This window comes from Triturus cristatus, chromosome 2_1, assembly GCF_964204655.1.
Source record: "Triturus cristatus chromosome 2_1, aTriCri1.1, whole genome shotgun sequence".
In the NCBI taxonomy this organism is placed as follows: Eukaryota; Metazoa; Chordata; class Amphibia; order Caudata; family Salamandridae; genus Triturus; species Triturus cristatus.
In genome coordinates, this window is record NC_140581.1 from 73,901,250 (window position 1) to 73,973,338 (window position 72,089).

The window sequence follows — 72,089 nt, forward strand, 5'->3', positions numbered from 1 at the left end:
ATCCATGCCATAAATGATGTCTAAATTCAACAGACCACACAGAAAACACTTGGTTAATAAAGCTGTGGCTACCTGCTCTGATCCTAGCGGATGAAAGCAGGCCTGTTGGCAGACAAGGCCAGGCAAGTTTGCAGGCCTAGGCTTCAAAATGGCCACCAGCCACATGGCCAGGCCCAACAACATCAGAAAGCCCACCCCAAAAAAGCACACTTCCCCAACTCAATCCAATGCCACCCATGCCCTAAATGATGTCTAAATTCAACAGACCACACAGAAAACACTTGATTAATAAAGCTGTGGCTTCCTGCTCTGATCCTAGTGGATTAAAGCAGGCCTGTTGGCAGACAAGGCCAGGCAAGCTTGCAGGCCTAGGCTTCAAAATGGCCACCGGCCACATGGCCAGGCACAACAACATCAGAAAGTCCACCCCAAAAAAACACACTTCCCCAACTCAATCCATTGCCATCCCTGCCCTAAATGATGCTTGAAAATGAAATACATTCAAAAAACACCAAAGGAACAGTTGCTTCATCATGCACACACCCATGAGGCCATGCCCATGACTAGCTCGGGCCTACTACTACTACCCACAACATTTAAAAAAAAAAGGAATGATGATAGTTATCAAAAATAAATTGTAGTTACAACAACTGCAATGCCCACAATCAAACAGTCACAACAACCACTTACTTGTAAATTATCCTATTCAAAAAATCCTCAAATCCAATTGCAATGATGCAGCAGACAAAAAGAGTGATCTTTCCAGCTCCAAATCCAAAGGCAGAATGAGCAGGAGATGGACAAAGCACTGGGAGGAGCCTGCTGGACAGGAACAGGAAGTTGGAGATTCTGTGTCACTTCCTCCCTCTCCCCACCTTTTTAAATCAATCAATCAATCATAGCATTTGTATAGCGCGCTACTCACCCGGAAGGGTCTCAAGGCGCTTGGGGGAAGGGGTCCGCTACTGCTCGAACAGCCAGGTCTTGAGTTGTCTCCTGAAGGCGAGGTTGTCCTGGGTCAGCCGGAGGTGGATGGGGAGGGAGTTCCATGTCTTGGCCGCCAGGTAGGAGAAGGATCTGCCTCCGGTGGTGGCTCTTTGGATGCGTGGTACGGTTGCGAGGGCGAGGCTGGTAGACCGTAGCTGGCGGGTGGGCGTGTCGAAGGTCAGGCGGTCATTGAGGTACTTGGGGCCCAGGTCGTGGAGAGACTTGTGTGCGTGGGTGAGGAGCCTGAACGTGATCCTCTTGTCAACGGGGAGCCAGTGCAGGTCCCTCAGGTGGCCGGAGATGTGGCTGCGTCGGGGGATGTCCAGAATGAGTCGGGCGGAGGCGTTCTGGATGCGTTGGAGTCTTTTCTGTAGCTTGGCTGTGGTTCCGGCGTAGAGGGTGTTTCCGTAGTCCAGTCGGCTGGTGACGAGGGCCTGGGTGACCGTCTTCCTGGTTTCGGTCGGGATCCATCGGAAGATCTTGCGAAGCATGTGAAGGGTGTGAAAGCATGATGAGGATACAGCGGTGACTTGTCTGGTCATCGAGAGGGAGGAGTCCAGGATGAAGCCCAGGTTGCGTGCATGGTCTGTTGGCTTGGGGGCGGTGCCCAGGGCTGGGGGCCACCAGGAGTCGTTCCAGGCGGAGGGTGATGGTCCCAGGATGAGGACTTCCGTCTTGTCTGAGTTCAGTTTCAGGCGGCTGTTCTTCATCCACTCGGCGAAGTCTTTCATCCCTTCGTGTAGGCTGGTTCTGGCGGTGTCGGGGTCTCTGGTGAGGGAGAGGATCAGCTGGGTGTCGTCGGCGTAGGAGATGATGTTGAGGTTGTGTTGGCGTGCGATGGTGGCTAGAGGTCTCATGTAGACGTTGAAGAGGGTGGGGCTGAGTGATGATCCTTGCGGGACTCCACAGATGACTTTGGTGGCCTCGGATCGAAACGGGGGGAGGCGGACTCTCTGTGTTCTTCCGGCGAGGAATGAGATGATCCACTTAAGTGCCTTCTCTTGGATACCGGTGTTGTCGAGGCGTTGGACTAGGGTGCGGTGGCCGCTGTTTCCCCGTTGTCGAGCAGGGCTCCGATGTCGTCAGTGGCTGCGATGAGGGCGGTCTCGGTGCTGTGGTTGGCTCTGAAACCGGACTGCGAGGGGTGGAGGGATCCGTTCGTCTCGAGGAAGGCGGCAAGCTGTTTGTTGACGATCTTCTTGATGACTTTGGCGGGAAAAGGGAGGAGCGAGATGGGTCGGAAGTTTTTGAGGTCGGTGGGGTCCGCTGTTGGTTTCTTCAGTAGGGCGCTGAGCTCGGCATGCTTCCAGCTCTCCGGGAAGGTGGCGGTGTTGAAGGAGGTGTTGATGATGTCCCGGAGATGGGGTGCGATGGTGGAGTCAGCCTTGTTGAAGACGTGGTGGGGGCAGGGGTCGGTTGGAGAGCCGGAGTGGATGGTGTTCATCGTGCGGGCTGTGTCTTCGGTGGTCACCGTGGTCCAGGTGCGGAGGGTGGCGGTGGGGTTCGTTGGTTCGGTGGTTGGGTGTGTGGATGGTGCGCCGAAACTGTTGTGGATGTCGGCAATCTTGCGGTGGAAGAACGAGGCGAGGGAGTCGCAGAGATCTTGTGAAGGGGTGATGTCGTTGTTGCCGGTGCTGGGGTTGGAGAACTCCTTGACGATGCTGAAGAGTTCCTTGCTGTCATGGGCGTTGTTGTCCAGTCGCTCATTCAGTGATTTCTTCTTGGTGGTGCGGATGAGCTGGTGGTGCTTGCGGGTGGCGTGTTTGAGGGCGGTCATGTTGTCAGTGGTCCGGTCGTGGAGCCAGGCTTTCTTGAGGGTGCGGCAGGTCTTCTTGGAGTCCTTGAGTTCGTCGGTGAACCAGGGGGCTTTCTTGCTTCTGGGTCTGCTGGGAGGGTTCTTCAATGGTGCGAGGTCATAGGCGCAGGCGGTCAGCCACTGCGTGAAGTTGCGGGCTGCTTCGTTGGCGTCTGATGTGCTGGCAGGTGGGTTCTGGCTGAGGGAGGTGGTGAGCTGGTCGGTGGTGATCTTGCTCCAGCTCCTGTGAGGAACCTGTTGCGGGTGGTGGTGGGTTGTGGTTTTTCTGAATCTGAAGTGGACGCAGCTGTGGTCGGTCCAGTGGAGTTCGGTGGAGTGTCTGAAGCTGATGTGCTTACTGGATGAGAAGACGGGATCAAGCGTGTGGCCGGCGTAGTGGGTGGGGTGTTGACCAGTTGCTTGAGGCCGAGGTTGGCGAGGTTGTCCAGCAGGGTGGCGGTGTTGCGGTCCTTGTTGTTCTCCAGGTGGAAGTTGAGGTCCCCTAGGAGGATATAGTCGGCGGAGGGGAGGGCGTGTGGGCTGATGAAGTCTGTGATGTCTTCGCCGAATTGCGTGCGTGGTCCCGGGGGTCGGTAGATGAGGGTGCCTCTGAGGGTCGTCTTTGGGTCGGTGTGAATCTGGAAGTGGAGGTGTTCGGCGGTGGCGAGGTTGTCGTCGGCATCGGTCGTGATGCGGATGGTGTTCTTGTGGACGATGGTGATGCCTCCTCCGGTCTGGTTAACGCGGTCCCTCCTGATGATCTTGTATCCATCCAGGATGGCGATGGCGATGTCGGGGGCTGAGGAGGCGTTCATCCATGTTTCAGTGAGGAAGGCGATGTCTGTTGATGTTGTGTCGAGGAGGTTCCAGAGTTCTACGGCGTGTCTGTGGACGGAGCGGGTGTTGAGCAGGATGCACTTGAGGTCGCTGCTGGAGTTTGGCTTGGCAGGCGTGGTGCAGGTTCGGAGGCAGGAGAACTTGCAGGTTGTGCAGGTGAAGGGTCCGTGAATGCGTCTTGGGGCGGCTCGGCAGCAGGTGGGGTTTCGGCCGGCACTGAGTGCGTTGAGGGCTACGGCGTCGTAGGTCTGTCGGGTCGACTTTCATCACTGGGGACCAGGGGTCTTGGCACTAGGCGCGGTCCAGGCGTGGACGGGCGCAGACGGGCTTGCCTTTGGCGCGTCTTCGGCACACAATCGGCACGCCCGCTGCGCGTGACCACTGCGCGTACGCGCGGTCGCCATTCATGGCGAAGTGGGAGGGACGGAGGAGCAGCTGGGAGGCAGGAGCGGGGAGGGCACAAAACGAAAAGGGGGCGTGGCCGATTGGACGGCGGCGGGAAGCAGGGAGCGGGCGGGCAGGCACAGGGGGACTGAATAACAAGCAACAAAGCCAATACAACAACGTTCAGGGGACAGCAGTGACAACAGTCAAAAGGCAAAAAACAGTTAGGAAACGAAACGGTTAAACACATACACGCAAAATACGGCGGAGGGGCAGGGAACAGTGAGGCAGGCACAACGAGGCTGCGGGCAGCAGCGAGGCGAGGGGCACACACACAGCTGGTGGCCGTGTGGCGCGGGGGTGTCCTGAGAACAGGACTCCTTGCACAAAAAAGGACAGCCAAATGTCAATCTGAGGAGTTGTTTTCATCCAAAATCAGCATTTGCAGAAGGTTTCATGCTGCTAGAGCTGATATTCCTCTCCAAATTGAAAATGTTACATGTTCGAGTTCTCGAGCTTCGCATTACTTCCGCCGGATGTCGATGGCGTGTCGAAAATGACTTGATCGTGTTCTCTTGCTCCCTGTTGCGTTGGATATGACGTGTTCGGGGTCTCTTTCTCCTTTTCGCGTTCGATTAGACGTGCCCGCGTCCTCACCCTCTCGCTCGCGGTGTAGAATGACGTGTTCGAGATCTCAATCTTCTCATACTCGCGCGGTGCATGATCGCAAGAAGAATGTCGTGATCGCGCGACAAATGACGTGATCGCAGCGACAATGTGAGCGCAAACTGTTGCGAGACAGCGCAAAATGGCTACCAACAATCCAATATCTCGTGGAGAACACGACCGGGTCGGGAAAACTTGTCAGCGAACGCAGGGATTCAGGTAAGGCGATCGCGCGCATGCAAGAATGTATTTTTTTACAGCGCGAGCAAGAAACAAATTATCGCTAAGCTGCGGAATGCGGAAATTTTGACATTTTCGCACTTTCCGCGGAACGCGAAAATGCCAAATTATCGCAATTTCCGCGAACGGAAAGGAATTTTGGCCCAGGCCTACCTATTTATTAACCCTCCAGTGTTCCATAATCATTCTGATTCCAAATACTAACAAAGCCTAAGTACCACCTGACCTAGACCACCTATTCCAGACGGGCCAATTGTTCACTAAGTCTGCATTTCCATTTTTCTTAGCCATCAAAGGCATAGATGAGATGGAGGACACATGCATAAATTTGTGCTTACACCAAATTGTGGGTTGGTTGCATCTGATCTTGTTCTGCTACTGACTGACCCTGCTAAGCCTACCACTCACTAAACAAACTACAAAAGGTTCTACGGGGGACTGGGGTAAGCAGCACTCAGTGACAGAGGAGGCATCACGCAGACCGTAAAACAATTATTAACTAATGCTAACTAAACCTAGTATCCATCCACCACTATTTCACAGGAGGACAATGGAAGGACTAGAGTCTCTCTAGCAATAGCATTACCTAACTTCAGTTCTCTAAAATTAACTCTTACATTAATCAGCCCAAGCTAGCGCAAAGTTGCAAACAAGTAAGAGTAGCACCGAGCACCTGGGTTCTAAAATCACAGAAGATATTGAAACGTAATTTACCAGCAACGTTAGCAGCAGTAATCTTGTTATACGTCAAACATTTATACACAACAATACTTATACTAAGTTACTCACTAAGCCCAACGACCTCCACACCTAGCAGGTCCAACAGGCCCTGCTCCCAGTCCAGGATGTCGGACCACTGGTGGGCCAGCTGGTTATGGGTGCGCCGGACCCCTGAGCACCGAAACACTGCCTGGCGCACCTTCGCCCACTGACAGTGACGCTCCTGGGTAGCGTACCCAGAGCCGGGCCTGCCACCTGCTGCCAAGGTCAAGGGCGGCCACCTCCACCTCACCAAAAAGCTGCTGGGCCTGCACCCCTGCAGGTGGCTCTTGGCCGCAGGCGCCTTGCCCTTTGAGCTGTTGTTAGTGGCAGTGCCCTTGGCCATAGTTCTGGGGTGGGTGAGAGGCAGAAAAGACCAGTTAGAAGGGAAAAAAGAAAGTTAGGGGGAAGAAGTAGTAGCTTAAAGAAAGAATTAAAAAAAGTAAAAAAAAACACAGTAAAAGTAGAAATAAAATGCAAAATATCAACTTAGGGACAGAGAGATAGATGATAAATAAAAAAAGTCAGAAAAACTGTTTACAAAACTAAGGATTCCAAAGATTAAGGGAGGATAGAAAAGTAGTCCCAGAACCATTGCATAGAGTGAAAAACAAGATGACCACTCCCATTCTCGGGTAAGTTTCTCGCGATATTTCTCACGAACAGGCAATAATCGTCGCGAACAAGTAAAATGTGCTCCCGAACATGACATGCGCATCGCGAACACGCTATACGCGACCCGGAACAGGAAATAAGGCATCGCGAGCGGCCGGGACAATTGAAAAACAAGATGGCTGCACCCATTGGCGACCGCATGGGTAAAGTTGCAAGATATTATCCCCCGAGCATGCAAACAGCTCCCCGAACACGCACAACACGCTCCCGAACAAGAAAAACGCATCACGATTCACGAACGGGCGCCCCAAGCAACTACGCACGCTCGCGAAGCTACGTGTAGCTCGCATAGTGCAAGAACATCTTGGCATAGCTTTGCGTAGCGTGACTACGTGAACTACGCCCATGGTTAGTTCTCAGTTCTGCTCTGTCGTTCGGTTACACAGGCTGACATGTCTTATGTATATGGATGGTATCGAGCCCCTAAATATACGATTGAATACCTATGTGCCCAGTATTATGAGCAGAAACAAATACCTACACCTTTTGTAATACAAATTTACAGAGTCTGCTGTTTGAAACACAGATATTCAAGTATTTGTATGTTCATTTTTATGTAACATGTCACTAGGTAAAAGCAGACACATGCATGCATACCTTCACGAACTTGATTAGACTTACAACAGTGATATGTTTAGGATTGCTGTTTTACATTTAATAGTCCTAACATTCTGAGCAGTTGTTGAATAGTGAACCTTCAAGAGAAAAGTGAGGTTTAAGACATCTTGAGAGAAGGATTAGTGATTAGTCTACTTTGTATGAGTCTGTGGAAAGGTAAAGTCGAAGAAGGCCTCTTTCTGCATCTCTGTTGCTTCTTTCTGCACTTCTCTTGGCTTCTTTTGTACCTTTCTTCCTCTTTATGGACTTCTGTTACCTCTTTCTGCATTATTCTTGCTTCTTTCACCACCTCTCTTGCATCTTTCTGCACTTCTCTTGATTCTTTTGGCACCTTTCTCCAGCTTTCAGTAAATGTCCTACCTCTGAATGCATAGTTAGTAATTAGCATTTAACAAACCTTAAAATTCACTGGAAAAAAACCCAGGTTTCAGGGACGTTATAGTTAGGAATTAGCATTTGATAAACATTGAAATTCACTGAAAAGGCTGACATTTCACTCGTACAAAACCAGAAAGATTTAGCCATTAAACTAACTATAACTTGCACCCCCTCAATGTACTGCTGATGATGTCACATATTACATCACTCATGACATGGTCAGTGACATAGTTGAACTAACTATAACGGCGGAATTTCTCTGGTTATGTACGAGTGAAATGTCCAACAAACTTTAACATCCCTGAAACCTATGGTTTTTTCAGTAAATTTCAATGGTTTTTAAATGCAAATTTCTAACTATAATGTCCCTGAAACCTATGTTTTTTTCAGTGAGTTTCAAAGGTTTTTTAAATGCTAATTTCTAACTATAACATACCAGTCGCATTTCAAGAGTGGTGGACAAAGGTGAGAGTGGCCTCCAAAACATCTCTTAGCAATCCCACTGTGTGGGATTTACTGGAGGTAACAGGAGGAGTAGTTAGCCACCAACGTCAACCTTGGGGGCCAACTATCCCTTTTATTGCCATCAGTAAGTCCCACACGGCAGGATTGCTAACTTCTTATATCAGGCCCCGCCCCCTCCCTGCAGCACTGTGCAAACGTGCCCCCTAGCACGTTGTAAGTTGGGGGATTAAGTCCCCTTGAATCCTGAGGGTCCCTGGGGGCCAACAAGCCCACTAGGTACCTCCAGGAAGCGGCACAGAGCTGCTTTGCAGAGAGGTGGTCCAATGATATGCCCTTTTTTACACCTCTATGCAATGCAGCTCTGTGGTACTTACTGGAGGTACCTGGTAGGCTAGTTGGCCCCCAGAGACCCTTAGTATTTAAGCAAACTTAATTCCCCAACTTAGAATCCACCAGGGGGCTCATTTGCAGAGCGGTGCAGGGAGGGGCGAGGCCTCCAGTGAGATACCAGCTTTTAAAAAAAAAAAATTGTTAGTAAGGGGCTGTTTGGCCCCCCTTCTTTCAACCTGGTTTGGGCCCTGGGGATGCACAGGGCCTGCACATTTGAAAAAAAAAAGGGAAGCAGGCCACGCGGCCCCTCTCCCGAGGCCAATTTTGGCCAAGGGGACCCCATCCCCCGGGGCATGGCCAGCCTTCTTTTTTTATTAATACATTTTGGAGGGGGGCCGCGTGGCCCCCCTCCTCAGGCCAATTATGGCCCCAGAGACTCCATCCCTGAGGCAGGCCTTCAGTTTAAAAAAAATATTATTAAAGGGGAGGGGGGCCAAGTGGCCCCCCTCCTGGGCCACTTCTGGTCCCGGGGACCCCATCCCCAGGGGCTGGCCCTCAGCATTGGGGATCGTGGGGGGAGCCCCAATGCCCCCACGGTCCTTGCCGGCTTCCTGCCTCCTGCGGGAGCCAGCATTGCTTTCGGGCAAGGGGAGCTGCTGACATGCAGCTCCCCTTTCCCAAAACAATTCTGCTTTGCTTCGTTGAAGCAAGAGCAGGTTTTCTACTCTCGCTTCAACAAAGCAAATCAGTGTTTGCTATGGTAGGGCAGGGGCTGTGCTTCCACCTTGCCATAACAAACAGCAATGCGCCGGGGGTAGGCCCCCCGGGACATTGCAGGAGCTGGCCCTGGGGGGTGGAAATCCCCAGGGCCATCGAGGGCTTCAGGAGGTGGGCTGTGCGGCCCCCTCGCAGTATTTTCAAAGCCCCGTGGAGGTGATGGACCCCAGGGCTGGGGGTACACAATGGCCCCCCGCCCTTTATTTAAAATTGCCCTAGGGAGTTGGTGGTCCCCGGGGCAGTGTGGAGAGAGGCAGGAGCCCCCCTACACCTATTTAGATAAATTTAAGCCCTGGGGAGGTGGCGGTCCCCAGGGCTTGGGGGGCCCCTGAGGTCCGACGCACATTATTAGGAATAACCGGGGAGGTGGCAGTCCCTGGGGCAGTGTGGGTGCACGAGCCCCCCCCACGCATTTTCAAGATAGGGCCCTGGGGAGGTTATGGTCCCCGGGGCCGTGGGACCCCCCATGCCATAATTAGGAATTGCCCCCGGGACTTGGCCCACCTGGGGACTTGAAACAAACAAAGCGCAGGAGACCGTGCTTCATTTTTTAAAATAATTTTAGCCAGATTCAGGCACCCGGCACAAATTCAGCCGAACTTTTTTTTTTCAAAAATGCTCTTTTTAGATCGGAGCAGGTCTAGGGGGTCTGGGTGCTTCTATTCTGCCCCCTTTTCTTGCTTTTTAACATTTTTTTAACTGTTTCCTTGTGACTCGTTTAGCGGTCACAAACTGGTTGCCAACACATTCTGGCTTGGAGTGTTGGCAGCCAATTAGACTGAAGCTCGTACTCTGGTGGAGTCTAACTTTTCCTTCCCCTGCCACCCCCCTGCCTCCCCCCGCACCCCCTCCACGTCATCAATGACATCAGCGCGCAAGGCACGCTGACGTCATTGGAGAATTTCCCTTTGCCCCCCGGGGGCAATGTTGGTGGCTGTGTCTGGTGGACAGATCTCGCCATGTTGTTTTTTAAATTGGGCCCACTAGACCACCAGGGATTTGTTTGTGGGGTGTGGCCCCATAGGCAAGGGTTGTTCCCCGTTAGGGAGTAATTTGCCCGTTTCTGCCACCCTGAGGGGCAGATCGGCTGATTTGTTTTTTGTAGGGCCACTAGGCCACAAGGGTTTTTTTTTATGTTGGGGAGCGGCCCCTTCGACATGGGTCGCTCCCCTTTATGGGAGGATGATTGTGGCCATTTCTGCCCTCTTTAGGTGACAGATTAGCAGTATGTTTTTAGGCCCATCTGCCCCAGAAGCCACTAGACACCAGGGATTTTAAAAATGTTTGATTTGGGGAGTGGCCTTAAGGGCAAGGGTTGCTCCCCTTTTACGGGGTGAATATTTAATTTATACGCTTAGGCCCACCTACCCCTTAGCTTGGCTAGTCAATTGTGTGTGGACTGGTGCATTATTTGCATATATGATTGTAATGTTTTTTTTCTCCTTTTTAATCCAGTGTAAAGCTTTTGATTCCGGTTTGCGGTTTCGACAGTGGTTGTTCTGCAGTTTTGCGTACTTGCATTTTTTTGGTAAGAAAAACATTTTTGTTGTATTTACTCCAAATGAGTAATATTGTAATGTATGAATGAATTTTTTTGTAAGTCGTGTCATAATGGCAGCATATTTAGTTAGTGTTTTGAGCATGAAATTCTTTGCGATGTGTTTTGCATTGTCTTATGTGTAATTTTCTTTTCTCTTTCTTTTTTAGAGGGATATTGTTGATCCATACTCTGTGCAGAGTAGGTGGTGGTGAGTTTAGCTGCTTCTGGCAAGTGAGTGGTATTGTTTTGGAGTATATAGGTATTTCTGATAAAGGTTCATTTTGTTTATTACTTATTTTACAAAGTGTTTGTTGTTGTTGACTTGTTTGACAAGTTACCTTTATTAGTAAGCATTATGGCTAGCCGTAGAATGACTGCTCAGCAGGTGGTTGGTATGCTTCTTGAATCTTCCTCTGAGCAGGATTATGAGACTGACAGTGTGTCTGAGGGAGAGGAGGGAGGGGAAGATTCAGGCAGTGAGTTTTCTCTCAACATGGAATCATCGGATGATGAAGCTTCTCTCAGTGCAGATGAAACTACTCTTGGTGTGGGTGAAGGTACTCTCAGTGCAGATGAAGTGCCTGTCTTAGATGAGGATACTGCTGTGCCGATGGTGCAAGAGGCATCTGGATTGCCGCCTGATGCTGCTAGGCTGCCTACTGGGAGTGCTGGACTCTGGGTTGATCCAAACATGGTTCAGCCGGTGTTGCCTGCCTTTAGTAATGATGCAGGGTGTAGTGTGGATTGTGAAAATATTTTACCTATACAGTTATTTCAGTTGTTTATGGATGGTGTATTTTTGGGTGAGATTGTTGAGCAGACTAATCTGTATGCTGAACAGTTTTTGAGAGACAATAGTGACAAACTTAGGCCCCACTCTAGAGCTACCCGGTGGACTACCACAAATCTGGAAGAGATTAAGAAGTTTTTGGGTTTGACTTTATTGATGGTTTTGATAAGGAAGCCATCCCTGGCTTCAGATTGGTCTACCAGTCCCTTGATGACAACAGCCATATTTCCTGCAGTTATGACTCATGATCGGTATTTACTTTTGCTACGTATGCTGCATTTTGTTGATAATTCTTTGGCGTTGCCACGTATTCACCCTGACTGTGATCGCCTTTTTAAGATTCGGCCTGTTCTTGATCACTTTGTAGATCGATTTTCAGAGATCTATACTCCAAGGAAAGAAATATCTATTGATGAGTCTTTGGTCTTGTTCAAGGGCCGTTTGGTTTTTAGACAGTACATCCCTAGCAAGAGGGCACGCTATGGATATAAGCTGTATATGTTGTCTGAGAGCAGGACAGGATATGTTTTTCATTTCCGTGTGTACACTGGTAGAGATTCCACTATTGACCCCCCTGGTTGTCCATCCACTTTTGGAGTTTCAGAGAAAATTGTGTGGGATCTTCCTAGAAGACTGTTTAACAGAGGCCACCATTTGTACCTTGATAACTTCTACACTGCTGTGCAATTGTTTAAGGAATTGTTTAAAGTGGACACTTTTGCAAGTGGCACAATCCGCTCTAACCGTAAAGGTTATCCAAAAGAGCTTGTTTGCAAAAAACTTCAGAGGGGACAGTGCAGTTTCTTGTGTCGTGATGAACTACTAGCTGTGAAATTTGTGGACAGGAGGGATGTGTACATGCTGACTACCATCCATGATGAGAGTACTTCACCTGTGCCTGTTTGGGGTCAGGTTGCTGAAGTGCGCAAACCTGTGTGCAATGTAGACTACAATAAGCACAGGGTGGTGTTGACAGAGTAGATCAGAGGTTGGAACCTTACACTGCTATTCGTAAGGCTTATGTTTGGTATAAGAAGTTGGCCATCCATCTCTTCAGCTTAGCAACTTTAAATGCTTTTGTTGTGTTCAAGGAGTGTTCTCCTGTGTCAAAGTTGACATTTGTTCAGTTTTAGCACTCTGTGATAGGCAGCCTTGTTTTTGTGGAAAAGGCAAGTGTTCCTAGAGTTGGAGCGGTGGAGGATGTGGCTCAATTGAAAGATCGCCACTTTCCTGATTACATTCCTCCCACATCTTCAAAAGACTTTCCCACTAGGAGATGTAGAGTCTGTTGGCGAAGAGGTATGCGGAAGGAGACTCGTTTTTTCTGCCCCGAGTGTCCTTCTAACCCTGGGCTGTGTGTGCCTGCTTGTTTTAGAGCATATCACATATAAAATAATGTTTGGGAGCATCCATGAGTGGTAAAGTGAACTGCCTGGTCTGTATTGTTTAAAAAAAAATATTCTGTTTCAAGGTTGGCATTAGTGCAATGTATTTAGTTTCAGATTTTGTGTTAGTAGATTTGTAGCTATTTGCAATTTGTTTGTGTTTTTATTGTATAAAAAAAATCCTAAATGTGATGGTGGTGTCAGTAGGCTGGCGCTTGGCTGGCAGTGTGCGTGGACTGGCACTTGGCTAGTGGTGTGCGTGGACTGGTGCTTGGCTGGCGGTGTGCGTTGACTGGTGCTTAGCTGGTGGTGTGCTTGGATTGGCGCTTGGCTGGTGGTGTGCGTGGAGTGGCACTTGCCTGGTGGTATGCGTGGACTTGCGCTTGGCTGGCAGTGTGTATGGACTGGCGCTCGGCTGGCAGAGTGTGAGTAGTGACTTGCTGCTGGTCACTACACACACTGCTAGCTGAGCGTCACGCCATGCAATCCATCAGCTTGTGTGGTTGCTGTGTCAGGAATGTGGGCGTGTGAAAGTGATGGGCCCTTGAATGGCGCTATCTGCTGGTGTGAGTGTTGTAATGTGAAGGGCCCGCGGCTGGCAGTGTGAATGGTTTTGTATGTGTCACACGTATGAAAGGTGTATGAATGGCCTGTAAAGAGGTTGGTGCCTTGTCGTGGCTTTACAGCTCATGAGCTGTGAGTCAATGGTTCAGTTTCTCGTTCTTTCAATTAACAGTGAATTTCATCTTTGTGAAATCACTTTCTAATACAATTGTACATGCTGAACCATCACTCACCCTCGCGCCAAATCCAACCAGTGTGTGTGTGTTTGAGGATTAGATGGCTGTGCAGTAATATTCTTTTTTTTGTCTTTCTGAAGCAGGGTGTACCTTGTCCCTTTTTGTGAATGTTAGAATGTGTTGGTTTCATGCCTGGTGGTGTGAATGGTCTTGTGTGTATCACGCATGAAAGGTGTGTGAATGGCCTGTAAAGCGGTTGGTGCCTTGCCGTGGCTTTACAGCTCACGAACTGTGAGTCACTGGTTCGTTTTTTTTTCCATTAAATTATTGACAGTGCATTTCATTTTTGTAAGATCTCTTGTTAATAACATTTTATATACTGAACCATAACTCGCCTTCATGCCAAACCCAACCAGTAAGTGTGTGTGTTTGAGGAATAGATGGCTGTGCAGGAATCTTTCTTTTTAGTCTCTCTGCCAAGGTGTACCTTCCATCTAAGAATAACATACCAACTGTAGATATTGTCGTAAACCCATGGGAGTAAATGGTGATGTCTCTCTTGTGAATTCCAACAAGTTATTTTATCCACAATGTCCTGCAAACCTCAAAATGTCTGTCACATTTTCCTTGCAATATTGTGCCACAATTCTCACGCTGCAGAAATAAACAACTAATTATGTCAAAACTAACTGGTTTTGCAAGGGGTTCAACTGCGTTTTTGGCCCCGTGCTCAGTGGCCATGTATGGAAACCTACCAAACCCACACATTTCTGAAAAGTAAACGCCCAGGGTCTTCCAGGGAGGTTTGGCGTGCGTGGATCCCCCAACGTTTCCTTACCCAGAATCCCCTGCAAACCTCAATTTTAGCTGAAAAAAAATCACTTTTTTCACACATCCTTGTGTGGGAAAGTGTGGCATCAAAGGGCTCAAACAAATTTCCTACCACCCAGCATTCCTCCAGGTCTCCCGATAAAAATGGTGCCTCACTTGTGTGGGAAGCCCAAGTACCCGCGACAGACAAAGGCCCAAAACGTAGTGAGGTGACATCAAAGTTGCCTATCTCAAAACCACTTGGTTTTGCAAGGGGGGTCACCTGGGTTTTTGGCCCCGTGCTCGGCAGCCATCTAGGGAAACCTACTGAACCCACACATTTCTGAAAACTAGACACCTGGGGGCTTCCAGGGAGGTATGGCTTGCGTGGATCCCCTAAATTTTCCTTACCCAGAATCCCCTGCAAACCTCAATTTTAGCTGAAAAAAATCACTTTTTTCACACATTTTTGTGTGGGAAAGTGTAGCATCACTGGGTTCACGCAAATTTCCCACCACCCAGCATTCCCCCAGGTCTTCTGATAAAAATGGTGCCTCACTTGTGTGGGAGGCCCACGTACCCGCGACAGGCGAGGGCCCAAAACGTAGTGAGGCGACATCAAAATTGCCTATCTCAAAACCAACTGGTTTTGCAAGGGGGGTCACCTGGGTTATTGTCCCTGTGCACGGAGGCCATCTAGGGAAACCTACCAAACCCACACATTTCTGAAAAGTAGACACCCCGGGACTTCCAGAGAGGTATGGCTTGCTTGGATCCCCCAACGTTTCCTTACCCAGAATCCCCTGCAAACCTCGATTTTAGCTGAAAAAATCACTTTTTTCACACATTTTGTGTGGGAAAGTTTGGCATCACCGGGCTCACAATAATTTCCTACCACCCAGCATTCCCCTAGGTCTCCCAATAAAAATGGTGCCTTACTTGTGTGGGAGGCCCAAGTACCCGCGACAGGCAAGGGCCCAAAACGTAGTGAGGTGACATCAAAATTGCCTATCTCAAAACCACCTGCTTTCGCAAGGGGAGTCACCTGGGCTTTGGCCCCGTGCTCGGCGACCATCTAGGGAAACCTACCAAACCCACACATTTCTGAAAACTAGACAGTCAGGGGCTTCCAGGGAGGTATGGCTTGCGTGGATCCCCCAATGTTTCCTCACCCAGAATCCCCTGCAAACCTCAATTATAGCTGAAAAAAATCACTTTTTTCGCACATTTTTGTGTGGGAAAGTGTGGTATCACCGGGCTCACACAAATTTCCTACCACCCACCGTTCCACCAGGTCTCCCGATAAAAATGGTGCCTCACTTTTGCGGGAGGCCCAAGTACCCGCGACAGGCAAGGGCCCAAAACATACTGAGGCTACATCAAAATTGCCTATCTCAAAACCACCTGGTTTTGCAAGGGGGTCGCCTGGGTTTTTGGCCCCGTGCTCGGCGGCCATCTAGGGAAACCTACCAAACCCACACATTTCTGAAAAGTAGATACCCGGGGGCTTCCAGGGAGGTATGGCTTGCATGGATCCCCCAACGTTTCCTTACACAGAATCCCCTGCAAACCTCAATTTTAGCTGAAATAATCACTTTTTTCACACATTATTGTGTGGGAAAGTGTGGCATCACCAGACTCACACAAATTTCCCACCACCCAGCGTTCCCCCAGGTCTCCCAATAAAAATGGTGCCTCACTTGTGTGGGAGGCCCAAGTACCCGCGACAGGCAAGGGCCCAAAACATAGTGAGGCGACATCAAAATTGCCTATCACAAAACCACCTGGCCTGTCGCGGGTACTTGGGCCTCCCACACAAGTGAGGAACCATTTTTATCTGGAGACCTGGGGGAATGCTGGCACATCAACATTGCCTAACACAAAACCACCTGGCCTGTTGCGGGTACTTAGGCCGACCCACACAAGTGAGGTACCATTTTTCTTGGAAGACTTTGGGGAACACGGGGTGGGTGGAAATTTGTGGATCCACGCAGATTCCAGATCTTTCCACCACAGAAATTCTGGGATTCTGGGTAACAGAACCTGGTGGGAGGCAGTCATGTCACCCCATCCTGGATTTCCCTGGGTGTCTAGTTTTCAAAAATGTATAGGTTTGATAGGTTTCCCTCGGTGCCAGCAGAGCTAGGGTTAAAAAAACTACAGCTAGGCACTTTGCCAAAAAGGGGCATTTTTTCACTGCGAAATTGAGGTGTTACCACATTGCGTTTTGCACCGTTTCCTGTCTCGGGCACTAGGCCGACCCACACAAGTGAGGAACCATTTTTCTCGTAGGACTTTGGGGAACGCGGGGTGGGTGGAAATTTGTGGATCAACGCAGATTCCAGATCTTTCCACCACAGATATGTGGGAAAAATGTGGTTTTTTTGACAATATTTTAGGTTTCAAGGGATTCTGGGTAACAGAACCTGGTGGGAGGCAGTCAAGTCACCCCATCCTGTATTCCCTTGGGTGTCTAGTTTTCAAAACTGTATAGGTTTTCTAGGTTTCCCTAGGTGCTGGCAGAGCTAGGGTTCACAAACTACAGCTAGGCACTTTGCCAAAAAAGGGTCATTTTTCACTGAGAAATTGAGGTGTGACCACTTTGCGTTTTGCGCGTTTCCTGTCGCGGGCACTAGGCCGACCCACTCAAGTGAGGTACCATTTTTCTCGGAAGACTTTGGGGAATACTGGGAGGGTGGAAATTTATGGATCTACACAGATTCCAGAACTTTCCAAAACAGAAATGTGGGGAAAATGTGTTTTGTTTTACAATTGTTTAGGTTTGCAAGGGACTCTGGGTAACAGAACCTGGAGGGAGGCAGTCAAGTCACTCCATCCTGGATTCCCCTGGGTGTCTAGTTTTCACAAATGTATAAGATTGCTAGGTTTCCCTGGGTGTCGGCAGAGCTAGGGTTCAAAAACTACAGCTAAGCATTTTGCCAAAAAAGGGTCATTTTTCACTGCGAAATTGAGGTGTGACCGCGTTGCGTTTTGCGCCGTTTCCTGTCGCGAGCACTAGACCGACCCACACAAGTGAGGTACCATTTTTCTCAGAAGACATGGGAAATGCAGGGTGGGTGGAAAATTGTGGATCCACGCAGATTCCAGAACTTTCCACCACAGAAATGTGGGGAACATGTGTTTTTTTTTACAATTGTTTAGGTTTGTAAGGGATTCTGGGTAACTGAACCTGGTGGGAGGCAGTCAAGTCACTCCATCCTGGATTCCCCTGGGTGTCTAGTTTTCACAAATGTATAAGATTGCTAGGTTTCCCTGGGTGTCGGCAGAGCTAGGGTTCAAAAACTACAGCTAAGCATTTTGCCAAAAAAGGGTCATTTTTCACTGCAAAATTGAGGTGTGACCACGTTGCTTTATGCGCCGTTTCCTGTCACGGGCACTAGCCCGACCCACACAAGTGAGGTGCCATTTTTCTGGGAAGACTTTGAGGAATGAGGGGTGGGTGGAAATGTGTGGATCCACGCAGATTCCAGAACTTTCCACTACAGAAATGTGGGGAAAATGTGTTTTTTTGGACAATGTATTAGGTTTGAAAGGGATTCTGGGTAACAGAACCTGGTGGGAGGCAGCTAAGTCACACCATACTGGATTCTCCTGGGTGGCTAGTTTTAAAAAATGTATAGGTTTGCTAAGTTTCCCTAGGTGCCGGCAGAGCTATGGTTCAAAAACTACAGCTAGGCACTTTGCCAAAAAAGGGTAATTTTTCACTGGGAAATTGAGGTGTGTCCACTTAAAATGACAACATTGGTCTTTTCAAAGTTTACTGTCATACCGTTTGCATTACTATGTAAAAATAAAACATCAAACAGCATTTGTAGTCCCCTGGCTGTTTGACTCAGATGAACTATGTTGTCAGTGTAGAGAAAGGAGGTAATATGATAACATCCCAGTTTAGGATCATCTTTGACAATAGCATCCAGTTCAGGAGCCAACTACCTCATCAGTAAATTGAAAAGAACTGGCGCCAGAACACACCCTTGTTTCACTCCTTTCCCTATCCTATCGAGACTGTTGATTTATTATCGAGTTTGACTCTGGCACAGGCTTCAGAGTAGAGTAATTGAACGCCTCAGAGTAGTGCATCAGGAAAGTCCCAGTTTTTGAGTTTCCACCAAAGAAGATCCTGTTAGACATGGTTGAAGGCCTTGCAGTAATCTATAAAACAGCTGTAGAGGAGTTGATTTTTCTGTATCTGTTTTGACACTGCTGGAGCAGAGTTTTCTTTTAGAAAATTCTGGGGCTTTTGAAGCTCTGGCATGTCTATGCGTTTTATTAATTTATTAATAATTAACAATTAATTATTTGTCTTGTGCAAGTGTGTTTTACTAATCAACCCGTTTGTCCTAACACAAGAGAAAGTTACATGAGGGTTAGCTTATTTGTGCTGTTTTTGTATTTACAATAACGTGCAAGTTTTCATGTTTAAACGTTGCTGTGTGCTATTTATTTTGAGCACAAAACGCTGTCTGAATTAATGTTTTTTATGCCGCAAGGCTAGATAAATGCATAACACATAAGGGTATTAGTGGGGTTAACACTGTTTAATCATTATGTTGTAGTAACGTTTATTTTGTCTTTTTAATTAAAGATGGTCTATTGTGGCCTATGAAGGCCTTAGCCGAGCTGACAGTATTTCGAAGCCTGGCTGTGGTATATTTCTGTGATGTGGCAAGAGAGACCCCTGCTGGAGAAAGGTCGAAGACAACTGACCGTGGTCCTTATTGTATTTTTCCATGAGGACATCAGCAGTTTGGAGGATCTCCAAAAGAAATGGAATGCCCTTGGCGAACAAAGGAGCTTCAGAAACAGATAATGAACTGTGGCCTGGCTGCCGAGGGAAGTTGTACAAGTTGGATACTTTGATAGTTTCTTGGTTCCTGTTCCGTAGTTCACGTCTTGTGACTTTTCCTGAGCGGAGATTTCCAGATGTAGCAATGTTACATTTCTTCCTTCTCGTTCTGCTCAGTGATACAGTTTATCCTGCCAACTTTATGTGTGTTTCTATTGTATTTTTCACTATAAAAACTGTTAGCTTAGGGAGGGATCTCCCCACTCTTTTGGCCACCCTTTCGCCACTTGCCATTTTACCTTTGCCGCGTGAACTTGCGTTGCTGAGGATCGATGCTGAGGACTCTGTCTTGAGAGACTTTACCGAGAGACTGGTCCTGACCCGTTCTGACACTTAGTTAGAATAGGTAACTATGAGAAATGATTTATTCTGATTCACTTTGAATAATTTTAGATAAAGCAATATAACTTTTAAACATGGTGTTGAATATTCTTTCTTGTCAATTATTGAGTACATTTTGATCATTGTTGTATAGATTGTATAGAGTATGATTAAGGATAACCACTATAATTAGGTCCTATCGTCCTAGATATAGATGCAGGGTTTTCTTCCCACAGGTCTAATGCTGGTAGAGTATTTGAGCGTATGTTAGTGAAATGGGCCCTAGCGTATGATGAATGTATGTGCGTGTAACTGTGAAATTACTCTATCCGTGGTAGTGGGTTTATTTTAGGTATCCTGATCTCTATCAACACTAACATCCTAATTGCTACTAGGTTATCAGTGGTGCCCAACATGGGTCTAAAACTGGGTTGATTACATGAAATCCGATTTTTTGAGCTGGCCGATGATTCTAGGGCTTCCAATGATAGAGAGGCAAAAAATTTAGCTTCAACATCTTGCAAAGCGATGAGACGATAGCTCTCAGGATTCACCACTGGGCCTCTTTTTTAAATAGGGTGCAGGTTTGATCCTTGCCACGAGGGGGGAATAGTGTCTGTCATGAGGCAGGTTCTAAACAGCCTTTCTAGCAATTGCAACCAAAATTCAATATCCAATCTATAAACTGAGGCAGGAATACCATTTGTTCCAGGAGCACCACCTGCTCTCCTTTTTTTGATTAAGATGGTGAATCTTTTGGCCGTAATGGTTTGTGCTAAGTGGTATGTTTGCTCTTTAACATCCTCCGAGATTTTTTTAATTTGTATTATTCTGTTTATTAAACATAACAGGACATTGCATCAGTATTGCATGGACACAACTCTCTGGGCACATCAGATGGTTACAGCATCTGAGACATCATATGTGCTCCTATGTTAACATTCTCTCATCTGTTCTCATCCGGGGTCCCCCCTCACTGTTCTGTCCATGGATTTTGAACCCCCTAGCATGGGGCGGACTACAAATATTCCCCCTGAATGATTTCTACTTGCCCCAGACCTTGTACGATTTCTGAGGGCACCAATCCATGTTTTGCTCCCATTCCATCATAGTTGGTGATGCCTCTGATCCTCACCTCCTGGCAATATTGCATTTTGCAATCATGAGGCCCATATTAGTCCAAAGTTGTTCAGTTTGATTCATGTCCGATGCTTCCCATACAGTCAATAAGCACAATTTTGGAGATAGTGGGATAACACCACCACATGTATCTATCATACATTTGATTATTGTTTCCCAGTATGCCTAAATCAGGTGACACTCCCAGATCATATGGTAAAAGGTGCCTATGTTACCACACAGTCTTTTGCAACCAGCCTCAACCGACTTGCTCATTTTGACCAGCGAGGTGAATGTGATGTATGATCTGTGTAATACTTTTAACTGGATGAGAGGCAGTCGTGATGAAATTGCGACTTCACAGGGTGATGTGAGTGCCTCCCTTCAATATTCCTCTTCTAAAAGCCCTATGTCTGACTGCCAGCATTCACGGAGAGTGAGAAGCAGGTCAGGTAGGTTGTAAATTATTTTCTTATAGTTTAGTGATATAGCCCTACATTGCATATGGTCTGAAAGGAGTCTGTCTTCCAGTGGTGATGCCTCCGGTATGTCCTCCCCTCTCAGGACCACTCCCATGAGGACATGCTGTATTTGGGAGTATTTCAAGAGTTCTTTCTGAGAAAGCTCATATTGTTTCTGCAGTTCCAGGAATGATAATCTCACTTGCCACACCCAAGAGTCATTCTAAGCCACCCCTAACATATGGTTTACAGAGCCATACAACCATAAACAGAGGCAGCAATGTACTAAGAGACTTTACTATATAGAGAAAAAAACACCCAGTTAGAAACTGAGACACCTCCAACTATGAAGCAAAGCTCTAACACTACCAAGTGAACTATTCAGACAAGTAGGCCTTTCACCATGTCTCAGGCCTAGTACACTTGAGTCTGCGGATGGAAGTCTACAGGTAGGCTGACTTGGTTTTTGAAATCACTTGATAAGCATTAACTTGCTTTAGTAGTACTAGTTAAAAGTCACCCCTCACGTTGCCTGTAGCTTGGCCATAGGGAAACTTAATGTGTATAAAAACAAAGATATGTAGCTAGAAGTTTTTGATAGGCATCCACACACTTTTAGGAGCATATGCTGACTTTTAAATGCAGTGTTCTACATTCAATTGAATGTTATGTAAATACTTATGACTGGGTTGAGCTACTAATAGCTCCTCTGAGACAGTATTTCAATCATCTATGCCTTCACTCACATGTGAAGCAAACACAAGGAGATGGACGAAGTGCTGAAACTTTTCAAAAACTCACCCCAACCACAGATCTAGGTTGAATCCATCATCGTTCTTTAGCTCACTTCGCCACCCCAGATGAGACACAGCCATATGCAAATCAGTCTTGACCCTGTGCCTCATGGGAACAGTCCAGCCTGAACTGCCAATCCATGTCTTCCCTGGTCCGGAAACAAGCATCCTGGGACCGGTTTTGGGCTAACAGCCCTCATCAGCTGGGCTAGCTTGAATCCAGTGGCAAAGTGAGCAAGGGACCCACGTCTGGGCATACCCTGCCAACTTAAGGCGAACAAAGCAAACACAAGGAGATAATGGACGGAGTGCTGAAACTTTTCAAACACTCACCCCCAGTCACAGATCTGGGTTGAATCCATCATCGTTCTTTAGCTCACTTCACCACCCCAGTTCAGAAACAGCTATATGCAAATCAGTCTTGTCCCTGTGCCTCATGGGAACAGTCCAGCCCGAACTGCCAAGCCATGTCTTCCCTGGATCGGAAACAAGCATCCTGGGACCGGTTTTGGGCTAACAGCCCTCATCAGCCAGGCTAGCTTGAATCCAGTGGCAAAGTCAGCAAGGAAACAATGGAATTACCCCAGAATTTTTGACTGGAGGAGAATGTTTGCATTGTCAGCATTCCATCCATCATTTGTTTGCTGTAACACTTTTTGCCCTAAGTGGAATGGGTATGCCCAGACGTGGGTCCCTTGCTCCCTGTGCCACTGGATTCAAGCTAGCCTGGCTTAAGAAGGGTGACATACCCTGAAACTGGTCCCAAGATGCTTGTTTCTGGTCCAGGGAGGACCCGGCCTGGCAGTTCGGTCTGGACTGTTCCCATGGGGCACAGGATCAAGACTGATTCGCATATGGCTGGGTCCAAACTGGGGTGGCGTATTGGGCAAAAGAACGATGGATTTAACCAAGATAATTTGACTGGGGGAGAAGTTTTGCATTGTCAGCATTCCATCCATCATTTGTTTACTGTAACACTTTTCAACCTAAGTGGGATGGGTATGCCCAGACATGGGTCCCTTGCTCACTGTGACACTGGATTCAAGCTAGCCTGGCTGAAGAAGGGTGACATACCCTGAAACCGGTCCCAGGATGCTTGTTTCCGGTCCAGGGAGGACCTGGCCTTGCAGTTCAGTAGGGTCTGTTCCCATGGGGCACTGGGTCAAGACTGGTTTGCATATGGCTGGGTCCAAACTGGGATGGCGTAGTGGGCAAAGGAACAATGGATTTAACACAGAAATTTTGAATGGAGGAGAATGTTCGCATTGTCAGCATTCCGTCCATCATTTGTTTGCTGTAACACTTTTTGCCCTAAGTGGGATGGGTATGCCCAGACGTGGGTCCCTTGCTCACTGTGCCACTGGATTCAAGCTAGCCTGGCCTAGGAAGGGTGACATACCCTGAAACCAGTCCCATGATGCTTGTTTCTGGTCCCGGGAGGACCTGGCCTGGCCGATCAGTCTGGGCTGTTCCCATGGGGCACATGGTCAAGACTGATTTGCATATGGCTGGGTCCAAACTGGGGTGGCGTAGTGGGCAAAAGAAAGATGGATTTAACCCAGATCTTTTGACTGGGGGAAAATGTTTGCATTGTCAGCATTCCGTCCATCATTTGTTTGCTGTAACACTTCACTCACATGTGAGCACAATTGGATTGCCACTTTACTTTCCTTTTTGGCAACTGTGTTGTTGTTTTTGGGAGGTGCCCAGCTCCCCTATGTTTGGGTGCCATTTTAGAAGGGAAAATGTCCCTGTTTTTATGCTTTTATGTGCTTCCTTCTCACCTTTAAGTTAATTACCATTTATTTACCAGTAGCGGCCCCTTCACATGGGACCCTGTGAGGTTCTGCGGGGATGCTGGGCTCCAGTTTTGCACTAGTAGTTTGCCCCCCTCATTTTAATGCTTCGCACTCATAGCACTTAACTGGACATGTCCCCTTTAATGGAGGGACATTGAAGGCTGGAAATTATGCATCCGCACAGCTCTCTGCGAGCACAATTGGATCACCACTTTACTTTCCTTCTAGGCAACTGTGTTGCCAGTTTTCAGGAGGTGCTTGGCTCCCATAGGTTTGGGCGCCATCTTAGATTGGAGCAAGTCCCTGTATTTATGCTTTTATAAGTTTCCTTATCACCTTTAAGTTACTTAGCTTTTATCTACCAGTAGCAGTCCCTTCAGAGAGTAGCCTGTGAGGGTCCGTGGGGTTGTTGGACCCAAGTATTTTCACTAGTAGTTTGCCCCCACTCATTTTAATACTTCACGCTCATAGCGCTTAACTGGACATGCCCCCTTTAATGGAGGGACATTCAAGGCTGGAAATTGTGCATCTGCGCTGCTGGTGGGCTGAAGGTTTGCTGAAGGCAAGCTCATCTGCGCACGTCCAGGGCCAGAACGCGCCTGGTGCCAGGACCCCTGGTTTAGAAAGGAGCGATTTCCGAATGTATACAGGTGAGGAACTCCTAGATCTTAATCGTACTGTCCTGAGCCTAAACTTCAGCCACTTTAACCGTGCAGTGCCTCTTTGTAGCATCCATATCGCTGCAAATGCACTTTTCACCTGCCGGCAGAATGCAAAATCATGCAGCGTCTCGAGCAGAGGGCCGGCTGAGAGTAGGCCAGCAGTTACAGTAACTGTGGAGGTTCGGTGTGCCCTCACTAATGTGAGATCTTTGACTAAAAACAAATATGAAGTTGCAGACCTTATCCTTAATTATCAACTGGACCTATTGTTTCTCACTGAGACTTGGGCAGACACCTCATCTGAACCTGATTTTGTGACGGTGGCCCCAGCGGATTTCCTGTCTTTTAGGTTAGACAAACCCCGTAAACGGGGAGGAAAGTTGGCCATTATTTATCAAGAAACATTTGGAGCCAAATTTACACCTGCTTCTAAACCAAAGTGGAGCACTTCATTTTTCCTTAGAAATCAAGCTGAAACAAATCTTTAAGGGCCTTCTCCTATAACGCCCTCCAAAGGCTAAAAGCATTTTTGCTAGCAGCATTCACTCTTTTTTAGAATCTGAAATAATGCTCGAAATATTCTCACCATTTTGGGTTATTTAAATTACTACTTAGAAGACAATTCAGACAAAGACACAGTAGCCCTGTTAGATATACTGGCGACTATAGGTCTATCACAAAGGGTTAACAATGCAACTCACAAGGCAGGACATGATCTAGATGGAATTTTCACTTCTGATCCAACCATTAAGGTTAAATTGGCTCTACCATTATCTTGGACAGACCATTCAGCCATCTTGTTTGAATTAAAGTCCCCAAGAGGTCTCCCCAGCAGAACATTCTAAGCCGGGCCACAACAGTCTACAGAGCATGGAATATAATTGACCTTGACAGATTACTACTACAGCTTAATGAATTCCAACCTACTCTCAGTTCCAATCCAGAGACACCAGATAAAGAATATAAGATTGGCTGAAGTCTGCTTTCTATGAGACAGTAACTACCTGAAAAGGATTAGAACTATGGAAAACGGCCTCCGCGCCTTTGTTCTCAGAGGCATTGAGATTAGAAAAACAAAACTGTAGGTGTTTATAGAGACAATGGAGGTCACAGTATGATGACCTAGTAAAAGAAAATTACAAATTAGCAGTGTTTAAATATAAAACCCTTTTAATAACTGAAATAGGGTCTTTTTACACAAAACAAATTGAAAAAGCCACAAACTTCTCCAAAGAATTATTCCAGGTATTAAACAAACTTACCACCCTACCTAGTAAAACCACCAAAATGAGCAGCCAAGTTTTCTGCAATAACATATTAAGTACCTTTAGGGATAAGTTAATAATATTTATCCAAAATTTGAGGTCACAATCTATAATTACCTAAATGAGGAAAGTACAATTCAGGCTGGAATCTCCAATGACCTGTATGAGGAAAGTCCTGGTCTCAGCTTAGAACATAATGTGATTTCCTGCTTTTCTCCGGTCATCTGTGCACAGGTACAAAAGTCCATTTTAGCAGCAAAATCTCCATTGCTCCCATGTCCCCCTTCTACTTCAAAAACTATAGCGAGGATAGTGGGCCCTATCCTTACGGGCATCTTCAATGCCATGTTTAAGGTCGGAATAGGTCGGAATTTTCCCACTTTATGGAAAGATGCTTCCATCCTTCCATTGGTAAAAAAAACCTAATTTTGGTGCTTATATTCCTAGTAACTATCACCCTATTTCTCGTCTGCCTTTGCCTGCTAAACTAGTCGAGAAACTGATGGACCAACAGCTGGTCCAATTCATTCAGGATAACCAGTTACTGGACCTTACTCAATTTGGGATCTGCTCAGAACACAGCACCGAGACTGCATTGATCAAAGCTACAGAGGAGATTAAGGTGGAGATGGATTAAGGTGGGTCTGCTGCACCAAAAATGCTAGATTTATCAGCAGCTTTTGACATGGTAGATCACAGCTTGTTGAAACTGCATCTCAAGACTCTGGACATTAATGATTCTGCACTCTCTTTGCTTTCTTCGTTTCTGGCGGATAGAACTCAGGCGGTTGCATTAGACTATTTTAAATCAGCACCTTATGTGCTGCCATGCAGGGTCCCAAAGGACTCTTTCCTCAGCCGACATTATTTACCATCTACCTGTCAGAATTGGCACACTGGAGTCAATAATTTGGATTTAGTGTGACATCTTATGCAGACAACACACAAATTGTGGTCACTGCGTTTAAAAATGAACCCTTCACCTCACTCCACTTTCAACAGTGCATGCGGGAAATAAGTACCTGGATGAGCAAACATTGTTTAAAATTCAATTCAGATAAAACGGAGATAATGACCTTTGGCAGTCTTTCGCCAACATGGGATGCCACTTGGTGGCCAGTTGAACTAGGGGAGTTTCCTGAACCAGTAATCAAAGCAAATATTTAGGAATTGTATTAGACAATAAATTGATCTATGTTAACCAAATTAACACCATGGTTTCTTCCTCATTTCTCGTAATTTGGAAAATAAAGAAAATTCACCTGTATCTGCCAGCTAATTCCAGGAGGACTGTTGTAGCTGCACTTGTGTTATCTAAATTAGATTACTGTAATGGCTTGTACTTAAATATTCAAAGTCAACATCTAAAAAAATTGCAAGTGATACAAAATGCTGCCGCATGAGTCTTACTGGATCTGCCCAAATATCAATTGGTTTCCCAAAAAATTTGGAAACTGCACTGGCTTCCAGTGGTAAATCGCATTAAGTTCAAGGTCTTATGATTGGCCTATAAGGCTTTAAACAATACAGGACCTGCCTATTCTTTAAAACTTTTTCAAGTGGTATCATCCAAGCAGACTCCTTCGGTCCACCGAAGCTAAGTATATGATTGTTCCCAGGTTTCTTAAAACCAACTGGGGTGGTCTTATCCTGAGCTATGGCACAGCACAACTATGGAACACTCCTCCCTTGCATATAAGACCCTTGCATTCCTTATCTTCTTTTAGGAAGGGCCTTAAAACCTGCCTTTTTCAGATCTAGGCCTCTGATCTAGTTGTGATGTGATTTGAGATTCAGCGCCAAGACACCTCAGGGTATTCGTGCACTCAACAAGTTTACATAACATAACACAACATAACATGCACAGACACAACTCTTATGTATCTAGCGCTAATGGAGGCAGTGATACTCTCACTTAAACAACTTATTAGTGACTGACACCCAAGAGTCAATCTATTCGGCCCCCCTCATATAGATTTATAGAGCCAAATAGCCAGAAACAGAGCCAGCAATGTACTAAGAGACTTTATTACATATAGAGAAAATATCCAGATAGGATCTGAGACACTTATGCAGATATGTAGTAAAGCTCTAACATTACCAAGTGATCCATCCAGAAAACGTCCGGCTTTTTAACATGTCTCAGGCCTTGTACACTTATACTGGTGCATGCAGTTCAACAGCTAGGCAGACTTGCTATTTCAAACCACTTGACAAGTCTTAATCTGCAGTGGTACTACTTAAAAGTCAGCCTTAATATAGCCTGTAGCTAGGCCATTTTTGGGTAAACTGTATGCGTATAAAATAATAAAAAAATGTACTTAAAAGGTTTTGACTGGTAAATGTATATTTTTAGCCACACATGCTGACTTATACAACCAGTGTTCATCATTCAGTTGAATGTTATGTAAATACTTATGAAAGACTAGAGTTACCAATACATACTCTCAGACAGTGTTTCAGGTATCTACACCTTCACTCACATGCACAGACACACCTCTTATATATCTAGTGCTAATGGAGGCAGTCACACTCTCACTTAAACAAGCGAATAGTGACTTATACACCCAAGAGATAATCCATGCTACCCCTTACATATAGATTTATTGAGCAAAATAGCCAGAAACAGAGCCAGCAATGTACTAACAGACTACTATATATAGAAAAATATAGCCAGATAGGATCTGGGATACTTATGCAGATATGTAGTAAAGCTCTGACACTACCAAATGAACCATGCAGACAAGTAGCCCTTCTAGCATGTCTCAGGTCTAGTACACTTGAGCCTGTACATGGAGGTCTACAGGTAGGCCGACTTGACAAGCCATAACCTGCTCCAGTGCTAGTTAAATGTCACCCCTAAGGTAGCCTGTAGCTAGGGTAACCTGAATGTGTATAAAAGCAAAGACATGTAGTTAGAGGTATTTGATAGGTACATGCAGGCATTTAGGCACATATGCTGACTTAAACATCCAGTGTTCTACTTTCAGTTGAATGTCTTGTAAGTACTTGTGAAAGGGTGGAGCTACTAATAAGTAGCAGACTTTCAGCCAGGAAGTACGGCGAGTGTCAAAACAAATATGTTGGATACATACTATCCAAGAAGTAGTCTACATCTGGAAAATGTGTGTTTATATGAAATATTAGATCACTACAGATTTAAAAGTAATGTTACAGAAAATATAGATGAAGAAGAGTATGCAGTAATAGGATGGCACAGATGTTGAGTCAAACATGGCATAGTAAATGTAATTAATCATAGAAAACAAAGTTGCCAAACCCCGGATAAGGAGAATTTTTCTATTTAGCACTTTTGCAAGTGGTCAGGCCTTGGAGTGCTGAAACTGAATTACTTCGAGAATTTGACTGCTATGAAGATTCTTTCAACGCTATAAGCAACATAATTCAGTGTTCTGTTTTTCCTACCTATTGAACATGTTATATAATGAGATTGCCTAACAGAACACTATTACAGTAAAAATAGCCAGAGAACAATTTTTCAGAATGAAGCAGCAATAGCCATGAGGTGTAAACTGCAATATAACAAGGGAGACAGGATACTATTGATTTTGAACAATTAGAAGGACAACTAAACACTGAACAGAAAAAAAGGTTCATGGAAGTAAATTAGAAAATACAACATGGATTCCTTCACGACAAAAACAAAATGTGAATGCTCATCATTTAAACCTATTTTATTGTATATTAGCGGTTAAGCTAGAACAGAATTATTTTCTTAATTTGAGTTCAACTTCTCACCAGTTATCTTCACAGCACTACAGAATCAAATGTATCTTGTGTAGTAACAGCACCAACTGTATGCGTGTGTAAAAACTAACAAGTTAGTTTGCGCCGTAATTCAAATGTAAAGGAAGGATTAGGAAATGGTGCTATGGGAAAAGTTGTTGGTTTCGTTAATTTTCCAGAGATCAGATAGAATTTTTTGCTGTGAAATTTGCTCAGAGTAATGGAGTGAAGCAGATTGGACGTTGCATTGTATGTTTTTTGCTTCCAAAGGAATTGTATGTTCGATGACAGCAGTTCCCAGTGTCTCTAGCATATGCTGTCAATATTTACAAATCTCAAGGTTTAAGTATCGAGAGAGCTTTTTTGAACATCTGTAGTAGTGTGTTCAAAGAAGGAATGGCAAATTATTCATTGTCTTGAGTGAGAACATTGTCCGGTTTGTATTTGATTACGTTTGATGACAAAAAGGTCAGTGCTGCTGGAAGTTGGGTAAGAGAGTACACAATCAAATGGGAAGTCTCTATGCTCCTTATTTAGGTGAATACCAATCTATAAGAAACGTGTACAATGTCCAAAATGGAAATATACAAAGCAGTCAACTGAACTTCAAGAGAAAAAAGGAAAACAAGAAAAGGTTGAAAACACAAAGAAGAGAAAAGTGTAAAGTTAGGGTGATATTTTAGGACAACAGTTAGAAATAGTTTAGGTATCAACTGCTATGCAAATGTGGTTTTCAATCTACTATATGATTTACCACATCTTGTAAATAAAATTGAACAAAATGCTGATAAAAGGTTTGGTTTTGCACTGTATAATTTGCTACAACATTTAGTCACTGACAGAAGTTTAATACATTCTGCTTCAGGTATGCAAGATCTTTTGGATACATGTAGTGGATCAGTAACATTTACTCTTAACATGTAACATGCTACAGCAATAAATTATAATGGTCATGCTTTGAGCTTGAGAAGAAGAAGTAAATATAAATATTGATGACTTATTTGGACTGTTACAAATGGCACCATAACTGTGTAGATTGTTCATTTCCCTCTCCCACAGAAATAAATGCAGAGCAATTCTTATACTTATCACTACCAAATTGCAAAACAGTGTCTTTTGACAAATTGATGAAAACAGCTAATCAAAATATGACCTGCTCAAATTGTACATCAGGCATGATGTCTACATTGCAAATACAAAGAAGTGGAAAATCACTCATATTAATGCTACAACGATGTTGACCAGATGAAACAAAACTACAAAAAGAAATGACAGACTTCCAAGCAGGATGAATATCTATTTCAGGAAGAATGTATACAACACTAGCTATTATTTTTCATGAAGGAGATAATATAACTTTTGGACACTATACTGTGTTTTAAAGAGAAACACTGGATGGACACATTGCAATGATACCAACCATAAATTGAAAGCTAGATTTCCTTCTAAACTACAAACCACTTACCTTTAGTTCCTGCAGACAAAGTTCTAAGGACAACATTTGGCCTATCAGGGTGATGCCTTTAAGAACAACTCTGAATTGGATTTTATTAGCATAAATAATTTCTCTTTTCCTCATGGTCAGGTCTAGTAGGACTAATATTTTGAAAACAGTCTTCAAAGTACAATAATAGAACAAAATGTTTCAAGATGCATGTGTTTTCATTAGTAGAGTAAATATAGAGAAAACAATTGAATAGGAAATTGTAGTAGGTGTGTAACATAGTAACACGTATTTACAAAGATGTACTGTGCACTTCTATTTTTTTTTCTACAATCCATGCAATTGTTATTTCCCCACTGTTCAAAGATGAAGCTACATACAGACCACCCTGTGTATGGTGAAGTAGTATGAAAGCTGACAACAGTAAAAAAGGGAAAGTAATAATTTTATTACATTGTAATTTAGTGATAAAGGGATTGGAGGCAAGATGGCGTCTGAGTAACATCTCACAAGTGACGCTCCTCTGGTCGGACCCCCAATATGATCAAAACTACATGATGCCGTGCTAGAACACCATAAATGAAATACCTGCCGTTCGAGATCGCTGTGGTGTACCAATGCGACCGACACGGAGCCTGTGGGATGAATGATCTGTTTGCTGTGAAGAGGATCCTGGCATCAGTATGGCTCACTCTGGCATCAGTTGCGTCGTCCGGCCTGCGGAGGGCTGCTATGGAACAGTTGATTGGAGTGCTCCCTAAGACTCTGCAGAGAAATTCTTTACTGTCTTTGTGAGGCCGAAATGGAAGAGTCTTTCCTGCTTTCAAGCACAGGCGCTGCTCCAAGGAGATACTTTGCTGCAGAGTCTTAGATAGTGTAAGACTCTGCTCTTTGCAATCAGGGATGTCAGGGCATGGCGGGAGAATCGTTAAGGCCAAGAGTACTCAACCCTCTCTGGCAATATAACTTCTGCAGCCGGCCAACCTCCCACGCTGCCAGTAGGGAATCGGGGCAAAAGTACTGATGTTCATGGGGGCAAGGGGAAAGAAAAGGACAAAAAAGCAGACAAAACTGGGACAGCTAAAAAAGCCCAGCTAAAAAAAAAAACAGGCCTGGTTTAGTGTCAGCCGTTAACCACCAATATCTTCGGCCCAACAGAGGTAAGCTCGCAGAGGGCTTTGGAGAAGGGGAAGGGGCAGAGGAGCAAATTACGGTTGCCGTTACATCCCCTCCTTGGATGGAACCCGGACCTAATCATCAACCAAACTCTATCTCAGACTTGGCAATAGACATTGAAGATTCTATCCTCACCAGCCCTATCCGAGGTCCCCAATATGATCAGCAAACACGCAAAAACAGCTTGGAAGTAACTGAGAATAAGAGCTCCTTGGTTGGCAAGGATGCTGAAAATGAATCTGGAAAGGAAGCTGCAAATACCCCTCTACTCCGGGCTAGATCTCCTGATACCCTAGAGAAATTCTATTCCTTAACCGAAATAATCTGAGATATCAGACCTGAGTATATCTGCCTCCAGCGAAGAAGAGGGGCAGAACTGGAACAGTAGCACTGGGTTGGAACTTCCCTCAAAAACCCAAGGACAGAAGAAATCCTTAACAAAGAAAGGGAGGATGAAAGGGAGGTGCGAGATCTCTGAATGCAGAAGTACTGGGGATCTAGAATGGGACTACTCCGCTTCACAACTGACCACCTACTCAGACCAAACAATTCAATCGGAGGGAAATCTCACAATCACAGGCAATGCCGAGACCTTAGGGAGTGGAAATCAGAAAGATCCTGCCTTGTCAGTGGTGCTTCAATCAATCAAGAGATTTCTGGAGGAGGCAAAGATTGACAATTTGAGAGCATGTTTGGCTGCAAATAAATTGCAAGGGGTTGTCAGGAAAGTGGGCAGAACATGTGTGGAAATTGCGGACAGAATGGTCTCTGTGGAGGCTCAGACTGAAAATTTGGAGAAGGATGTTGTGACGCTGGAGGAACAGGTTGATGCACATGAGGGGATATTAAAAGATCTAGGGCCTCATGTAGGTAGCATACCAGTTACCACTTCTAAAATACCGAACGATACCAAATCGGTATTTTAGAAGTGGTAACTCGTATGTAGGTAATGAGTCGGTATTTTTTACCGATTCGTTACAATTCGGTAATTACCGAATCGGTATTTACCGATTCGGTAATGAGGCATACCTTCCCATTGAGGGGAAGGTATGCCTCATTACCGAATCGGTAAATACCGATTCGGTAATGGTGGAGAAAATGCAAGGGTGGCAGGGTGTCACATTGACACCCTGTTGCACCCCTGATTCGGCCATGTGTGCACATGCGGCACACATACATGCCCTAAGGGCATGTATGTATGCCACATTGCACACTGCTACGCGCTTCCAAATGCATACACACATACATTAATTATTTACCACCAACTAAAAGTTGGTGGTAAATACCGACTCATAAACACACACACACACTCCCCCTACATATCATTTCTGAAATCGGAATTTACCGATTCGGTAAAATTACCGAATCGGTAAAATTACCACATCGGTAACGTTACCGATTCGGTAATTTTACCGATTCGGTAGTTTTACCGATTCGGTAAATTCCGATTTCAGAAATTGACCCCCTACATACCAATAGCCAATATATCGGTCGGTAACGGTATAATTACCGAAAATCGGCCGTTACCGACCGGTATATGGCTACCTACATGAGGCCCCTAATGTGGAAAAATGGAGGAACATTAAAACAGGCAATGCCGTAAAAATCTTCATTTTCTTGGCATTCTGGAGGGAGTCAAAGGGAATGACCTCAGTAAATACATGATCTCTTTTCTAAGAGGGGCACTTCCAGAACTGAGTGCCTGGGACTGAGACAAAGAGATCCAGCGAGCCCACAGATTCCCCTAACACCTCCAAAATGCCCCTCACCCACTCCCGAATGGCCACGGAGTGTGCTCCTATATTTTGTGAACTTTATACTCTGGCAGTCTCTCTATGACTTGGCCAGACCAACTGCTAATAAAGAATTCGATGGAGTGAATTTCTTCACAAGACCGGACTTCTCTCATGCCACAGTGGACGAAGGTGGCGGCTCAGACAGCTTTTTACCCCTTTCCAGCAGCTTGGGTAGAAGTCTATCCGCAGAACCCAGATAGAATAAAAGTAGTCTTCAGGGGGACAACACACAGTTTTAACTCCAAAATCCAGGCCCAAACATACTTAAAAGAGATTTCTGGCAGAGCAGAGAATGGGGGGTCTAACAGAAGATACAGTTAAATGTAAAGGCACCTAGCCTTCACCTTCTTTGGCTTCTCGCTTGCTTGTTCTTTCTCTTTCTTCTCTTCTTTTTTTGGGTGTTCATAGTTATAGTAATTTTCCTAGTCTGTTGAAGCTTGCTAACATGATTTCTTTATTAGAAACTGATTTATAAAAGTGATAAGATACGTTTCACAGCTCTCGATGGTGGTCAGTTGGGGGAAGACTTGAGGAGCAACGAGGTTATGGTTGCTCAGATGACATCATCCTGGCTCAAGCCGAGCCAGGTTACCTCAGCTACAGGTGGTGGTAGGGGAGAGGGTTGGGAGGGGGTTTCTCTTGGCACAAAGAGGAGATGTCCTATAGGTACTGTGATTCTTTATACTCCAGATGGGTAAGATATGCATAGCCACCATCAATATTTATGGCCTCAATGACCCTAAAAAGAGACGGTATACGGCCGCTGGGCTTCGGCTATTGGAGGCAGATATCCTCTGTATGCAGGATAATCACATAGAAAGGGCTCAATTACACCTTTTAAATTCACTTGGATACACTTTGGTGGGGGGACGACACAAATCACTCGGACACGAGGGGTGGCAATTCTGACATCTAACACCACCCTACAATTTAGGGAAACATCGTTGGACCACTTAGGAAAATGGGTAATAACTAAATGTCGCAAAAATAATGGGGACTCTCTCATTATCTGCTCAATTTATGGCAGCACCCTGGATGATCCAGGAGTGTTTGAGCAAGTCAATAACAAACTTTCTGCCTGGCCGCTCTCTGTAGTTCTTTGTGGGGATTTTAAAATAAACATACCTGTCAACAAAACACTACGTTCAGAAGATAATTGGACATATAGTGGCAGGAAACCAAAAGTGTTCCGTGCATTAAGGGCTTTATGCACTGACCACGAGTTGTGCGATGTCTGGAATTATCAAAATCCTTCAGATCCTGGCTTTGCCTATTTCTCTTTCCCACACAGTAGGCATGCTAGACTTGACTTTATTTTAGTGTCCTACTCCCTGCTACGTAATTGCTCTATAGAGAAAGCCCCACGTATTCTTTCTGATCACAATCCCCTAGTGGTCAAGATAAAGGGAAAGATGTCAAAAACTGGGGGAAAAATATAGAGTTTTGAATGTGCCTTTCTTGTGAACGGGGAATAATCTAGCCACATGAGGAAATGGATCCCTCAGTTCGTGAAGGAGAATCTAGGGAGCACAGGAATTGATATTGTATGGGACACTTTAAAAGCAGGAATACTGGGGGAAACCCTTGGATTTTCTCTATCTTTGAATATAAAAATGACAGCTTCTGTATGTCACACAAACCAGATTGGCAGTGACAGAAGAGGATCTGGTCAAAGCGCTCCAATTGGTTGGGGATGTCAAAGAAGTGCAGGCAAAAGTGTCAGCCGCTAAATCATCTATTATGGAAACCATTGCGAAAAACACCGCAAATATACTTACAGTATGGAGAGAGAAAGCATACAAGTGCAGTAAACAAGCAGGCCATCATTTGGCAATTAGAGCTTGACAAAAAGCGATGCAAAATATAGTACAAAAGATGAAAAATCCCGTGCTGGTTGTGGTTACAGATCCTGATGGTATCAGAAATGTGTTTCACATATACTATCCAAAACTATATAAAGAGGATTCTCCTGGGGACCTTAGAGATGTTAAGGCATACCTGAAATCAATTCTAATGGAGCAATTCTCTCATGCGAGCAGCTACTGTGAGACGAGCTACCACAAGAGATTGAGATACTACTATTTATTAATAGTCTCCCTAACAGCAAGGCTACAGACTTGGATAGCATTCCTGTTGAATTCTATGACAAATTCTCACCGCAACTCAAAGATTGTATGACCCAGCTGTTTATACATGTATTTAAGGGGGGTAGACCTCCAAACTCCTGGTCACATGCAAACATTTTGATTTTCCTTAAAAATCTTAAAAATAATAAACCAACATACAAGCCTGGTTCATATCAACCCTATAACATTGATTAACAGCGGAAGTAAGATTTATTCGAAAGTCTTGGCCACCAGTATGGCATTGGTTATCCATGAGGTAATCTCTGTCCATCAGCATGGATTTAGCCCAGGGTGAGGGACAACTGACCACACAAGGAGGGTTATCTCACTTCTAGATGCCACTGGTATATCCAAGGACCCAACTGCATTAATCCTGCCAGATGCAGAAAACGCCTTTCACTGGGTCTCCCGGTCTTTTCTATGGGGGGGCCCTATCAAGGGTAGGAGTTGGGGAAGGGCTCCTGCAGGCTATTAAAATGCTTTACTTTTATCTTACGGCTAGAGTATTCATTAATGGCGCACTCTTGGATCCATTTACTATAACAAGAGGCACCCAAAAAGGCTGTCCGAGTTCACTGTTATTATTCGCAATTTATATCAACCCTTCTCTTCGACATCAAGAAAATAACAAAGTTACCAGACTCATTATGACACACGGTTGGGAAACAAAAGTTTTGGCATATGCTGACGACATTGCCCTTGTGACCCCCTACCCTGATACCGCTTTAAAGGAAATTGAAGAGGAAGCAGATAGGTATGGGACACTCTTGGAATATGCACTTAATCGTGGAAAGACGCAAATAGTGGGTAGTGAGAATTTGATGATAAATGACATCAGAGTGATCAAAAATGCAACCTACTTAGGGATTAAGCAGATATGGTCTACTTGCCTGGTTTGCAACATAGGCTTCCACACTCACACCTCCAATTTTGGTGAGTGGTGGCTCGTTTTGATGCTTCTTTCATCTTTGGGCCCCCCTCCTGAGATCATGTCTGTTCTGTAGTGCAAGCCCGCAGTACTCCCCTCTGACTTCCTTTCTTTGGACTTCGCCAGTGATGAACTACCTCCTGGCAGATCTAAGTATATGTCCATCAGTGTGTAAAAACGGAGATCGGTCATGACTTTTCTTTCTATTTTTACCAGCGCTGTCTGAATTTCACGTTATCTGCCATTAGCTTCATGGAAATCTACTGATATTTACCAACTTTGTATTTGAATTACCACTTCAATTAACTTTGGCGCTAGGCTTTGACTACACATCTCATAATGCCTTTAAATCGGATGGAGTGTAATGATAGTGGAAATTCTTTACACTCCGATCGTGTGATGAGGACGTTTCTGTTGTCACGCCCCACACGTTAGTTTCCGGGTTCCTGCCTGTTTCATAAAGACGCGCTTTACCTGGCCTCGGCACCGCTCGGTACGATCAGGAAGACCGCCCGGGGTAGCGACGGCCAGGTAAATTTATATATCTGTATGCGCTCTTTTGATTGTTTGACTAGGCGTTTACCTGTTTGTACGACATGTGCCGTTAAGCACATACAACATTGTGGCCACCCGATTTCAGACCGTGTTTGTTCCGGCCTTTGTTTCGCCGGCTACAGACACCGGGCCCTGTTACAAGTCGGCCTCGTATTCGAGACTACGACTTGCATTTTTACCAACTTTTCGAGCACTTGGATTCTTCTACGTAAGATTTTGTGAATATATTCCCGCTTGCTCTTTTTATGTACTCCTACCTCAACACCTTGTGCACACCGGGACAGGTGGCAGTCCGTATTCAAACAACGGAGCCCTTGTATCATCCAGCATGGTGTTGTTTTCAGTGGTGGCATAACACTACATTGTTACGGTCTGATGTTTCGGACTATCTGCACATAGGGTTTCCATGTGGGAGACTCGAGTTATAGTTCCCAGGTTTTTTTAGCGCATTTAGATGCATTTTCATGAGCAAATTGGGTTCAACCATCAGTCCTTGATTTTCGGTTTGTAGTTTTTCTGCCCATACCGCAAATAATGTCTAGGGCTGTGTGTTTATATTTCTGTCTACGTTTCTGGTCAAGTCAGCGCAGTTGAGTGATTTGAAGATGTACAGGGGTACAGCCAAGCCCCCCTTCGTTAGTTATCAGATCGTAGTACTCAGTACTAGATCTTTTCCTTTTAGTAGTTTGTCTTCGTTTGTTTTTGAACAGAGCGCTGCCTCACGCCCTGAGTTGTTACCAGGAGTGGAGGCGACTATCCCCGATTTATTACGGGTAAGAAGGTCTTACAGAGACCTTATTGCATCAACTGTTTACCATTTTTTAAGTTGTTTTTTGACTGAGTGCTGTGCTTTGAGACTATGTGTGTCATTGATATGTTCTCCTGTTTCTTGCCCTTTTCTCCCCCTTTTTTGTCTTGAACAGGTGACTAATTCGAACCCTTGCAGTTCCGCTTACTACTCGAGGAGTAGGTATATCTGTAGGAGGTATCGTTTCAGTTTATGTCTGTTATGGGATTCATATTATCCCCTTTTTTTAAATCTTTGTTGCAGTAGTACAAATTGGTCCTGAAGAAAGCCATGATCTAAGTGTTGGATCATCTTTGGCTGAAACATGTTGACCATGTTTTTATCATTTGACATCTAAAGATACTTAATAAATATATTTTTCTTTAGATAGTTAATTTTAATACACTGTTCATTCACACTGCACCTTACACGTTGTTTCACCACACGTTAGGCAGCTTCAGTCTCTGGTTAGAGTAGGCCATCCAGGCTGTTAGGGTTAAGAAAAACATCCGCACGCGAGCTCCTCCTTTTTCACTAACATAGGAGTGGTAGCTCCTTAACCACACCAGGTTTGGTTAAGAGGAGGCCCCAGATGATAAAGCATGCCACTTCGGTGGGTGATGGGACTTCATCCTCTTTATGAGGACTGTTTTTCTTGGAGCACTTTGTCTTGTTGCCATTAGTACTCAGTTTTGTCGTTCTAGACCCACGGATTCCTTGTTGGTGTATAATTAATATTTCTACAAACATGGATAACATAGTTAAAGATAATATTGATCCCCTATTAGGGAGAATCAAACAGGACCTATCAAGACTACACAACCTTCATCTATTTATTATTGGCAGATACAATATTATCAAAGTGTTATTTTTTCCCAGGTTTTCTTCTTTTCTGCGTGCAATTCCACTGGAATTCTCAGTTGATTGCCAGAAGAAAATAGGAGACCCTTTCTCCAGATTCATCTGGACATACACCAAACCAAGTAGGGCTTACGAACTCCTTACATTAACCAGGAAAAGAGGGGGATGGGCCCTACCGAATATAAGACTTTACTACTGGGCCACTACACTACTACATAACCTAGTATTAATACAAGAGAAAGCGAAAGGTAGAGATAATGAAGAGGTTCCGACCCCCCTATAACTTATAAAGCGGGAAGAAGCTTGGAGATGAGCTTGGTGATAACTAAATGAGAATCATTACATAAAAGTCAGTTTTAAAACAATACAGGGGGGTTTGAAGTCTGGAAGTCTGTTTGAAGACTAATAGTCGGTCGGCTCAATTTCTAGACACCACTTATAAATAATCCAAATTTGCCGATTAAGAAGTGGGGTGAGGCTAGACTGACAAAACTTGGATTTTTTTTCTTGACAAGCAGTCTTGTCTCTTTTGAAAATCTTAGAGAGTGGTTCGAGTTAGATCGAAGAGATTTCTATAAATACCTCCAGGTAAGGAATTTTCTAAACAAGAACGGTGGCGTACCAATAGAATTCTCCGGAAATGACATAATTGAGAAACTGGTAGATAACAGAGGCCTGCCTGTATGGATAAATTACATTTTTTTTAACTCACTGATGAAAGACGACATTGATGAACGGTCGCTTAAATGGAAAGAGGAAATTGGGGTATCAAAAGATTTATTCTTTCATTCATTCAAATTGGCAGAGAGTATTTTAATTCCAGACGGTTACAGGCACAATGGGCCAGATGCATCAAGCTGTTTTGCGATCACAAACAGAGCGAATCGCAAAAAAAGACCATTTGCGATAGCAAAATAGCACTAAGCAATGCATCAAACCAAAAACAGGAAATTTGTAAGGAATCGCAAAATATAGCACATCCCAAAATAGCGACCTCATAATTAGCGATTACCAAAATTGCGAGGCTCAAAAATAGCGATTCTCTATTTGCAATTATATTTGCGAAAAATTTGAGAATCGCTATTTTGTATTCACAAATTACCACCAAATTAAACTAGGTGGTAACCAGGTGAGAACACTCTGAACAGGAATCAGGAACCAGTGAGCTCCTTCCCTATAAATATGAGGATCTCTCCTTTGCTCAGCTAAGGGCCTTATGTTCCATTAGGAAGCTGAAGACAGGCAAAAGTCCATCCACCCAGCATCTCATAAAGATACTTAAGCTGGATGATATCACAGAGCCTAGTGGGCCTGATGGGATAGATAGTGTGGGTGGGGCAGCACCTGAGGGTGGGCCTAGGGGTGGAAACTCCCCTGACCATACCTCTGATGCTGACCAGACTGGTGACAATGACCAGACTCTGGTGAACGCAGGTCTCCTGGATGAGGATGAGGAGGATGACAACAATGCTCCTGCCTTTATTCCTTCGGGTAGACCTGACAACAGGGCTAGAAGGGATAGATCTCTGTCAAGGAGATCTATCCAGTCTAACGCCTCTATAGGGACCACTGTCTCTTCTCACAGAGGGAGGGAAAACTCCCAGGAGAGGAGAGAGAGACTGCTGAAGTATGAGCAAGACAAATTCAACCTCAGAAAGCAGCAGATGGCCCTAGATTGGGAAGCCCTAGATCTCTACAGAGCTAGAAAAAAAGGAGGGACTAGAGTCCCTTGGTGGCAGCAATTTCCCTAGAGATAGGGAGAAGTCTTATGACCACAGAAACCTAAATAATATTGTCCCTCCCTACCAGAGTGGGGATGACATTGATGGAGCGGGTAGTACAGCATTTTGTATACCCCCCCTATTCTGCATGAGTATACTAGCTGAATAATCTATTAATCATAATATTATTAAATGAGTTTGCATGTTACCTAATCAACATTATTAACATATAAAATACACATGGGATTTGCAATTTGCATGGCTAAATAATCTTTATAATTAAGATCCGTACGCATACTACCCGTAGTATATGTATTGAATAGAATATTGCATGATATATGTGGCTTTTGTGATGTTTTCGTAATGTTGCTCCAGATTACATCAAATGGGTGAATATGAATGCTTTAAATGTCTCTATACGCTAGATAATTACAAGCACATAGAGGGATTAGTAAGGGATTAACATTTTATTCATTAATTCTATGCATTAATTACTCGTTTGTGTTTGTTTCGCTTAAGTTGTCCTTTGGGCCTAAAAACAAAATGCCCGCTGACGCGACACGATGTGATGGCCACCGTTCCACGAGGTTTGGAGCGAAGTGCGCAGTAGCGACAAAGTGTTCTGATGGGTCTCGTCATGACCCTTGCCTCAGTGTTCCCAAGCAAGGCCGCGGTGGGAACACAGCCAAGTGACAATACAATGAACTTTTGCAAAGAATCCGGACTAAACCGAACAATGACATAACCCCTCAAACTGTGCTAAACCTCACCGGACGATCCCAACTGACCAATCAGAAAAGCCCAAACTTTGTAAATTGTTGCTTCTTAACATTACTTTTATTATAAAAATGGTGGTAGAATAGAGAGAAATGCGCATACTTTCCCTTTCCTTTTTGCTGACGAAGACAACGGTGACGCTACGCGACGCTACTATCTAGGGTGACTGCTGCGTTCCTGAATCTTTGACAGTCCGAATGCTGCCCATTTTCTGATGGACTACGAACTTTCTCAAATTTATGGGCACTGATAGATGCTTGCACGTCTCTGGTCTTTGCCCCATCTTTGGGACTGTAGAGTGCTGCATGAAGAACTTTTGAATTCTGATCTGCTATTGACCCATTGAAGGCTATTTTGATGACTTAGAGGATGGCCGATAGCCAGATTTGGTAAATATGGTGTTCTGTGATTTTCATAAAAATTGATATAAACATTCTAAATGCCAGCTTAATATTTTGCGATAAAATAGATTAACAAATATTGTCTTACAAGAAATTGCGTTTGTGATTTATTGAGGGAGGTAAGATTGAAATCTTAAATGTGTTTTTAGCGGATTCTAAATCACCATCAACCAATCCAGCTAAATGATCCATTGATCATGTGGAAGGAGTGCCTTGATGTTTAAGATTGAGATCTGTAGGTTTAAGGGTTGATGTATAGATATGTAATATAACTTTCTTCCTGTAGGTTATAAGGTATTCCTTTCATGTCAGCGCTTGAACCGCTCATCTTTCCTGTAAGTGCAGACCAGGGTGAAGTGAAGTGTGAATGTTGGTGTTATGGGCCCCACCAATGACTGTATGTGTTAGTGTGATGTCTGGTCTGTGACAAAGGGAGAATATCGGTACAGGCCTTATCCTTTTCCCGTTACCCAGGTTTCCGCGCTGCAACAGTATTTCTGGTAACAGAGTTATGGTTTTTATTGTTTTGGTTTGGTGATTATTGCTTGTAAAATGCTTATTGATTATTGGTTATTGATCGATATTGGTTTATGTATCAACACTCTATGTTGAGTCGCGTCAAGTTCTATGTTGTTTGCACGGCTTCTGGGATGTAGGAAGTCAGAAGGTTGTAACGGTTCCGCAGTAGAGCAGAGGTAAGCGCTGCTCTCGGGAAAGACGGAATTGTTGTTGCCCTGTAGGTACACGGGGAAAACGTGTGACGCATTGTCTGGGTTCGATTCGGTAACATCCTCGTGTGTTGCCATTAGAGATATTTCCTGTATGAGAGAAGTGCATGATAGCGAAGGTTACCTGTGAAATTTTGGTCTCAAGTACCAGGAGGCCAGAAAGTGCTCTGATTATGCTTATTACTGGAAAGGTAGCAGGTGTACTCTAAGCTTGCTAGAGGAATAAAGTAGAGGGAAGTGCTACTTTATTAACGAATGTCATGATTCTGTAGTAGGACAGACTGTTCGCTGTTCTTGGGAAAGACAGAATTCTGTGTGAATGTACTACATTTTTCCGTGTGAAAGTGCGTGAATGAAAAGGCATTCAGGATAATTGCGAAACTCTGGTTTTATTTCTCAGGAGTATCGCATCGCCAACTAGGTGTCTTAATTCTAGAGAATCGGTTAACTGATGCTTGAGAGAAGGGTAAAGTAGAGGGATGTGCTACTTTATCAACGGAAGTAACGATTTTGTAGTAGTGCAGAGGTAAGCGCTGCTCTCGGAAAAGACGGAATTCTTGTAAGAAAGGTCACTAACTATTCTTGGTTAGCGAAACAGACAATGGTGGCATTTTTATGTCGTTACTAACAGATTTGTAAGTTTGAAGAACGTAAAAAGGCTTACCGAGAAAACTTTGTAAAGGAGGGGTCAACAGGAGCAGGAGTAGGAGCCGCGACAGCGAGTAAGGCTGACGTCAGAAAAGCCGCGCTGGGATTGGCTAGCAGTAAAAGAATTTAGACGTTCCTGGTTGGTGCGTTAGTGTACGCCACGCTAGGATTGGAGAATTACAGGGTGACGTCAATGCTCCGGATTGGTGCGTTAGTGTGAGTCGCGCTGGGAGTGGAGAATTACAGAAGTGACGAAAACGCTCCGGATTGGTGCGTTAGTGTGAGTCGCGTTACGATTGGATAAAACAACAGAATAGTCATAGGAGAAGAACTAGCGATACACAAAATAGACAAAATGATGTAAACAGATCCACCTAAAAAGGAGAAAAAGTCCTGGTTTGGGAAAATCAAGAAATGGTTTAAAAAGGACAAACCGATTGTGACTAGGGAAGGACAGTTGCTTTCCCCGTCAAAATCGCCCGCTTCCTTTATGGTTGCAAAATATGGATATCATTCTTGTAGTTGGTTAGATAATTGGGTGAAGTACACAAAAGACGACGGAGTTTTGGCATTTCCAGAGCATGGTTCGTTTAATTTAGCGGTTTTGAGAAATTTGAAAGAAAGAATGATGTACCTAGAACCGAGACCTAGACCAACACAGTTTGAAGCATTGACAGAATGGGAAGACGAGATGCATGATAGAGATGGACAGAGGAGTGGCGGAAGATATAGATACATGTTTGGTAGATATGGGCATGACAATCACGAAGACAGAATGAGAAGGTGGCGAAATGCGAGTATGACTGATGGTTTGTTTCCTGTAAGAAATGCTGAAGAAGTCAGAGGAAGGAAATGTACGGAAAAGAGAAATAATGTAGAATCAGGAGGGTATGGAGTGCATGAATCGGAGGATGATGTTCTTGATGACATGTTTTATAAAAATCCACTCTGTATCAACCTGAATCTAACATGTTAACACCTAGTGCCCCAATGAGAGAAACTTTACGAAACATTAAAATTGAACAGGTACCCCAAGAACTCTGGAAGGATAATTATTTCAGAGAGGAAGAGAGAAAAAAAACGATAAGGTGAGTGGTGAAAATTCAGCAGAATTAGCAAAAACAACTTTAGAATTAACTGAAAAGATCAGAGAATTGACTAAAAATTTGGAAGCTGTGACTGTGCCCGTAACCATAGGCCCTGTTATGCCTATTTTTGACAAACAGAAAGATAGTGAACATTGTCTAACGGTCCCTTATAACAGTAATAAACAGATGGAGAGGTCAAAACAAAATTCAGACGAAAACCCATGGAAACAAACAATGAGTACGATCGAGCCAGATGTTTCTAGAAGCCAGATATTAAGCCCAAATATAGTAGGAAAACATACAATGACCACGGAATCAGTATTAGGGACTCCAAAAAGCCGAGCACGAAGCAATGAAGAGAAACCAGTAGGTCCTACTTCAGAAGAATTAAGTGAATGGTTAAGGAGCTTACAGAGAAAAGACAGAGAATCCCAATCAATAGAGGTGGCCAAGTTAAGAATGTTTCTGGAAGAATTAATAATAGGGACTATCCCAACAGAAAAATTAAGAGCATATTAGGATGAAGAATGACTATTTATGTGCAAAAGTATAACTTGGAGAGCAAAGAATTTACATGAAATACTGGAAGAAATAGCAAAACGAAATGGGTATAGACATGGAGAAAGTAAAGGCTTTACAAAAACCATATCTAGTAGATTTTACTGAAAAAGATATTGAAAATTTGAACACCACAGGACGAATAATTCAGATTAAAGACATAATTATCCTGCTGAGAAAATGGGGACATGTGGATAAATGGAGGAGCAGGTGGTACCGGAAACGAGATGATGCCACAGACAAAACTTTTGCACCTTTCCCTGTAAGAGAAAAGGAAAAATCAGTGACAGAATGCCCTATGAGAGAAATTCCAGGTGGAGGCTATGTACATGTTCCCTGGACTAGGCAAGATATTTTATCATTTACAAATGATTTCCCTCGACTCCACGAAAAGCCTGTCAAGTGGTATAGGCAAGTGGACAGGTTTGTAAAATTATCAAAGGTTTTGTGAATTGATTTAAATAGTTTATTTGACATGATAGTACCAGCAGATCTATGGACAGAGTGTAAGCTGATGATTAATTGGCCTACACAAGAATACCCTAGGGATCCAAAGACAAGAGCACCTGACCCGGAGGTTATGAAGAAATATGAACAGGTTATTGCCTTTCTGAAAAAAAAGTACCTCCAAAAGAAACTGATTGGGTAAAGATTGACCGTACTCATCAGGAGAGTAAGGAATTGGTACACGCATATTACGAGATATTAATATTGGCCTTTAAACAGTTTAGTGGTGACGAAAACTTGAGTGAAAAGGATTTGAGTCATTTTGTATACAGATTTGTATATGGTCTACGCCCAGAAATTAGTGAAATGATCAAGCAACACACTGTAGATTGGCAAAATAAGAAAATAGATGAAGTATTAAGACATGCAAAATATTTTAGTGATGAAATTGAAGCCAAACAGCGTAAACTAAAAGAGAAAGCTATGTGGGCACAAGTAAAGGTAGCGGAAAGACAGGAAGCTCAGTTAATGGAACAAGCAAATAATACAGGACCCAGACCAAAATTCACTCTGGGAAGGGTAAGGGAAAATTCAATATAGGAGAAGCCAAAAAGAAATGGCCATGTCATAATTGCGGAAGGATAGGGCATTGGAAATCCGAGTGTAAGTTTCCCCCAAGTACTAATAACGAAAATGCATCATTGAATCCACAGGTGCAGAATGAGGTGAGTGGTCAACCGCAGCGACAGCAGCAGGTTGCTACCCAACAGAATCAGGTGCCAAAACCGCCTTTTCCACAGAGCGTAAATGCACAGAAATACAGTAAAGAGACAGGATTCTACAACGAAGAACAGGTAACTAAGTTGCCGTGTGCTAGCGCTGTCTTGCAGTATTGGCTACAACGCGATGAGAGTGAGTCAGAAGAAGGTTATTGATGGTGCCGAAGGGAGGAAGAAGAGTGCGTACTTGGCGCAACTCTAGAAGTAGACCAGACGGGCCCATTTGTAGATGGAAAAGTAAACAATGAAAATAATACTTTCCTAGTAGATACTGGTGCTACTCGATCAACTGTTAGGTCAGCTGATGTTAAGAATCTTCCTCTCTCGGACGAAAGAATCCAAGTAGTTGGTGTATCCAACAGACAGATTAAAACGCAGAACCAGTGAAAGTAAGTATAGGTAAATTCTCTGAAATGCACCGCTTTGTTGTGTGCGATTCAAGTCCTGTGAATTTGTTAGGTAGAGATTTGTTGTGCAAAATGAATTGCACTATATTCTGTACCCCTGATGGTATAGCATTTGAGACCCCTGATGAAGACGTACTGTATAAAATGACGATGGCTAATCGAGAGAATGAGGTTACTGAAACCTATGCTGTATTTGACCCTGATGAACTACCAAAAGAATTGAAACAGACTGTAAAAGCAGAAGTCTGGGATTTCACGGGAGAAAATGTAGGACTAATGAGAAATGTGGACCCAGTAAAAATAACAGTGAAGGAAGGAATAAGCTACCCAAATGTCCCTCAATATAAATTGACACCTGAGATAATTGAAGGAGTTACTCGCATAATTGAGAAAATGATAAAATAAGGCATTTTGAGAGAAATAATGATTAGTCCATGTAATTCCCCAATTATGGGAATGAAAAAGCCTAATAGAAAGTTTAGGATAATACAAGATTTGAGAAAGATAAACAAAATTGTAGTATCATGTTGTCCGATTGTACCAAATCCATCTGTGATTTTATATCAGATTCTCCATGATGCAGAATGTTATACAGTAATTGACCTATGCCATGCTTTCTTTTCCATTCCATTGCACCGTGACAGCCAGCAAATATTTGCGTTTCATTTTTGCGAGCGTATTTTGTCTTGGTGCCGAATCCCACAGGGGTATACAGAGAGCCCCTCAATATTTAATCAGATATTGAAAAAGTCCTTAGAAAGCCTAGAGATGCCCGAAAACTCAGTGTTAGTTCAATTTATCAACGACCTGCTTGCGGCGTCGAAAACCCGTGAAGCCTGTGTAATGGACACCATAGCATTGCTGAATCAGTTGGCAGATGGAGGACTTAAAGTGTCACCATCGAAGTTGCAATTTTGTCAAAAAGAAGTACATTATTTAGGCCATAACATTGAAAAAGGACTAAGGAAGATAACAATAGACAGAATCAGGATCATAAAAGGAATGAGAGCTCCAATGACGCAAAGAGAGGTGAGAATGTTCCTTGGAATGGTTGGATATTGTCGTCAGTGGATAAGCAACTTCTCCCTGATTGCAAAACCTTTGGTACGATTGATGAGAAGTGATGTGAGAGACCCCATTGAGTTGAATAGAGAAGAGATGGTTTTTGTGAAGCGCCAGCTTTAGGCATGCCTGATTATGAGAAAGAGTTTGAGTTGCACTGCAATGAGAGGAATGGACGTGCACTCTCTGTATTAATACAGAAACATGGAAAACTGAGAAGACCAATTGCATAATTTTCTTCTAAGCTAGACCCAGTAGCTGTAGCTTTACCTGGGTGCTTGAAAGCAGTAGCTGCTACCTGTAGGAGTTTGGAACAGAGTGAAGGAATTGTGATGGGATATCCTGTGAAAGTGTTTGTACCTCATGATGTGGCAATCCTCCTAACAAGGAGCCGCACACATAGTCGGCTGACTAAATATGAGAAGGTCATATTAGGTGCAACGAATGTGAGCCTTGCAAGATGTTTGAATGTGAATCCTTCGATGCTGTTACCTGATGCTGAGAATGTTGAAGTCAGAAATGAAGCGGATCATGATTGTTTGGATGTACTGGAGTTTTGTACCAAACCACGGCCGGATATAAAAGATGTACCTTTGCCAGACAGCGACTTTTTGATGTTTGTGGGTCATGTCTGAGAACAGATGATGGAATGCTGAGTGCAGCATATGCAGTGTGTACCGTTGCAGCAGTAATGAAAGCATCCTACTTGAAGAGAGTAAAATCAGCCCAGGTAGCTGAGCTTGTTGCTTTGACTAGGGCATGCAATATTGGAAAGAATGTGAGAGTGACTGTGCTGACTGAGAGCCAGTATGGTTTCGGTGTTGTGCATGATTTTGGCCAAATATGGCTACAGAGAGGATTTTTGACTTCAAGTGGAACCCCCATAAAGAATGCTGAAGTATTTGGGAAATTGCTTCAGGCGATACAGCTGCCTAAGCAATTGGCAGTCGTGAAGTGTGATGATCATTCAAAAACTGGAGATTATATCACAGTTGGCAATCAGTATGCCAATGATGTGGCTCAATATTGTGCACGTAATCAGAATTCCATTAATCGGGCGAAGGAGAAGGAAGTGAATTCTTGCACCTTAATGTTTACTAACATTGTGGGTACCTGGGAGGAAGTGAGGCAATTGCAGGAAGAAGCAGGAGATGAGGAAATGAGACAGTGGGTAAAAGCAGGATGTGCACCAAGGGAAACAGATCATGTGTGGGTCTATCGGGATGGAAGACCAGTTATGCCTGATAGCATGGTGTCTGCCATGGCACGGATTTATCATAGACAGGGACATATAGGGAGAGACGCGATGATTCGCTCATTTAAACAGACTTGGTACAATGCAAAATTCAGACTTGTGGCAGAAAGCCTTTGCCAAAGATGCCTGATATGTCAGCAGTACAATCCTGGAAGAAAAACAGTGGTGAGTCTAGGAACGATAGGTCGAGAAGGAGGGCCTTTCACCAGAATGCAGATTGATTTCATTGAAATGCCTCTCTGTAACAGGTTGAGGTATGTTCTAGTAATGGTTTGTTTGTTTTCTAGATGGGTAGAAGCCTACCCCACAAGAAGAAGTGATGGGATCACCGTAGTAAAACTACTACTGAGAGAATTCATTCCCCGATTCGGGTTCCCAGTAACAATTGAGTCAGATAGAGGAAAACATTTTCATAATGAGATCGTGAAATTGATTTGTGAAGCATTGAATGTACAACAAAAACTACATTGTGCCTATCGACCAGAAGCTTCTGGTGTAGTGGAACAAATGAATGGTACTATCAAAAACAGAATGGGGAAAATGTGTTTAGCCATAGGTTTGAAATGGCCTGATGTCTTGCCTCTAGTACTCATGACTATAAGATCAATTCCAGACAGAACCACAAGGTTGAGTCCCCATGAAATTATCATGGGGCGAGCAATGCGTCATGTGTTCATACCAGTCAAAAAGCTGTTACCTATAACTGATGACATGGTGTTAGATTACTGTAAAGGCCTTGCTGATGCAGTTCATTCTGTGTTTCATCAGGTTGGAGCGGATGCCACCACCCTTGAAAAGAAGCAAGCTCATGATCTGAGCCCAGGGGCTTGAGTGAGAATCAAAGTACACAGAAGGAGTAACTGTTTGGTCCCACGGTGGGGAAAACCACAACAGGTGACTGTGACGACAACAACAGCTGTGAAGTGTGCTGGAATCAAGAACTGGTTTCATGCTAGCCACACATTGAGGATCCCAAATCCAGTGGATAATAAAGAAAGATAATATTTCGATGAGTCAGAATCAAGTTCTGAATCGGATGATGAAGAAACGAGAACAAGAGAAAATTCTGAAAGAGGGGAAACAGAGCCAGATCTGACTATTACCCCAAGAAGTATTTCTTTAAGGAGAAGGTTGCAGATTTCTGATACCAGCTCAGACTCAGAGACTGAACAAGTAACTTTACGTTCGAGAAACGAAAAAGAGAGTGAAAAGACAATTAAAGAGATTGTTGATGAAGAAATTCCAGATGAAAAACTGAGAGAGATTCCACCTGAAACAACAAAAGTAGATGGACAGGTGCCAGATACAGAAAGAGAGGGAAATATTCTTGCGGAAGACCCTCAAGGAGGTGTAGGGAATTCCAACATCCAGATAGAGGTAGGGACAATTAGTCAGCAGGAAGATTGTGTGCAAGTAACACAAGGAGGGACAGAAGTAGGGAAAACAAAAGAAGTGGTGGAAAGAAAAACCGTTGAAAGGAAAAAGCAAGTTGAAACTGAATCAGAGGAAAGTGAAGATGAAGTACCAGAAGGTCGAGTTTTGAGAAAAAGAGCATTGGAAAGCTGAAAAGAATGATAAAGGAAGTAAACCAAAAAGGTCAGCAAGAGATGAAGTTTGGACAAATAAGATAAAGAGGCTGAGATATCGACTGACAAGAGTAAATTCACCAAGAGCTGAACAAGTGAATGAAGTAACCAGTCAAGAAAAATCAAAAGACGAAGAAGTAATTGTGGTAGAGGAAAGCAAAAGAACAAGAAAACCTAACCAGTAGTATAAGTCACCAGAATGGACGTATATGGCCCTGCCTGAAATAAAAGAAGAGGCAGATAGCCAAGAAAATCCAGAGGTGACTGTACCGGAAGTGGTTGAGGAAGACGAAGAATCGGAAGTCCTGAGAGCTATCTTGTCCGACATTGGAGAAGAAACGGATGTTCAGGAAGTTCTGTATTCAGATTACGAGGGAAAAGTGAAGGACGATGAGATGCCAAACTGAATAAGACAAGAATGCTGCTAATGGAAAGACAATAAAATACAGGAAAATACAAAACTGGTAGAACCAATAAGGTGCTTAGAACCTTGGGTTAGACAAACTAGTTGTGAAGTAGAAGAGGCTAAGTCAAAAGACACTGATCATTTTTACAAAAATGGCAAACGCAGATAGTAGAAAAGATAGATGTATATTCTTGAGGCGATGGTGTAAAATATGTTGTTGTTGTACAGGAATACTAATGTTTCTGTGGAGTGTACTAGCTCTGATGATCTCATTTAAAGTTACTTTAGATACAATAGAAGGACATAGTGAAAACAAGACTAATATAGAAAAGATTCAAAAAGTAGTTCCGACTAAAATAGATAGGAATTATTTGCATAAAGACAGGTCTATAACTGATTTTTCTAACAATGTGTTTTTGAAATTATTGTATGAATATGTAAAGACAATGGACGTAAGGGACTGCTACGTTTGTATGCAGTTACCTGCATCTGTATCGGAGGGAGTGACTTATCACCACCTTCCAGTAACTTATGGAATAACATGTAGTGTAATAGCTAGTCTGTTTTACAAAACAGGGAAGTTAGAATATTATTTCTCAGATGTAGATAACATATTTTCACAAGTACCTTCAATTAACAAGCAAAATAAGGTAAAACCTGCAAAGGTATTAGGTGAATTTTTCTTAGAGACTAAAGCACTAACAATAAAATATATATTAAGAAATAATTTAACTTGCAGTTTAAAGAAAGAGGAAAAGACGTTTTTGGATATGGTTGAAGAAAGGAGATTGAAAATGCAAAGGAAAGCATCTGAGGGAAAAATGGAAAAGACAGTTTGGGATGTTGAAATGGAAAAACATTTGAAGGGAGAAGCTAGTCCAACTATGGCTTTAGATTGACCTCAGAAAGGAAAATTGTGTATTAGAAGGAATCAAACTGCAAATGATCATTACTTTGTAGGTAACAGTGAGTGCCATGATACATACCAAATCATGGGAGGATGGGGATTTAAAGGAGGAAATGATCCATTTTTTCCTGGGTTATATTTTATCTGTGGAAGCAGGGCATATTATCATTTGCCAGAACATTGGTATGGCACATGTTATGTTGGTCTGGTTTTCCCAAGGATTTTTCACATGGGAAGAGGAGAAGATGGTGTACGTAAGTTAGGTAGTTATTTAGCATGTAGAAATAGAGAATCTTGGTCAGAAATTGTAGGTGACATCTTTGGAGCATTGATACCAGCAGTGGGAATATCTCTGAATGCAAACAAAATTAGAATATTATCAACAGTAGTGGATCGCTTGTCAACAAGCACCGCTGGAGGATTTTTATTGGTTAATACTGAAATGGTTGCCATGCGTGCCATGGTAATGCAAAATCGACTTGCCCTTGATATATTATTGGCAAAAGAGGGTGGAGTCTGTGGAATGCTGAAAGTTCAACATTGCTGTACTTACATTCCAGATGAAAGTAAAGATTTGAAAATTTACATTAAAAATATAACTGATCTGCATGAGGAAATTGCACCACTGGAGGTTGAAAGTGTTTGGGAAAAGATTGGAAAGAACATTTCTTCTATTAAAAACGTTTCAGTAAACTTAGGTAGTACCTTCTTAGGTAAAATCGTGTTTCCATTAACATGTGTAATTTTCTTAGTATTAATATTAAGTTTAGGATGCTTTTGTCATAAAAGAAAGAAAATCCAGAAAAAGTTAAAAAGAGAAAATCTGAAAAGAAAACAGAATAAGAGACAAGAGAGGGAATTTGAAGAAGTAGAATTAGAGATCAAGGAGAACATGTATAAAACAGCCAGAAGAGAAGAAATTGGGGAAACAAAGATGTAAATTAAAGCAAGAATTAATTTCAACTCCATGAGAAGTAATACAAAATTTTAATGGTGTGGTGATAAAATCACCAAAGGGGGGATTGATGGAGCGGGTAGTACAAAATGTGGTATACCAGCCCCTATTCTGCATGAGTATACTATCTGAATAATCTATTAATCATAATATTATTAAATTAGTTTGCATGTTACCTACTCAACATTATTAACATATAAAATACACGTGGGATTTGCAATTTGCATGGCTAAATAATCTTCATAATTAAGATCCGTACGCATACTAACCGTAGTATATGTATTCAATAGAATATTGCATGATATATGTGGCTTTTGTGATGTTTTTGTAATGTTGCTCCAGATGACATCAAATGGGTGAATATGAACGCTTTAAATGTCGCTATACGGTAGATAATTACAAGCACATAGAGGGATTAGTAAGGGATTAACATTTTATTCATTATTTCTATGTATTAATTACTCTTTTGTGTTTGTTTCGCTTAAGTTTTCCTTTGGGCCTAAAAACAAAATGGCCGCTGACACGACACGACGTGATGGCCACCGTTCCACGAGGTTTGGAGCAAAGTGCGCAGTAGCGACAATGTGTTCTGATGGCCTCGTCATGACCCTTGCCTCAGTGTTCCCAAGCAAGGCCACGGTGGGAACATAGCCAAGTGACAATACAATGAACTTTTGCAAAGAATCCGGACTAAACCGAACAATAAAAATGGTGGTAGAATAGAGAGAAATGCGCATACTTTCCCTTTCCTTTTTGCTGACGAAGACGACGGTGACGCTACGCGACGCTACTATCTAGGGTGACTGCTGCGTTCCTGAATCTTTGACAGTCCGAATGCTGCCCATTTTCTGATGGACTACGAACTTTCTAAAGTTTATGGGCACTGATAGATGCTTGCACGTCTCTGGTCCTTGCCCCATCTTTGGAACTGTAGCGTGCTGCATGAAGAACGTTTGAATTCTGATCTGCTACTGACTGATTGACGGCTATTTTGATGACTTAGAGGACGCCCGATAGCCAGATTAGGTAAATATGGTGTTCTGTGATTTTCATAAGAATTGATATAAACATTCTAAATGCCAGCTTAATATTTTGCGATAAAGTAGATAAACAAATATTGACTTACAAGAAATTGCATTTGTGATATATTGAGGGAGGTAAGATTGAAATCTTAAATGTGTTTTTAGCGGGTTCTAAATCACCATCAACCAATCCAACTAAATAATCCATTGATCATGTGGAAGGAGTGCCTTGATGTTTAAGATTGAGATCTGTAGGTGTAAGGGTTGATGTATAGATATGTAAAATAACTTTCTTCCTGTAGGTTATAAGGTATTCCTTTCATGTCAGCGCTTGAACCGCTCATCTCTCCTGTAAGTGCAGACCAGGGTGAAGTGATGTGTGAATGTTGGTGTTATGGGCCCCACCAATGACTGTATGTGTTAGTGTGATGTCTGGTCTGTGACAAAGGGAGAATATCGGTACAGGCCTTATCCTTTTCCCGTTACCCAGGTTTCCGCGCTGCAACAACATCCACAAATGGATAACTGCCTTGGAGAAGGCCTGTAAAGTACAGAAGGTCCCTCAAGGTCAGTGGGCAGCAATCTTATGGCTCTCCTTTGTAGACAAAGGTAGAGACAAGCTCTTCACTGTAAGAGAAGAGGATGCTGATGATTACAATGTCTTAAAGAGTGCTCTGATTGATGGGTTTGGCCTAACCACTGAACAGTATAGGTTGAAGTTCAGAGACACCCAAAAAGCTCAGACTCAAGACTGGGTAGACTTTGTTGATTGTGCTACTAAGGCTCTGGAAGGTTGGATACATGGCAGCAAAGTGCATGACTTTTCAGGATTGTACAATTTGATTATGAGAGAGCAGAGCCTTAGTAATTGTCAAAACCAGCTTTTACACCAGTACCTGGTGGACTCTGATCTGACCTCTCCCCAAGAATTGGGAAAAAAGGCATACAAATGGGTCAGAACCAGGGTAAGGCCTAAGAATCATGGGGGAGACCAGAAGAAAGATTCTAACAAACCCCAAGAGAAAGGTGGGAACAAATCTAAAGATAAGTCCACTACAGGTCCCCAAAAGTCCTCTTCTGGGGGTGGGTCCCAAACTCCTTCCTCTCCTGAAAAGAAAACCTATTGCCATGTCTGTAAAAAGCCTGGGCACTGGAAAACTGATCCCAGTTGCCCCAGGATTGGCAATAAAGAAAATGTTCCAGCAGCTAACACTACCACCCCTCCTGGTACTACCAGTAGTAATCCCCAGTTGGGAGTAGTGCACCCAAAAAGGTAGGTGCTTTTGCAAGTGGAACAGAGGTAGGCCTCAATTTAGGAAGGACCTCCTCACCTGACTCCTCTGACTCTGTTGGTGGCATGGGATTTGCCACTTTTACCATAGGTCCCAATGCATTGGGCAGGTACAGATTGGAGCCACTGATTAATGGTCAGAAAGCTGTGGCCTTCAGGGACACAGGGGCTAGTGTCACCATGGTGACAGGGAAACTAGTCCCCCCTCAGCAGCTTTTACCTGAGTTTAAATACCAGGTGACCAACAGTGATGGAACAGATCACGCCATGGCCATAGTCAATCTCAGCTGGGGAGGGGTCACAGGCCCAGAAAGAGTGGCAGTGTCCCCAAAGTGTCCTGTAGATTGCCTGATGGGCAATGATCTGGAAATTTCAGCCTGGGCTAAAGTTGAACACCAAACTCATCTAAGGATGCTGGGCATCCCTGAAATAGTTAATGGGGCTGTGATGGCCACAGCCCAAATCCAGAAAATGTTTGGAGTAATGGAGCCTGAAATAATGGCCCACTCTCCTCCACAAGAGAGCACAAGGGTTGAAGAAATGTCTTCTTCCCCCCAGACAATGGTTAAGGGTCAGCATCCTCACAGAGCTGATCCTACCCCTTGTGAAGGAACTGCCCCAGAGGTAGTCAGGCCTGGCCTGGCAACATCCCTGATGGCAGTGGAACCTTCCAAGGTGGTACCCAGTCTGAAGCAGGTAAACTGCCCCTCTCTAACCTGCCTCAGTCAGCCGAGGGCTGCAGAGGTCAGGAAGGTCAGTGGACCCCACAGGGCCCCCTGTCCAGGGGAACCCCCCCATCAGCAGATTAGGGGCACCCAGTCTAGTAGCCCTAGCAAGGTGAGAATTCCTCAACACACTGAGGGATCCCCATTACCATTGTGTAGGGACCTCCCCCAGCAGGGCCCTGTTGGGCAAGGGCAAAGATGAGACCCAAAGCTTCCAACCTGCCCAGCCCCTCCAGTGTTCCAACCAAAGGGACCCAACCCCCAGCTGTAGGCAGCCAAAGGTTGACCCTTAGAGCAAAGTTCAACTCAGTCATTGAAAGAGAGGCATATATGGTGACAAGTGACCTGAGGAAGCTGGGGCCAACTTTATTAGGGCCTCACTTCTCTGCTCAAACACCTCACTAGCTTTCTACTTTGCCAAAACATCCCACATGTAGTAATTCCCCATGGTGGAGATCCTCTAATGCCCTTAGGGTGAGGAATAGCTTAGTGGACCATAAGACAGGGGGCAACCATGCTAGTGCAGGTGCTTCCTTATATGGCCATTTAGTCAATAAAGGCAATAAAGGCTCAACTGGCCAAGGTTAGCCTTATCTCCTTTCGTTTTGGGGGGGGGGGGGTTATGTAGGAAGGTGGAATCTGACTATATGGCTGCCCCCACTTTTTCCTGGTGTTTTGCTGGTTTGTGACTTAGTTGGACTGGGATCCTGCTATTCAGGGCCCCAGTCTATCTGCTTTTTCTGTAAAATGGTTTGCATGTACATTATGTACATATCTAATTGGATTCTGGAATGTCTTATAGGCCCCTAGCATATGATATACTATGTACCTAGGGCATAGGTACCTCAGAGGCCTACCAGGGGCTGAAGCATGTATTATGCCACCCCTGGGAAGCACTCCAAAATGGCACCTCAGGTCTGCTACTGCAGCCTGGTTAAGGGTGTGCTTGCACCCCTTACAGTGGTATAGGCTACCTATATCCATATATATATACAGACACATATAAACCTATAAGTCACTCCTAAGGCAGGCCTTGACAATCCTGAAGGCAGAGTGCTTGGTTTAGTGTGAGAGGGTGCCCACACATGAGCTGAGCCCCTCTGCAGCTTTCGGAAATACTTCCTTATGGCTGTTCTGTGATACAGCCATGCCATATACTCTTAAATGCATTATAACCTCGCGGCAAATGCTAACTTTGGAATGGCTGCATCAAAACATGTCGGGTTTGGTGTCAAATGCTTTGGAATACTGCCCCCACCAATTCTGGTGTCGTATTCCACCCTTCTAGAGGGAAAGACATGTTCACTCTGGTCAAACCCGGTAGGACTTTCCTGAGCCCTGGCATCACAAAATGGATGCCTCTGCCACAGACATGGGTCTGGCCTCCTGCAGCTGACCGAAACTCCAGCAGGGGAGGCCTGGACAATAGGTTTCCTGTCGAAGGGAGGTGTAACCACCTCCCCAAACAGGCTGATGTGTATTGGGACTGGGCGGGAGCACTCTCTGGTGCTTTGAAGTCCTGCACTCGGGGCACACTTGGTGTCCCTGTGCATAGTCCAGTTCAAACTGGTTGCAGGGGCTACCTGCCCCTGCTCTGGTGTGAAACTGGACAAAGGAAATGGGTGTAACCATCCCTCTTTCCAAGCCCACCCATAGGTGGGGCCTTAGAGTTAGTCCATCCCCTAAACTTGGTATAAGTCTAGGAATCCAGTCCCTATGACTTTAGATGACCCTGAACGAAACTCTACAACATATAGCCTGGACCTTCGATGTTCTATCCTGACTAGAAGACTGAAGAAATCTCCCTTGGGGTCAAGGAATGATTCCCCTGCTTGGCAGGCACCAAAGAAGCAACTGACCGGTCTGCATCGCTGAAGCTCCTGCCGGATGCTGAAGACTTTGCATCACCAGAGGTGGATTTCCAGACTTCCCCGAGGCTACCCTGAGTCCACAGCAAAGCTGAGGCCCGTGGCTATCGTGGGTGACGTGGAACCATTACCCCTGGACACCATGATCTTTTGAAGCAACAGCATCTTTCTGGTCTTCCTCGAAGTTGTGCTTTGGGCTCCAAGTAGCCCCAACCTTGAGCACCTCTTGCACTTAAGATTGCTGGCTTCCCCTCCACGAGTGACCCATGGGCCAGTTTCAAGTGCGACAGCTCGATTCTCCTTCGCGATCACTAGCCCGTTGGCTAGCAGGTCCCCACGAAAGCAACTCCTCTTCTGCTTGGGCTTTCCTGGTTGCTCCAGACATGCCCTGACTTACCGTCACTGGGTGAGTCCCTCAGACATTGCTGGTCTGCACTGCAGACCTTTCTCTGAATTCCTGTGACTTGCCGTTGCCAAGGCTTGTTTGGTCCAATCTGGTCGCCGACACTGCAGCACTCGACAAACTTTGTGGCACAGCTAGAATCTGGCTCAAGGACTTTGTCGACGCCTCCTGAACCTCATGGCTGAAGAGGCAAGACACCCATCAACTCACCTGCAGCACCCAACATCTGTGGGCATTGGTCCATCCTGCCCTCGGTCACTGGCTAGTGACACAGACTCTGTCACCTCTGCTTTCAGGTTCCTTACATCCTAGATCCAGGTGTGGATCTCTTTGGACACTTCTCCTCTTCACGGCAGCAGCAGTTCTTTGCAGGCTTCCATTGCAATCGACGACGCGATGCGACACCAAAAGACACCTATGCACCCGGCTTCCCTGGGTGAGGTAGCTCGAGTACTCTGGTTCTCCCGTGGGTGCGAGCCCTAGAACTTCTTAAGTCCAAAAGGGTTTGGTCCTGACTCGATTAGAAGTGTCCCTAATCTTTGAATTTCCAACCGCGACATTGCCCATAGAAGAAAATGGGAACACGCGGTTATATTTACATACTGCATACAGTCCCCATGGGTCCCCTTGTGTTACTACCTTGGGTGGTTCCTTGGGGTCCCAGCGATTCTACAGGCTCTAGGCCTTGTGTCTAGTTCAGTCGTGGTTCTTACAACACTTTTTTGGTATATGGTTTGGTACGCCACTAGGGCACAAACGTGTCTTTGTGCTATTACTGATGATTGTTATCTTGTAACTTAAGTACTTCGAACTCCAGTCTCATAAAGAGACTAGAGGGGTGTGTGTTAACCTAAATACATATATTTTAAATATATACCTGGTGTGGTTGTCCTTTCATTTGATCATTCAAGAGATTATAGACTGGTAAAACAAGCTGCTTTACATTCCTTCAAGACTTAGCCTGAAGGCTGCTCTCCATAGCTACCACTAGGATAGCGCTCAATAAAGGTTGTCTTTAACCAATTCACCATAAGGGGTTGTTTGGACTGATACAAGGTGCCCACTAGAACTAGTGGACAGCATATATCAGGCCACCTTCTCACATCGAGTATTTTAAACTTAATTAATTAGTACCTTCTAACTCAGAGGCCACTAGAAACTCCTTGTAAACAAGAAGGGAGTAGTTTCTGGCAACCGCATAAACATGACAACTTTATTTCCCTTTAGAATCGGAATTCTCTCAGAATAGTGGAAACAAAAGATATCCGTTTAACTCAGCTAATCGTGCATGCTTAGTTTCTTCAGAGTTACACAGAAAGAATAGAAAGGCGTTTCAATAAAAGGATTTAATGAACTGTCTGGTTTCTCGTGTAAGAGATATGAGCTGTTACAATCATCAGACAATATGCGAGATATATTATGTACAGCGTAAGCAGTAGAAAGAAATAATGCTGCGCTAGCATTATCTTTTAGCTATGACACATATGTCCATATATATAAATAACATAAGCTAAAAATACGAGTACTCATAAGATGCTTCTCTAACTAGTTCTACCCCAGTGTACCTAACCTAAGTGTAGTACAAGGTAAGAAGTAGGTAATGTATTCTACAGTATTGTATGCTATATTCTGGTATGCCAAGTTTGGTATGCCAAGAGTCCCTCTAGGTTTTAGTCAGCTGCATACCTTGAAAATAAGAGAGGTGGGAATCTCTTTCCGGGTCTCGAACTCTAACACCCCGCGAAGGGAGTCAGAACACTGGAAGCTGTGAACAGGGATGACAGCGTCTCTTGTCAGTGTCTCTTCCTACTTCCTTGGGCAAGGGAAGGTATATTTATACCTGGTAGGTGCCTTGGAATGTTAGCATTGACGTAAAGTCGGGCAGAGGAAGACGTCAGGAATGAACCCTTAAGGAATAGCGGTTCATGCATAATAAATGAGTTCTTGGAGAAATCAATAATCCTCTGCTAGGGGAACTCCCAAGAGCTTAAGGGTCTGGTTTCTAAGAACTTGTTGTGACTTTGGAGTGGACGGATGTAGGTGACCATGCCTGTATTTGGATAGCATGCCTAATGCCTAAATAAGGACTGGGATCTTATGCCTATATAAGGGCAATTCGAATTGTGCCTTTATAAGGACATGTTTCAGGAAAACCTATATACGGACACCTAAAGCGGAATATAAAAATAGGTTGCATAGATGGGACGCATGTAGCCATGTCCTCCCTCAGCCAATGAGTATATTTTCAGGAATCACAAGTCTTTCACTCACTAAACATCCAGGTGATGAGAAATGCTAAGTACATGATCACAGACATTGTGGCCAGATATCCAAGTAGTACGCATGATTCCTACATTTTTCGCCACAGCGGAATTCTTACACGTCTACTTGGAGGGGAATTTGGAGAAGGATTCCTGCTTGGTAAACATTTTTCAATGTCTCATGCATATCTACATTCATGGCAAAATATTACAGTTGAGTAATACATATGCTTTTTCTCAGCAGGTGACAGCGCATATGCAGTGAGGCCCTTTATCCTGACACCATACCTGCATCCAAGCACACCTAGCGAACACCACTACAATGCAGCACACAGAACAACACAAAATGTGGTAGAGAGGACCTTTTGGCTGCTCAAAAGCCGATTTAGGTGTATCCATAAAACCGGGGGTGCCTTGCAATATAGGCCGGACATCTGTTGCAAGATCACCACCACATGTACCATGTTGCACAATATAGCAACTACCAGAGGCATACCTATTGAGACATCTGAAAGTGATCCCGATGATGAAGAGGATAACATCAACTCACAACATGGCGGAAATGCAGATAGTGCAGCTGAAGGGAGGACATGTCGTGCACAAATCACACAGAATTATTTTTGATGTGAGTACTAATGCTACACAAGACTGTAACTTTGCAAAATAGATTTATTGAAAACAAGTTAAACTGTTGTGTTAATGCACACTAGCATAGCCTAATTACAATTTTTTAAGCACAAATATGGAATGTCATGGAAATTAAGTTCAGTCCAGACCTGAGTAGTAACTGGTTTCTTCACCAGTGACCATTGCGATGAACAGGACCCCACTATCTCTTGCATCCTCTCACTCCCATCGCCCATTCTGAGGGGTCAGACGCATCCCTTTTTGCGGTGTCAGATCCTGCAGTATTCCGAGTGCTGCGCTTTCTAGAGTCTGGCACTGGTGCCAAGCAGCTACTGTGACTGGAGGCATCCACACTTTCACCCCCCCATCATACTACTGGCAGCAACAGCATTGGTTTGCATCTGATCCACAGCATTAGTCACTTGGACCAGTGCCTTGGCAACATCTCTGAAGCAATGGCTCATTTCTAATTGCATAGCTATTGCACGTTGCGATAGTTGTGCTGTGGCAGTAATTGGATGGTTGGTGGCCCTGGTGTACCCATCCAAACATCTGAGTAATTGTGTGTGTCTTTTGCGATAGGACCCCTTATCCTCCTTTAGCACCTTGCATGGCTCCCTGAGTACTCCAGCCAGTTCTCCAAAATGTTCCCTGTGCTCTCTGCAACCTTCCAGCACAGTAGTAGTTAGATTATTCATGCTGTCACACATGTCTCCCACTTTGCATGCAAGTGTTGTCAGGTTTCCCTGCAGGTGCTGTACCCTTAAAGAGCAGGCAGAGAAACCTACAGACGCTGTACCCTTAACATTGCACTCTCCAGCCCATCTTGCGATGTGGATGTCTCGCCTGCGCCAGATCTCAAAAGTGCTGATGCCCTGCTTCTCTGAGCTTGCATGTTCCTACGACGCAGCTGCTCACGTGGTCTGGATGTGGGTGTCACTACTACTTCTGATATTGTGGGCTCAGGTTGTCCATCATCCTCACCTCCAAATGCTGGCAATGGGGCCACAGTGGTCCTGCATTTCTTCGGTGCTGGTGCGGTGGGTGTAAGTGACACAGCTATGTCCTCTTCTGAGTGGGACTCACTCTCAGCTGGTGCATGGTCATCAGTCTCCTCAGACTCTTGGTCACGTGTACCTGATTTAGAACAGTGCATTAATAATTTTCTGTTAGGATATGTTTACTATTTTTGTACAAAATTCTGTACAATGAGATATTTTTAAATTGCAGTGTGTGTGTGTAGACTGACTTCCATGGTGCAATGGGTTTTAAATCCTCCTGTTTTCTAGACACCAGACTTCCCTAGTGCTTTTGCTGACCACTATTCCCATAATGCATGGGTGTGTTATAAGTAAAACATGTACTGGATTGCTTTATCCTGCACAAGCCTGATCTGATTTACGCTGGTTGTTAGCTAACACTGACGTGTGGAAATAAAGTTGCATGCATCTTACCTTGGGAGGTAGACGGTGGTGCAGAGGAATCAATTGTTGTGACTTCAACTACTGCCTCTGGCTGCAAGGTGGACTCCACAAGGTCCTCCATGGCTGTGAGGCTGGCTTGGGTTGATGGTTCACCACCAGTTTTTTTAGCCTCTTCAAGCCTCTCTGCAACCCTTTCTTTTGCACAACTGCAGAGGTCGTACCATCTTTTGTTGTGCAACTCCTACTGCATTAATTTTGGTTTGCATTGCCAGCCACAGATTCCTTTTTTCAGATTCTGGGACTTGCAAAGACAGTTTACCAAATAATTTGTCATGGCTCCTCACCACCTCTTCAATTAGCAATTTCACTTCCTTCTCTGAGAACTTCTTCTGTCTTTTTCTCTCCTTCGGAGGTGTTTCCTTTGCTGATGTCTGTAACAGTTTCAAACTCACAAACCTTTCTCAATTGCTGTTCTCCAGTGTTATTCCTCCTCCTCCTCCCTCTCAGCACACAGGTAACTGCATGGGTGTGGCCACTTCCTGGTTCTGACATCATCATGGTGCATAGTATTCTGGGAATCGGATTTTGCGACTCGCAAATAACATAATCACAATTTTTTGCGACTCGCAATTTACAAATCGCAATTTGTTATTGCGATTTTTACCGAATCGCAATTTTTTTTAGATTATTTTGTTGAATCGCATCTTGCAACACGCAAATTACGATCAGGTAAATATCTCAAATTGCGAGTCGCAAATTCATGTTATGATGCATATGCCCCAATATTACAAAACTTGCTTTTCACTATGTTAGACTCCCAAAAAAATATAGCCTAATGGGGGAGTGGGAAGGGACATTCTGCCCCCTTTGCGCACTATTTCAGGCAGGCCTGGTTCGCATCTTCGCCTCCTGTAACATGCTAAGAAAGCTAAAACAAGAGATCACCAAATTCCTTAAGGAAGCTTTGTGAGTGGAATGCTCCCTCTTTCTGTCCCTGATAGTGTTAGGGATGGCTCAAGATACACAGGGGAAAACCGGAGAGGAACTGGTGTTTATAAGTATGGCGATTCTCCGTTTGTGTTTAGCATCGGTGTGGTTGGATTCCAATCCCCTCGGATTTCAGTAATGGCTTTCCCGCCTGCTGGCAACTTATAATTTAGAAAAGGCTATCTATGCAAGGAGAGGAATACGTGAATGAATGAAAGGCTTAAAAATGTGGGCAACACTAACTAGATGGATAGAGGAAAATGGGTAATTAATAAAGAGAAAACTAACATGGTGATATCATGATATATTGCTCTTTAGCGGCTCACAATCAAAGAAATATGTTGAGAAACGCATTTACTATAGGACTGTCTGGTTCTCTTTGTTAAACTCTGTTAAATCTGTACTGGGAATTCATAATGGAGTTAACATACAAGATTGTATTAATTGCATGTTTAGCTGATTTTGAGGTTTTAGCCAACCCCCCGGGGTTTGTTGGGTGGGTGGAAGACTACAAATGCATAACTACTTCATGATGATGAATGTCAATGTATGCATATACTTCTTTGTATTATGCAATAAAACAATTATAATAATATAGTGGTGGCGTCAAGATGGCGGTCACACTCTAAGAGTGCTCTGGACCCCCTCCGTCATCCGCCTCTAATCAACCCATCTGCAGCTGCCATCCATAGCTCTCTGCCACCCCCCCCCGGGGTTTTCGGTCCCATTGGCTGCTTTTTGGTGCTTCTGGTGGGGGCGGTGAGGTCTCCGCCGTCCCATTCTGCTTCTTACCTGCTGCGGCCTGGAAATCCTAAAATGGCGGCCTCCTTGATGCGGCGCTCGTGAGCTGGGACCTGCGCCTGGTTGTTTCACGGCCGGGCTTCCTTAGGTGCTGCGGGGAGCCTGCAGTGTTGAACTGGACTGCTTTCCCCCCCTCCATCCTCCTCGCTGGTGCCTCGCCGATCATTCTTGCAGTGGTGCTGCGGCCGAGTCGGATTTGCCCCCTGCATGGTCGGACCCGCGGGGGCAGGGGTCGGGCTGCACCTTCATCAACTTGTGGACCTGCCTGGTGTTCCGTGAGGCCCGACTGGGGAGGATCCTTCCAGCGTCGGCCCTGTGAGTGCGGACTGCAGTGATTGGCTGCCGGGAGCGGGCAACCGCGTGGGGGGGTGCACGTCCCCCCTGCAGCGGTGGCCTTCCTTCACACTTTGGCTCCGACCTGCTCGTAGGGAAGGGGGCACAGACGCTCCGGGGCGGTGGCTGCCTGTCTCTGCCCTGGACCTTCTGCTTGTGCCTGGGCCGCCCCGACGGTACGCTTTTGGAGGCTTCAGGGGGGGCGGTGGGGCTCGGCTGCCATGGTCGGGCAGTGGCATAGAGGGGCCGATCCGGTCTCTTCATCCTGCTTGGAGTGCTGGAGGTGGGGCCAGCGGGCGGACTTGTGTGGGGGGCATGGGTGCTACCGTGCTGCGTCCCTGATCGGCTTCTATTTTCGGGCAGCAGGGGAGGAGCGATGAGACTGGCCTGGAATTCTTTCCTTCTTATTGCAGCACAACATGTTCCCCGGGGCAGTTTCATAGCCGATCCTGCCTAGCTGGGGGCACTTAGTCTGCGGGGACTTGTGTGGTGCAGAGGCCTGGTCTTCCTCCCGGGGCCCCCCAGGGGTGGGGATGACATTGGTGCACTATCCCCTCTTCAGCTCTTGTTGTTCTCTTTTCCCCCCTCCGCAAACCTCAACTCTCACCGAGGGGTCCACGCCTGGTCGTGCCGGCCTGGGGCTGGGTGGTGACGGGTGGCCCTTCTCTGCTCCAACCGGCCTGTGTTGGTTGTGGAGCCTCTTTGCGGGGTTCGGGTCCCACGCAGCCCCCACCGGTCCTTTGGTACTCGCTTGGAGACGGGGCTGGTCCTGCCAGGTGTGGAGCCTGTGTCGTTGACCCGTCGGGGCCTCTGCCACCTGGCACGATCTGGTCGCCTTCCCCTCGAGTACTCCCTTCTCCGCAGTGACACCGTGGGGTGGAACAGAGCACCCGGGTCTGAGCATTGATGATCTGGGTGCCCGGCCCCCCTCGCCCTCCTTTTTGGGACTGCTGTTCGGCCTCTTGCCCGGGCAGTGTCCGGACCCCGTCTGTGGTGGTGATGGGCAGGACTCGCGCCTTGCAGACCTCTGGCCTGCCGACCCAGACGAAAATGGACCAGTTTACTACGTCGGGCCGCGATCCCGGAGGAGGGGCTCCTGACGCGCCGACCCTCGCCGGGGGCGAGCTCTCCACGATCCTTCAGGCGATAGGCTTGTCACTGGCCTCAGTCGAATACAAGATTGGCGAGGTGAGGGTGGAAATGGCCCTTATTCGTCAGGACTTGCGCAATGCCACGGAGCGCATTAAGGAGGCTGAATCCCGTATCTCCTCGGCTGAAGACGACATTGGCCAACTTAAGTCCCAGGTGGCCCGTCTCCAGACTCAGACCTCGGAGCTCCGCGACGAGCCGAAGATGCTGAAAACCGATCGAGGAGAAACAACCTACGCCTGATCGGCTTTCCTGAAGGGTCCAAGCAGGGCCACGCGGACACGTTTGTGGAGAACTGGGTGCGTTTGTGGATGCCTCACAAGTCCCTTTCACCCTGGTTTGCTATAGAACGTGCTCATCAATCCTTGGCCCCCAGACCTCCTTCCGGGGCTCCCGCCCGCCCTATTATTTTGAGCATCCTCAACTTCCGGGACAGAGACGCCATTCTCAGGGCGGCTAGGGCACAGGGTCCGCTGTTGTTCCATAACAATAGGATCATGGTCTTCCCGGACTACATCAGGGAGGTGCAGGCCCAACGTCGGACATACGCGGATGTCAAACAGAAGCTTCGCAACCTGGGCCTGTGCTACGGTCTCCTATTTCCGGCCCGGTACAGGGTTGTTTTCCAAGACAAGACATTTTTCTTTGATGACCCTCAGGTGGCATGGACCTGGCTCACGGAAGAGCGGCACCTCTTGAGTTGGCCGGTTCCCTCCCATACAGGGCAGGACCCTGCGCAGTCCCGCACAACCATGCCGAAGCCCAAGAGACTCAGGACCAGGTCCCGCAGGAAGAGTGACTATCGGGGGGGGCTTCCTGCTCACCGGGGGCACCGGCCCAGCGCCCTCCCTCTCGTGCATCAATTTAGAGGTCAGCGTCTCCCAGCTCGACTACCTCCCTGATTGATATGAGCCAGCTCCAGGATCCCTCCATGGCCTTGCGCCCGGCCATATCTGACTCCGACCTGTCTAAGAGCCCCGTGCTCCATGGAACCGGGCACGATGAGGGGACTTGAACTCTGGCCTACAGAAAGGCTTTCTACTCAGCCTCTTACATGGCTCCTGTACCCATGAATGTTATTCTGTATCTGTATTGGGAGTGATTTATCTTTGATACATTCCTGTTATGCAAATTGCTTCTTATTTCAGTGTTGGGTTCTACTGGAGTTTCCCTGTTGCTGGAATGTTCTCATGATAATTGCAGCTGATGACGTTTATCTATCCGACTCTATGGAGGGGGTCCATCTCCGCTTTGTCCATGTTCAGCTAACTGTTTTAGCTTAGCACTTAGACTCATTGGTGGGTTGTTGTTGCATGTTGTTTTTCCTTCTAGGGTGACAGATACTTCATCTTCAAAAGTGTAGGGTGGGGGATGTTGGGGGGCAAGGGAGGGGGGTAGACCATTGTCTCCCACTTGTTTGTTGTTTTCCGCCGCCTACGGTCCGCTGTTTTTTGTTTTTCTTGGCAGAGATCTATGCACGTCCACTTATGATGATGACCTGGGACTTACTGAATTGCACCACTTTCACCCACTGACACCGACCATGGTCCTCTGCCTCCCTTGGGATCAGGGTCAACCTGCGCTTGCGGTCCCTTCACCACACATTATCCACCCAGATGGTGTCCACCCTAAATAGACCCCCCCCATATCCTGTCATGGAATGTCAACCGCCTCCTGGACCGCATAAAACGCACTACCGTCCTTCGTAGCGCTCAGCGACACACGCCTGATATCCTGTTACTCCAAGAAATGCACCTTCTGGGCTCCCAATGCAATTTCCTTGCTCGGTATCGGTTTGATAGGGTCTGGCACTCTGGTTTCACACTGGGATCCTGGGGGGTTGCCATCCTGCTCTGGAAGGGTCTTCCCTTTGCCCTGGTGCAGGCAGGGATGGATGCCCACGGCCGGTATGTGGCCCTGACCGGTCAGGTCGAGGGACACCCCTTTAACCTCCTTTGTGTGTATGTCCCTCCCTTCACCATGGCCTCTGCCCTTCGCCGTCTCACACTTGTTATTTCCCCAAGGTCTGACGGTCGTAGGAGGCGATTTCAACGCTGTTCTGCAACACTCACGCGACGCGTCGGGTGTTCCCTCAGCACCCCACATTGCCGCTGATAGGCGCTTGTCCAATTGGTCGTCTGCCCTGGGTCTATGTGATGCTTGGAGGGTGTGGAACCCCCCTCGTGAACAATACACTCACACTTCGGCGGCCCATCACACCCACTCCCGAATCAACTTATTTCTGCTACCAGCCCCAGACTGCCAATTGATGGCCGGGGCAACCATCCTTCCCCGAGGCATTTCAGTTTACTCCCCCGTCTCTCTCTGTCTCGGGAACTCCCCTGGTAGCACCCGCACGGTGTGGTGGATGAATGCCTGGTCTTTACAAGATCCCGAATTTGTCGAGGCCCCAGGCAGGAACTGTGGCATTAATTCTCGTGCAACACAGGCTCGGTCCCCTCGCTGGGTACGCTATGGGAGCCCGGCAAGGCTACTATACGGGGAGTGGCTAGAGGCCTGGTCCATGCAAAACGCGCAGAGTGGACCGCCCGACTGGAGCAGCTAGAGGCTTATGCAGCACAGCTGGAAGGGGCCCAGGCTAGCTCAGACAGTGCTGTGTCTGCTCCGCAACTTGCACTGATCCGTGAAGAGATTTGTCAGATCTCACTGGAATCAGCCCAAATGCTATGGCGGTCTTCCGTGGCACACGTATATGGGTGGGGCGATAAGAACTGTAAATTGCTTCATAGCTTGGTGTCCTACCCCAAAGCTGACCGCATTATTCCCGAGATCCGTGATGCGACCGGTGGTCACCACGTCACCTCTCGAGCGACCGCCCAACCTTTGCAGACTACTATGCTGCTCTTTACGCGACCCAAACCCCCGGTGCCTCTCTCGCTGCCCTGCTGTCTGAGACCAGGAACCGGCTGCCCTGCCTCACTCAGACGGTCTCGGAGACTTTGGATCTAACCTTCACTCCGGAGGAGATACAGGGGGACATTTCACTTCTACATCCAGGCAAAACGCCAGGGCCGGACGGCTATCCCCAAGAATACTATGCCACCTATCGCAACACTTTGGTTTCCCCCTTATTGGACTTGTGGTGGACACGGGGTCCTTCCCCCCCCAGACGGACGTGGCCACCATTGTGGTCCTCCCGAAGATGCAGCCACCCTCTCTGGCATGTGTGGACTACTGCCCCATCTCCCTCATCAATACCGAGGTAAAAATCTTCGCCACTGCCGTCGCCCAGAGACTCCGCCCCCACTTACATGATTTGGTCCACCCAGACCAGTGTAGCTTTATGCCGGCCAGGGACACCAGGCACTGCATACTCCGCCTTCACCTCGCCCTAGCACATCGCCACCAGCTTACCCCATATCTGGCCCTGCTTTTCATTGACTTTGAAAAAGCCTTCGACACGGTTGACTTGAGCTATCTGGGGGACGCGTTGAAGGTGATGGGTTTTGGGCTCCCATTTCGGCGCCTTATGCGGGTACTGTACTCCAGTCCCAACACGAGGGTCCTGATTAATTGCGTGCTTTCTGAGACATTTCCAATTCAAAGGGACACCCGCCAGGGCTGCCCGCTCTCGACGCTCTTATTTGCGTTAGCAATGGAGCCGCTGACCTCCCTTATCCATCAGGACCCCGGTATCCGTGACTGGGCTTGGGACCACTACCAGATTGCCAAGATTGCCTTGTATGCGGATAACGTCCTCCTTTTTCTGGTGGACCCCGAGAGCTCAGGCCCACGTTGCCTGGCCACCCTTTCGGCCTTCGAACGAGTCTCTGGGTTCCGGCTCAATCCGGCAAAATCCACACATGTCCCCCTACACCCATCCCAAGATTGTTTTGACTGGCAGACGTCCATTCCCCTGCACAGGCAGTTGTTCAAATACTTGGGGGTGTGGGTCGCTATCCTTCCGGAACTTGAATGGGCCCTGAATATTACACCCCTGGTGACCAAAGCCAAAGCGGACCTCTGGAAATGGCAATCCCTTCCCCTCAACCCCCTTGGCAGAAGTGCCCTCTACAAAATGATGGTTCTACCCCGTTTTTTGTAAGCCTGGGCGTTGAACTACGCTCCATTTGTGGAGCTTGCGAAGTTCAGGCAACTTCGCGCAGAGCGCGAAGTTGCAGACTGCTACGCAATCTAGCGCGTAGCGCAGTAGTTTTGTTTCCTCGCGCGCTCAATATTCATTCTCGCGCGCGCGGTAACGTCTTACCGTGATTCTGCGATCGCCAACTTGCTTTTCTGTCCGTTCGCGAGCGCCACGAGATGTGTAATATGGCTGCCCAAGCCCGCGAGAGTGTGCGAACGCAAACACGTCATTCGGGCGCGCGAGCTGACTTCCGGCGGCTGTCTTGGTAAGATCGCGATCCCGAACATGCAAAAACTACAATCTGGCGAAGAATATCTCTCGAGCATCATAAAACCTTCTCGAAAATGATCATTTTGCTCAGAAAAACTCCTCAGATTGTGATTTTGCTGTAGTCTTTTGTGTAAGGAGGAGTCCTTTTATTTTTTTAACTCTTTTTTCAAGAGGAAGGAAGTGGCCCTGAGTCTACAAATTCCTGTTCCTATCCAGCAGACTCCTCCCAGTGCTTTGTGCATGTGCTGTTCACTTTCATTTGGATTTGGAGCTGGAAGGATCACTGTTTGTGTCTGTCTGCTGCATCATACCATTGGATTGGATTTATTTGAGGACTTTTTGATTTGAGATTTAATTTACTACAAGTAAGTTGGAGAATTGGTGTGTTTGTTTCATTGGGGCTTGTATTACCTACATTTATTTGGGTTTTTCATTGTTTTTTAAAATTATTGTTGTGGCGGGTGGCCTGTGCTTTCAATAGGGGTCTAGTTGTTTTTCTCTGCAATTTCATCCAGTAGGGTACCCATGGGTCCATGTTTCGTGGTGTCTGTAGAATTTTCAACATCATGTAGGGCATGGATGGCGTAGGATTATTTGAAATGCTAAATGTGGCTGTGGTGTATTTCACTGTTGGTGTGTGTGAAATACCTTTGTTGGATGTGTGTGCTTGATGTGTAACTTCTTTCCAATCCTTTCGTAGCCCTGTTGATTTTCATTTTTGTATTAAAGCTGTGTTGTTTAGCAGGCCTCCTTTGTCCTGTCATATATTATAGGCCTGCTTCAGTTCATTGTTTTCCATGGCCTGTTGTGACTGTGAGTGCCCATGTGGCTTGTGGAAATTTTGTGGTGGTAGTTTAGTAGTGTGTGCTTCTTTTTCCATAAAGGCCTGCATTTCTTTTCTTTGTTCCCCTTGGCTTATGCTTGTTGTTGTTGTGTCCTCCTGGCCATGTGTGTGGCGGCCATTTTAGGAAGGCAGGCATTGTGCTTTTGCCATAGGCGTACATTGACTGTCTTCCATTTCTTGTTGTTGTGGGTGTGTGGCGGCCATTTTGTGGAGCCATCCAAGCAGTGTGCTTGCTTTTGCCATTCTGTTCCAAGCTTGTGGCCTAGTCTGCCAGTAGCCCCAGAGGTAGTCAGCCTCAAATCTTTGGTGCGTTATTTAAATGTACAGTTTTTTTTTTTACACCGTGAATGGCTTTGGATTTTATTGCAAAAGGTGTTTTTTTGGTGTGGAATAGCATTTTTTGGGTGTGTGTTAAATAAATTGGGCTTTTTAGCCAGTAGGTAACCCTAGGGATTCAGCTCGCGTACTTTTGGTAACTCTGCACAGCGCGACAACGCAGACTTACAGTTTTCGTCATTTTCGCGATCTCAATATGCGTGTTCGCGCACGCGATAAAGCCTTTTTGTACAGTTCGCGATCCCGAACACGCAGCATTTGCAATCTGGCAAACAATATCTCGCGAGCAACATAAATCCTTCTCGAAAACGCTTTATTTGTGCATTTTGCTAAAAAAACTCCTCAGGTTGTCATTCAGCTGTAGGTTTGGAGCACGGAGAAGCTTTTATTTTTTTGAAAATATTTTTATGAGAGCAAGTAAGTTCCACAGACACTACAACTTCCTGTTCCTGTCCTTTGTAATCACTTTTTGATTATTTGTGGTGGGTGGCCTGAGCATGTGTGGCGGCCATTGTTTGGAGGCAGCATTGTGCTTTTTGCATAGGCCTCCAAGCTTGTGGCCTAGTCGTACAGTATGCCCAGGGGTACTACTCATCAATCATCACGGGTGCATGGAATTTAAAAAACTGTTTTTGTGTTGTGCGTTAACTTTCAACATCATGTATGTCTTTGGATTCAATTGTAAAATGTGGCCTTTACATTTTTACGGGGGTAGGTTTCACTTTTTGGGTGTTGCAAATAAATGCTTTTAGTTTTTGTGTATATGTTCGTTGTGTTGCTCCCTGATGCTGCATCCATCCCATAAGATGCACAAATTTTTATTTAGGGCAAAAAGGCTAGACTACATTTATGTTTTTGTTCTTGGCTATTCTTCTTCCTGAGTGTACACAGTACAAATACAACAGGATCCCTGGCCTTGTCAGTCTCTTAATGGCTGGCTATACTGTTGTTGTTCACTGACTTCATAAAATTTAATAATTGTGACCACCCACTAGACACTAATAAGTTATATATTCTATTATGGATCTTTTGAC